The sequence below is a fragment of the Camellia sinensis genome, chromosome 6 (assembly GCF_055761805.1).
Source record: "Camellia sinensis isolate YWXY chromosome 6, ASM5576180v1, whole genome shotgun sequence".
In the NCBI taxonomy this organism is placed as follows: Eukaryota; Viridiplantae; Streptophyta; class Magnoliopsida; order Ericales; family Theaceae; genus Camellia; species Camellia sinensis.
The window spans coordinates 123,098,044-123,170,132 of record NC_138966.1 but is presented as its reverse complement, the minus strand read 5'-3'; the positions used below and the strand labels follow the sequence as shown (position 1 = coordinate 123,170,132).

At 33.3% G+C, this 72,089-nt stretch overlaps 2 protein-coding genes across 4 annotated transcripts; both read right to left on the bottom strand.

Moving 5' to 3' along the window:
* Nucleotides 1-27,345: 27,345 nt before the first annotated feature.
* Nucleotides 27,346-35,208, bottom strand: LOC114288452 (proteasome subunit beta type-3-A). Its single transcript, XM_028231960.2, has 7 exons — nucleotides 35,036-35,208; nucleotides 34,730-34,911; nucleotides 34,537-34,644; nucleotides 32,410-32,499; nucleotides 30,760-30,844; nucleotides 28,257-28,351; nucleotides 27,346-27,745 (listed from the first exon to the last, which is right to left on the bottom strand). The coding sequence occupies exons 1-7, from the start codon at nucleotides 35,039-35,041 to the stop codon at nucleotides 27,697-27,699; spliced, it is 615 nt and encodes a 204-aa protein (XP_028087761.1). The 5' UTR covers nucleotides 35,042-35,208; the 3' UTR covers nucleotides 27,346-27,696.
* A 19,843-nt stretch (nucleotides 35,209-55,051) lies between these two features.
* OGG1 (8-oxoguanine-DNA glycosylase 1) lies at nucleotides 55,052-61,140 on the bottom strand. 3 transcript variants are annotated; one of them, XR_014332970.1, is made up of 5 exons: nucleotides 60,320-61,140; nucleotides 57,806-58,016; nucleotides 56,236-56,461; nucleotides 56,014-56,137; nucleotides 55,052-55,389 (listed from the first exon to the last, which is right to left on the bottom strand). XR_014332970.1 is itself a non-coding variant. In XM_082874648.1 (4 exons), exons 1-4 carry the CDS (start codon nucleotides 61,045-61,047, stop codon nucleotides 56,076-56,078), a joined length of 1,227 nt encoding a protein of 408 aa, XP_082730774.1. In that variant the 5' UTR covers nucleotides 61,048-61,138; the 3' UTR covers nucleotides 56,014-56,075. The 3 variants fall into 3 exon arrangements, 1 of the variants encoding a protein (XP_082730774.1); XR_014332971.1 differs by having other exon boundaries at nucleotides 56,021-56,137; nucleotides 60,320-61,138; XM_082874648.1 differs by lacking the exon at nucleotides 55,052-55,389 and having other exon boundaries at nucleotides 60,320-61,138.
* Nucleotides 61,141-72,089: the final 10,949 nt, after the last annotated feature.

Genomic DNA, 72,089 nt, shown 5'->3' with positions numbered 1-72,089 from the left:
ATATGCATTAATTAATATATCAAGGGAAAATCGGTCTAAGGTCCCTATCCAACTGTTAGTAATGGATTAGGTCCACAATATGTTCTTTTGTAGTCTAAGATCTCTCACCCCTATACCCTAATATTACACCTACACTCTCATAGCCAGAGAGGATAACCAAGTCAGGAATGTTGAGTCTGCGTGCTTGGAAGAAGTCAATCAAAGTAGTGACATTTTCGGAACCACCAAAACCACTGTCCACCACTGCCGTCGCTGCCTATCAATTGAGGTCGAAGCTCGAAAAAGTACTTGCAGATATCCAACTACCATTCTTCAAGAGGATGAGGCTGGCCAGTTGGATTGAATTGAAGATCCTTTTTCGACTCGCAGGACCGGCGGTGATGGTATATTTGATCAACAACGCCATGTCAATGTCGACCCGCATTTTCTCCGGCAACCTTGAGCTCGCCAACCAAGCAACCTTTCTGGTAAGTTACTTTCACTTCGCTGCGGAAGTAACCACAAAAAGAACCCGAGATAAATGGGTCCTATACTTTCTTTTTTGTTCTTAGTAACACTTCCAATCTGTCTCTCCATTTTCTATCCTTCCAAACATGTTAGTACATAGATTCTTTTCTCACTAACTGTGTGTGCATGCGTAATCATCTTCTCCAACGCAGAGTAAGAGATTCAGTGCTATGGAACTCATCAAGCATATACAAATCCACGATGCTGTGACATTTGGGCATAGCTAATGAAGTGTGTTTTTCAAAGTGGGTACTGCATAAGATTTTCTAGCAAAGGAAAAATTTTCTTGTGATGAATGCCAATTCATTTCTTTTTACTTAGGATTGGTCCAGAGAAATTCTATGGTTTGAACTGAAATTTCTCTAGGTTGATCCAGAGAAAATTTCTGGTTTGGATTGACCAAACAAATATGTATGGTCACTGAGATATGTATATAAGAACCAGTTTGAACCTTGTGCATTTGTAGTTCTCAATAAATTTGTTAGTCATGAGAGGAAGAAGGGTGTTTGAGATCAATCCTCAACACCCAATCCAGAGAATTTCTCTGGTTTCAATCCAGAGAATTTCTCTGATTTGTCTGGGTTGGAGAGAATTTCTCTGGTTTTGGACCAAAGAAATTTGTGGGTTTGTTAATAAAGACTGTATTGTTGGCTTACATATTACACAAAGTCAAAGAAATTCTTTGTGAATAGAGCCAGAGAAATTTGTGAAGCCAGAGAAATTTCTTGGATCAATGCACAATAACCAAGGTTTGTTCATAAAAATACAACTCTGCTGCAAATAGAGAGAATTTCTCTAATTTGTCTGGTTTGGAGAGAATTTCTCTGGCTTTGGCCAGAGAAATTCATGGGGTTGTTAGTAAAGATTGTATTGTTGACTTACATATTACACAAAGTCAGAGAAATTGACAATGTGCAAAGGATTGGGACATAAACTTAAGACAATGGGAAAAAAACTGCAAGAGAGAAAGGGTACTAATCAATACCAAACAAAATCATGGGCATTTTGTATGCTAAAAGTAGCAGCAGATCTGAAAATTTTCTTAGTGATATAGTAAAGAGAACAAAGTACTACCTAATGTCCATAAGAGCATGTGATTGCATATGGTCAGGACAGTCAGTTAATGCATCAGAGAAATTCTAGGAAGGATTGGGCCAGAAAAATTCTGAGAAGAATTGGACCAGAGAAATTCAAAATTTCTCTGGATTCAGCCAATGCATTAGAGAAATGCTGAGAAATTCTAGGAAGAATTGGGCTAGAGAAATTCTGAGAATAATTGGACCAGAGAAATTCTGAGAAATTCAGAATTTCTCTAGACTTTCCAGAGAAATTTGGTCCAGAGAAATTTAAATTTCTCTAGGCCAGAATATCTCTGGACCAATTTTCTCTGGACTGAAATTTCTCTAGACTGAAATTTCTCTGGATCAAGGTTGAGTGACCTTAGACATTATGAAAATATTGAATGTCCTTTATCCTATAAAATCTTAATATCAGGGACCTTAAAAAAAAAAACCCCATATATCAATTAGTATACTAACAAATGATGTAACATAATTTTAGTTTTCAAATAATGTTATATGTACCATATTTGTTTCTAGTTTTGTTTCACATTGTGTAAGTCTCACACCTATCTGAGACATTTGGTACAAATATTAGTAAAACATTTGGAGTCCGTAGTGTTTTCCTTCATTCTCGAATAATGCTATGGACACCAAATATTTTACAAATATTTTTACCAAATGTCTCACATGAGTGTGAGACTCACATGAGATTCTCACACCCATGTGAGACATTTGGTAGAAATGTCAGTAAAACATTTGGAATCCCTAGCATTTTATTTCTCGATATAAATAGAAGTAATTAAGGTCATTTATTACATTCTTAACATGTGCCCTCAGGGAAAAAGTTTTGTATAAAAATAGGGTATCACGTGGCATTACCTTCCACTAATCACAAATGTATATGCCCTCTATTGTTTCCCAAACACCCAACATAAATGTAATGAATCTTACTGTTAAGACCAATCATAATAATAGAAGGTACCACATGACATATACCCTATCCGCATACAAAAATTACTTGCCCTTAAGGCACATGTTAACAAGACCCTTTTAAAATTGAGATCATTGTTGAAAAGTCCAACATAAGGAAGGTCTATAGCATTAGGTCTCGTGAATATTTTTTTGTTGGTGAGAAGTTTACAATTTGTGAAATAGTTTAGTGAGAAGTCTTTTTGTAAGTTTTGGAAGACATTTTATTTTTAATTTTACCCCTTATTTTATCTGTTGATTTTTTGTTGATTACCTATTCAAATTTATATCTATCTGTTGAATTTTTTCCCCTATATGTTCAATTTTTTTCCCTATCTATTCAAAATCTATGGATTTCTCTCTCTATCTGTTTAAAATCTGTGAATTTCTTACTTTATCTGTTTAAAATATGTCTGTGAGTTTTTCTCTATCTGTTTAAAAAATACAAAGATCTAATCTATATGTTTAAAATTTCACAAACTTGTTTTCTACCCGTTCGAATTATCCACTGCAACAACAACACATTAGCAAATCACACACACGCGCGCGCGCGCACGCACACATACTTATCTATCTATTTCTTATTTGTGTAAATTAAATATATACTTTCATACATACATTCATACATCAATCTATCTATTGTTGTTTATCTTATCTGTGCAAATTACATACCATATGTATATCCATCACTCTGAGAGAGAGAGAGAGAGAGAGAGAGAGAGAAAGAGAGAGACAATGAGATCTAGAGAGAGAGATATAAAGTAGTGGTGGTGGTGGTGATTCGAGATCGAGAGAGAGAACATCAGATCTAGGCTTCTTTACCTTATCATCATCCTCATTATCTTTGTTGTTATCGACTTCAACAGCCTTCGAAGATGTAGATCTGATAGAGATTTCGAAGATGTAGATATGATGGAGATCTCGAGGATGATGATTGAAGATCTGTTTCACAAAAACAAACTCAGATTTTAAGAAGGGAGAGAGAGAGAGAGAGGATCACAATTTTTGCATTCGGAAGCTTCGGCGAGCAGAGAAGTTAGAAAACCCTAGTTGGAGAAGCTCTAGTGGTGAAGAACATATCTAACACATCTCTCACATCCATTTCTCAAATTGATCCAGTTCCCATATAGAAACGATGCAGATCTGAGAAGTATTGTTGGCACCATAAATAAATAATTTTATTATTAGTTATTATCTATATAATTGCAGGACATGTGGCACTCTCCTACTCATTTGGAAGTTATGAGAAGTTATAAATCATTAAACAAATGTGAAAAGATTATGGAGGACAAAGTGGAGAACATGGAGCATGAATTGAAGATTAAAGGAAGTTATTGAGACATAGAAATGATGTGGAAGATCATGGAGTATCAAGTGTGTGAGATGGAAGGATATGGTAGTTATTAGGTGGTTTTTTCCTACAAATGTTTACCTATAATAGCCATTCATGGCTACATTGTAAAAGGGATCTAGAACTCAAATCAATGACAATGGATTTCTATTTTTCTTGTCATTTATATTTCTTGTACTTAATAGTTTGTACTTTATTTTATGCACTTTATTTTCGAAGTATAGGAGTAAAGGTAAATTTTTTGCACTTTATTTTATACACTTCCATTTCGAAGTATAGGAGTAGAGGTAAATTAATGGCTAGTTTGATTATTCACTCGATCACCCCGATTGTTCACTTAGTCATCTTTCTCCGTCTCTCTCCTTTTTCTTTTAATTTTTCTTTTCTCTACACTTGACAATTTTGAAGTCCTCTTCATTGAGGAAAAAGAATCGTCAACATAATCGTTTCATAATTAGCTTGAATTTAATTTGTAAAGATTTTTCAATCTTTGCTAACACGCTCGCATTTATAGTATTTTCTTTCATAGAAAAAATAAGCCAACAATTTTTTGGCACGCCCAGTGGGGCATCAAGTGTACGAAATGAAAAATGAATTGGATTCGTCCATTCCAAATAGCCTAGCTGAAATCTTTTGGCATAAACAAAAAATTTTGGATTTTCAAGAAGATATTCATTTTTTTGATGAATTAAACTTTCATCTATTACAATATTATTCGGTGGAAGAAAAAAAACAAGATTTAATTGGAGAAATTCATGAACTTGATAAGGAAATTGAATGATAAGTTGTTAACTTTCACTACCAAGTCTTTAACTGAGGCTTTAATGGTTGGAATTGGTGAATTTTTTCAGAATTCTTTCATTGTTGAAAATGGCAAAAGAAAAGAGTTGATTTCATCAATGACTCTGGGTTAAAAAACTCATTTTTAAAGAGCCAACTTACGAAAATAATATGGCTAAAAGGTCTATTGTTAAGCCAAATATGATTAAAAATGATGCTCCATATAAGGCTCAAGGGGTTGAAAAGCACATTCTTAGAAAGTCAAGCCATGAAAATAACATGTCTATGGAGGATTTTCATAAGCCATTAATGGCTAAAATAAAAAAGCAGCCCCATTTGTCAATGAATAATAAAAGTTATTTGGCTAAAGAACATGTTCTTAGACCAAACATGATTAAAGATGATGATCAACCCACTATTGATGGATTTAAAATAATTTGACATTGTTAAAAATGTCAAAGCATCTGAATTTCCAAGGCTATATTATGCCATGACTTTTGGTGTTCAAAACCTATTTTGGATTTGTAGGCTGTATCAAAATTTAATTTTGATGAAATGGCTAATAAACAATCATCTTTAAGCATTGTTCTTTCAAAGCTTATAAAATATGCCATGAGCATCTTCGGAGCAAGGTTTTGGTTCTTTTTTTTAACAAAATTGAATCATGTTAAAAGAACCTTCGAATGCGTGTCTCCTTTCGAATACATTAATTAATTGCCAAATATGGTCTAAATTGATGTACAATTCTTCATGAATTTGAGATTCCTCATTCTGAAAGAGTTGCGGGGGTAATGTTGGCACCATAAATAAATAATTTTATTATTAGTTATTATCTGTATAATTGTAGAACATGTGGCAATCTCTTACTCATTTGGTAGTTATAAGAAGTTATGAATCATTAAACACACGTGAAAAGATGATGGAGGATAAAGTGGAGAACATGGAGCATGAATTGGAGGTTAAAGGAAGTTATGGAGACATAGAGATGAAGTGGAAGATCATGGAGTGTGAAGTGTGGGAGATGGAAGGATATGGTAGTTGTTTGGTAGTTTTTTTTCTACAAATGTTTGTCTATAAATAGCCATTCATGACTACATTATAAAGGGGATCCAGAACTCAAATCAAAGATAATTGACTTCTATTTTTCTGGTCATTTATATTTCTTGCACTTTATTTTATGCACTTCCTTTTCGAAGCGTAGGAGTAGATGTAAATTAATGGTTAGTTTGATTATTCACTCAATCATCCTGATTGTTCACTCAATCGTCTTTCTCTATTTCTTTCCTTCTTCGTTAATTTTTATTTTCTCTACACTTGGCAATTTTAAAGTCCTCTTCATTGAGGTAAAAGAACCGTCAACACAATCACTTGATAATTGCCTTGAATTTAATCTGTAAGAACTTTTCAATCTTTACTAGCACGTTCGCATTTATGGTATTTTCCTTCGTAGAAAAAATAAGCCAATAGGTATATACACATGGAGATGTATATATATATAAAATAACAACTCCGATATGAGATCTAACATCGATGAATAAAGAGAAGTAGTCTACACTAACTCCGTCTGTCACCCTCCATCGCTCCATCTCCAACTCCAACCATTGTCGATTGAAGCACCATGGTGGCAAGATCGTCGTGGTGAAGAAAGAAAAGAGAAGTTGCAGAGAGAGAGAGAGAGAGAGAGAGTGCGAAGTTGTTTGTGGTAGCGGCGGCGGCGGTTATACCAATGACCGGAGTGGAAGCGGAGACAAGATGAAGCTCGTAGTGAATAAGAAAGAGAGAGAGCGAGAGAAAGATAGGGTTTTGTGGACCGTGTATATCATATGTATATATAAAGGGTATTTTGGTCATTTAACATAAGCATATCCTTATGAAAAATTATTTTAGTACCTGAATCTTTTTCTAAATAAAATTTAAATTTGAATTTATAAATCGAATTCTTATGAAAATTACCACAAAATTTTAGGTAATGTTTGGTAGAGTTTTAGAATTATGTTTTGAGAATAGAGTTGTATTTTGAATTTGTGAGTTTTGAAATTATGATTTGAGTATGAAAAATTTATTTGGTTATAAGTTTTAAAAAGAGTTTTAAATTGAGTTTGAATTGACTGATGTGACATATGATATTTGATATAAAAATTTACAATATATAACCAAACACACAACCCAAAATTCTATTCAAAACTCATAAAAAAAATTTAAAAAAATTCATAAATATGTATTTTTTAATATAAAAATAATAGGTGCAAAAAGAAAAAAAAATGAACACTATTCCGATCGCCGAACGATCGATGGAACGTTCAGTGAGACGATTGATTAGCTCAAATTTTTTCATCTTAAAAAGAGTTTTCAAAAGTAAATATAAAATTTATTTTAAAAAATGCTGGACAACCTCTACACTCAAAAGTAAGTGTCAAATTATATTTTAAAAGCTCGAGTCCTAATTTTCTAAAAACAAAAAAAAGCTAATCTGAAACTCACCAATCATATTTCACATGAAATGCGTGTTGATGGACCCACCACGAAAGTTGTGGTTTAATGGACTTGGATCAGTTGTATGCATCTCCAGTTACAACTAATCAATCAGCGAATTGATTTACAAAGAAAAAGTCAAATCTTGGACGGTTCGATTTGATATTTCGACAAACTGCCATTTCATTCGATCTCAAATCATTTTGATTCAAATACACGTGCGTTGATAGCAATTTGGATAGGTGACAATAATGCCGTTATTTTATTATTATTTTTTTCAATGGAATTTATAAAAAGATTATCTATAAGTCCTGTTTAAAATATGTAAATATTATTTAATCTAATAATTTTTTGAATAGACTTAAAAGTCTTACATATTTTCTTCTCTCTCTCTTTCTCTGTTTTTTTTGTCTCATTCTTTACGTTTTCCTCTCTTTTTTTTCTGTGTTTTTCTCTCATTCTCTTTGTCATGTCCGACGACCGATGATCTCACATTCTTTATTCTCTTTCTCTTTCTAATATATACTCATCGGTAACCGACGACCACTATTGATTGGGGTTCACCGACAACCACCAACCACTGACATCAACTCGTGACTTCATTCTCACTGACGGCGAAAAAGATGAGTATATCTACTCAAATCTAATGTAGATATACTCAGATCTACATCAGATCTGAGTAGATTTACATGAGATTCGATTAGATCTAAACCAAAAATAGTTGTCGGAGTACAATATTATTTATATATCTATTATTTCCTTCGATTTCTCAATTTTTCTACTTTTCTCTATTATAAACATCTATTTTTCTGTTTTAATGGGGAAAAATTTCAAATTCTGAATAAGTTATTTTTAAGTTTTAGTTACAGCCCTGAAAACCGTAAAATTTTACAGTTTCATCTTTTTTGTTGCTGAAATGAATCATACTTTAAAACTGTAAAATTTTGTAGTTTTATAACATTCTTTAGAATTATAAAATTTTACAGTTTCATAACATGTTTTTTCCAGTTTAATAGATTAACGCTTCGAAACTGTAATATTTTACAGTTTCAAAGCTTACTTTTTAGTTTGATCAATATTATAGATTATTTGCTTAAATCCTACAAAAAAATTGAAAAATAATATATATTTTTTTCCATTGTTATTTGTTGTCATTATGTTTTTTAACTATGATTTCTCCATTTATTTTAATTTTTTTTGACAATATTCTGAATATTCTGGTGAATCTCCGATGATGTTCTTGACATTTTCCAGTGACGTTTAGAATACTCCGGCAAACTTCCAGTGATGCTCCGACGACTTCCCAGTAATGTTGAATATTCTGGCGAGTCTTCTGTGAGTCAAACGGAAGTCGTTGAATGTAGCAGCATTTTTAAAGTTATGAAGAGAGAGAGAGAGAGAGAGAGAGAGAGAGAGTTTTTGGTAACAATTAAAAATATGTAGAACTAATTGGTATAAGTATTTTATTTTGGGATTAGATGAATTTTGAATTTTGTGTATGGGACTTATTGGTAAGTGTCCCAAAATTTATTATAAAAGAAATATTACATCAAAATAGATAATAATTAAAAAATCAACAAAAGTGTTGATTTTGTTTTATTAGTCTTACTTTTTGGTTTTTTATAAAATTATTTTTTCTTATTTTTTAATTTTTTTCAAAAATATATATTAAAAAAAATAAAGAGAGTGATATTATACTGATTTTTTTTGTAAAGTTTCCAAATAGATTTTTAGTTACTATACAAACCTATCAACAACGCAAACCCAACAACTACTAGCTAGTACAACCCCATAATATAGGAGAAATAAACATTACCACAAAAATATCAAATTTCTCTTTGCAAGAGGCGAACTCGAAAACTCAAATCGCAAAAGATGTTACGTAACCATTGGGTCAAAGACCCTAATTTACTAATATCGTGTTTGGAACACAAAATGGATTAGAGAATGGTTCACAAAAAATTGAACGGAATGTTGGAATTAAATCAAGTTATAGAGGAGTCCCCATTTAGAATAAATCTTAGCCTATTGTTGTAATTTATTTATCCATTATATGTTTTAATTTCGTGTTTTTAGCATTAGTGTCATTAAAATCTAAAACTAGTGTGGTCTACAATTGTTCCATTAATTTGAATGTTAAAATCCTCATAAATTATTTTTAAATTTGAAGTAAAAATATGTTGATGTGCCTCTTTTCCTCTACAATTGAGGTGGTTGTAAAAAAATAATTAGTTTGTAGAGGTTATTTGGATTCTCTCAATTACATAGTTACATAAGATTGTAACACATCATTAAAATTTAAAAGTAACAATTTATAACTATTACGTTAGATTGAATGTCAAATTCTCCTTGGATTGTTTTGAATTTGAAATACATATATGTAGATGTGGCTCTTTTACAACTATTTAGACGAATGTGAAAAATGATCATACTTCCTAGGTGATTTAGTTCTGCTCCATTACATAGCTGGAATGGAAAACTTCATTCAAACGAATAAGGTTGCAACAATCATTAAAATTTTAAAATCTTCATCAAAAAAATTTTGAATTTTTTTTAAAATATATATATTCCTGCTTTTGGTTGCAACAAATCCCAGTATGAAAATTAAGGTGGCTCCTAATTGATTGGAAACAAACCTTTTCAACTATCAGTTAATCCCATGAATTGACATTTTTCAAGGGGTAAAATAAAAAGGGGGAAGGGAAAGACTTCTAAGGCTACAAAAAATTGATGTTCACTTTACTCAACATCTTTGTCTCCAACGCAATCAAATTCACACTGAGTTCTCTGTTGTAATAATTAATTCTTGACATAATAATTGTATTTTTGATTTTCTTTTTAATGTCTAATTAACAAGTGTCCTTGGTATAAGAAAAAACAAATTGTTAAAAAATGAGAAGCATAAGGCATTTTCACCAATTTTAAGACACTTTTAATTCAATTTAAAACTCTTCTAATTTTTTTACTTTTTCAAAGCACTTTACACAATTCTCAATTTAAAGCCTTAAAATCACTTGTTAGCATTTTTTTTTTTTTAAAAAAAAATTCACATGTGATAAAAGGGTAAGAAAGGAAACAGTCAAATGACCCAATTTTCAATCCTCAAATCTCACTTTAACTTCAAAGTTGTTTCATAGGAATGAATGAGATTCATTAAAGAAAATGAAGCTAAGGTCATTATGGTTCTGATTATTGTGAGCAAATTGCTATAAAAAAAATGTTTTAAGAAAAAGTAGAAATCTCAAATTATTTTTATGCATTTTGAAGTAAATCAGTACATAAAACTCCTATTAAAGTGATATTTATAAAAAAAGAAAAAGATAGATGCAGTATTACTTTCATTTTTAAAAAAATTATTTTCCTAACTTAAACTCCCATCACTAAAAATACTAATAAAAAATTTTGCGTTGACATTTTTATACTATATATATATACAACTTTCACATACATTAAAACTAAGAGAAAAGTTAGAAATTATGAAATTTTTTTTATAAAAATAATCATAAAAGATTTATGATTCTTAAATTATCTTAATTAATTTGTGATATTTTATTTTAAGTATAATTTAAGAGTTATAAAATTTTCATGATTATTTTGATGAATTTTTTTTTATAATAGCTAGTATTGTTGTAAAACTAATGACATTCCCCAGTATTTCCATGAAACAATGTAGACATCGTTTTCATGTTCTATATAGAGCACATGGGTTTTTTCTTTTTGCTTTTTTCTTTTTTTTCTTTTTTCTTTTTGTTAACTTTTAAAAGTAGGTGCAGCATTTACTAGTATGATTATTTTCAAAGCATCAGTATACTCACTAGGAAAATTGGGTGGGTTGGCATGACTTTTCTTTTGTATTATTATTTGAAAAAATAGTAAAGAAGATGTCTGGGTTAAATGAACGTGCATTGAAAAAAATAACTTTAATTTTCAGTCCAATACCCCATCCCAATAAACATGAGAATAAAAGTCGTACCTAAGTGGCGGCGCTACGGCGAGTCGGCCACACCCAACCCTCCCCCTTTCACACATTGTGTTTCATGCGCAGAAAAATTTTTACAAAATAAAATACAGATGTAACTTAAAATGCTTATATTTATTTATATTTATAATTACAAACATTCTATCACACATCTATCACACATCTGGTTGAATTATTTTAATATTTTTTATTTATTTATTTATTTATATATTTTGTTCATAAATCTTCTTTTATTTGTTCATAAATCTCATCTTGTTCATGAATGAAAATTTATTATTTTGGTCTCTTTTTGTCTTGTTCATAATTGAAGATTAATTAGAGTTCATGAACTTAATAATGAGTTAATATTTGGAGACTTTCTATTTTTTTTAATTTAATGGTCATTATTATTTTTTGGTGTAAATTGTAAAGTTCTAGTGGATTATAAATAGTTCCTATCATCTACTCTTTTTTACACCAACACCAACTATTTTTCTATACTTGAGAGATTATAAGCTAAAGAAGGGTATTTTTTCTTGATAAGGTTTTGGGTTCACCATCTTGTGCAGAGTTGGCCTGAACCATACGACAAGTGGTTGGCTTGTTATATCCTAGAGGAGACAAGTCATAGTTTCGTAACTGCTGCACCGGTATTGGGGTTCTTCTTACCGCAGTGGGCTTGATCTCCTTAAAGAAAACGAGATATCCGTGTCTCAGCCTGATCTATTTGTATCTCATTTTCTTTGCATTATTTATCAATAAAATATAATTTTTTTGGTATTTTCACCAACAATTTTAAGGAAATCAACCATGGAACAAGTATCAGAAAAAACCAACGATAGAATTAGAGATCTCAATAAGTCTTTCAAGTTCAAGAAAGTTCATTTTAAGAGATGGAAATGAAAAGTTCTTTTTTACCTTAGCCTTTCGAAAGTTGCTCATGTTCTTATCGAGAAGAACCCAAACAAAATCTCAACCAAGGAGATGAATGATGAAGACTATGAGGCACTTGAAACAAAAGTGGCTTCTTACAACACAAATGAGTATAAATGTCATTTTTACCTCTTAAATTTCCTTGCTGATTAATTTTATGATTATTATTATGACACCACTTACACTTTGTCTTCTATTAATTTTTAGCATGTTCACTTGTGTCATATTAATAGTAAATATGTGGGAATCATGAGTAGTTTAGGATTAATTTCTAAAATAACAAAAAAAAAATTGAAAAATGTGAAATTTGCAGCAAAGCAAAAATTACCAAAAATTCTCATAAAAGTGTTGAAAAATATACCGAATTGCTAGAATTATTTCATACTGATTTGTGTGAATTTGAAAGAATTTTAATTCGGGGTGGTAACCGATATTTTATCACTTTTATTGATGATTTTTCAAAATATACAAACGTATATTTATTAAAAAAATAAAAGTGATGCTTTTGAGAAATTTAGAGAATTCCTTCTTGAAGTGAAAAATCAATTCGGTAAAAAGATTAAGAAAATTAGAAGTGATAGAGGCCGAGAGTATGAATCTCTTGGATTCAACTCTTTTGTTCAGTCATTAGTAATTATTCATGAGACTACTCCACCATATTCATCTTCATCTAATGACATAGCTGAAAGAAAAAATAGAACGTTAATTACCTTAACAAATGTTATGCTTATTGATTCAGGTGCTCCCTCAAATCTTAAAGGCGATGCTATTGGGACTGCTTGCCATATAATAAATAGACTGCCACACAAAATGACTAAAATTGTACCTTATGAGTTGTGGTGGGGGCATAACCAAATCTAGGTTATTTGAGGGTTTGGGGTTGTTTAGCTTTTGTGAGGCTTGCAGATCCTAAACGACCTAAATTGGGTGAATGAGCTACCACTTGTGCTTTTCTTGGGTATGCGTTGCATAGTACAATTTATAGATTTTTTGATATGAAAAATAATATTATTTTTGAATCAGGTGATGCTATTTTTCATGAAAATAAATTTCCTTTCAAATCTAGAAATAGTGGGGGTCAAATAATTTCTGAAAATATTTTATCCGTGTCTAGCTCTTCTACTCCTTCTTAAGTTTTTCAAGAATAAGAAAATTCTCAAACCCAACCAAGAAAGAGTAAACGACCTAAATTTGAAAAAGATTTTGACCCAAACTATTATCTTTACAATGGGGAAGAAATTCCTCTTACAGTACAAGAAGCTTTATCATCACCTCATGCTATTTTCTGGAGAGATGTTGTAAATGATGAGATAGATTCACTAATTTCAAATAAAACATAGAAGCTAGTGGATTTACCTCCAGATTGTAAAACCATTGGGTGTAAATGGATCCTTCGTGATTTAAACTTAAACCAGATGGAGCTTTAGGCTTGTTGCTAAAGGTTCTAAGAAACAAGTTGATCTTAATTTCTTTAATACTTGTTCTCCGGTTACTAGAGTTACATCCATTAAACTGTTGATAGCAATGGCTGCAATTCATGATTTAAAAATTCATCAAATGGATGTGAAAACAACATTTTTAAATGGTGATCTAGATAAGGAGATTTACATGGATCAACCTGAAGGCTTTGTGGAGCCTAACCAAGAAAGTAAGGTGTGTAAGTTAACTAAATTCCTTTATGGTTTAAAACAAGCTCTTAAACAGTGGCATGAGAAATTTGATTTCTGCATGCTTGAGAATGACTATAAGACTTATGAATGTGATAAGTGCATATATTATAAAACTTATAAAAGTGCACATGTGATTATTAACCTATATGTAGATGATCTACTTATCTTTAGCTCTAATTTTTATATTATAAATGAGACTAAAAATATGCTTAATAGCCACTTTTATATAAAAGATCTTGGTGAAGCCAATTTTATTTTGGGAATTAAAATTACCAAGACTAACGATGGCATTTTTTTTTATTAGTCGCATTATGTTGAGAAAATTTTAAAGAAATATAACTTTCTAGACTGTAAACATGTGGCTACTCCTTTTGATGCAAGCACATATTTATCTGTTGTAACAAATGAAAAAGAAGTGATTAATCAAAAAGAGTATGCTAGCATGATTGGTAATTTGAGATATGTTACTGACTGTACTAGACCTGACATTGCATATTGTAAGAATTTATGTATTATTGATTGATGTTTATTGATATATTATTGATATCTATTACAATGATTCATGATTCCTATATATAGAAGAGGGTGAGTGTGTAGTAGGTAAGGAGTAGGTGAAGTGGAGGTGGTAGTGGTGTAGTGGGTTAGGTTTAGTGGAGTAGGTGAGGTGGTAGTGGTGTAGTGGGTTAGGTTTAGTGGAGTAGGTTTAAGTGGGTGAAGTAGGGGGAGAGTAGGTGAATTTTAACAGCCCCCCGCAAACTCAAGGGGGATAGAAACTAACCAACTTGAGTTTGGACAGAGTAACAAAACAAGAAAATACATAAAAATAAAAGAGGATAAGAGACACTGTATGGGGGTGTCATAACCATGTAGAGGACACTGTATGGTGGTGTCATAACGGTGTAGAGAACACTGGATGGCGGTGTCAGACCGATGTAGAAGACAGTTTATGGGGTCATGTCGGACCGTTGTAGCAGACAATGTTGTGATAGTTGTTGTGACAGTTTATGGAGTCTTGCTGGACCCTTGTAGAAACTAACCGAAATCAATGTCGGGACAGTTTACAGAGTCTTGTCGGACCCCTAAAAAGTCGCACCCTCAAAAGGTGTGCCCAATCTTTCAAAAAACGTGCCATCAAAAGGCGTGCCATCAAAATGCGTGCCCAATCCATAAAAAGGCGTGCCATAAAAAGTTGCGCCCTCAAAAGGCGCGCCCACTTCATCAAAAGTCGTGCCCGACAGAAAGCGTCGAGCCATCAAAAGGTGAGCCGGAGACGCGGCGAGGCACGTGAGCGACAGAGTGGCGTGTTGGCCGCGTCGTCAGTGTCGATATAAACCAATGCGGAGGCTGTGCTTGAGGCAGAAGCGAAGACAAAAAAACCTGGGAAAAAACTTCTGAAAAACTCTTCATTTTCTGAGAGAGATATTCGTTTTTCTTAGAGATTGCCTCTAAGAGCTGCAAATCTTGAAACACTCCCCTTCCGAACATTATCAGTCTGAAATTGCTATTTCGCTGAAACATTCAGCAACCCAAAAAACATGGCCTCTTCTTCCCGTTCAGCTACCCATAATATGGCCTCTTCATCCCGTGGTCTACTCACTCTCTTTCCCGACCTCAACGAGTCAACAAGAGAGATAACTGGTGCGGAGGTCCGTGAACCTCAACCAAACACCTCTGGTTTTGCTCCGTTGAACTTTCCGATGCGGTCGGTGGAGCAAAGAATGGCAGTGCAGTCGGATGTGGAGGCCAATCAGTATACATTGAAGTCATGTGTGGAAACCATGACTGCGGTTACAAATTTGTCGAACCGGCTGCAGAGTAGAACAAATGAGGTGCAGCAGTTAAATGCCCAACTGGCTCTGCTCCAACGCATGTATAAGGATGCGCGAGCAGAGTTAAGTGTGCTAAAGGCGGAAAATAAGGAGCTGAAGCGGAAGGCCACCGTGATGTTCCGATTTGGAGGTCCACCGTATGCTGTAGTGGAGGAGCAGGGAGGAGGCAACTTGCTTGGTGGTCTAGGAAGCACGGAGGCAACACCGGCAAGGACCACCCAGGACGGAGGCAAGAAGAAAAGACCGGCGGCTGAGTAGAGAAGAAAAATCACACTGTGGGTGTGGTAGTTTTGTTTTTGTTTGTGTGGGTTTTCTTTTCTTTTTTTTTTTTTTTTTTTTGATGTAAAAGTGTGATCGGGGTTGATCCCCTGATATGAATAAAATGACAAGGTTGTGGAATGTTGTTGGTGTTATTTTGTGGTGTTGTTTTGTTTAATAAGAAAAATAAAATAAAAGAAAATAATGGATAAAGAAAATAAAGAAAAATATTTGTGGATGGAATAAATTAAGAGAAAGGAGAGATATGATTAAAGTGGGTTTGAATGTGGGAAAAGATGAGAGAGAGGGAGATAGAGTGGGTGCATGATGATGATGTTGGGTCCATGGAGAGAGAGAGAGAGGGATGTCCAAGAAGCTTGTGCTTTTGATAGTTACACATTACCCAAGCTGTATGTGAAGATGCATGTTACTGTCTTACACTTCTGCATGCTTGGTATTCTTTGTGGGGCACTTGCAACACGTGACATTGAAAATTGTATTCGAAAATGATGACATCTCCAACATGAAACGTCTTGGAAGCAGCCCAGGCCTTGTAATCAATATTCCCAATGATGGTTCAACCAGCGGAGTCCCCAACCTTGTACACTGCTGCCATTGAAACCTTCAAGCCAACAAACATGGCTACCAACAACAGAGCCACAGCTCTACACCCCACACCCAAATCCATGGCTAAGAGAGAGAGAGCAAATCGGGAAAAAAAAAAACAGCAGTGACGAGCAGAAAAGCAGCGCCAGAAACGCCAACGACGACGAGGAGTAAGAGTACAACCACGGATATGTGAGAGGCAAGGTGAACGGCGATAGAGGCTAGACGATGATGCGGGTGCCGCCGCCGACATAGCGGAGGAGGGGTGTAAGAAAATGTTGAAGAAGTCAAGGTATGTGTAGAAAATAAGCGGAATAGGTTGAGGTCCGGCGGGCTGCCAAGGCGAGGTTGCCGCCCGCCGGTGAAGCGAGAAATACTAAGGTCTTAACCTTGCTCTGATACCATGTAAGAATTTATGTATTATTGATTGATGTTTATTGATATATTATTGATATCTATTACAATGATTCATGATTCCTATATATAGAAGAGGGTGAGTGTGTAGTAGGTAAGGAGTAGGTGAAGTGGAGGTGGTAGTGGTGTAGTGGGTTAGGTTTAGTGGAGTAGGTGAGGTGGTAGTGGTGTAGTGGGTTAGGTTTAGTGGAGTAGGTTTAAGTGGGTGAAGTAGGGGGAGAGTAGGTGAATTTTAACACATATGTTGTTGGAGTACTTAGCAGGTTTACTAGCAAGCCAAGTCGAGATCATTGACTAGCCATTAGAAAAATTATGAGATATTTATCTAGTACCAAAAATTATGGTTTGTTTTATAACAAGTATCCTACTGTACTTGAGGGATATAGTGAAGCCGATTGGAACACTTTGTCAGGTGATTCTCTCTCTACCTCGAGTTTTATTTTTACCTTGGGTAGTGGTACTATATGTTAGAAGTCTAAAAAACAGACTATAATTGCTAATTCTACAATGAAAACTGAGCTTATAGTGTTAGCTTTAGCATGTGAGGAAGCGAATTGGTTGAGAGATTTGTTACATGAAATCCCTTTTTGAGAAAAACCAATTCCTCCTGTGTTAATTCGTTGTGATAGCACTGCTACTATTGGTAGAGTGAATAATCATTTTTATAATGGTAAATCTAGACCTATTCGAAGGAAACACAGTAATGTAAGATCTTATTTGAGTAATGACATCATAACTGTGAATTATGTAAGATCTTGTGATGATCTTGCGGATCCGTTAACCAAGGCCTTGCGAGAGATAGGGTTTGGAATACATCGAGGGGGATGGGTTTGGAGCCTATAAAATCATAAACCATGTATGAGGATACCCAACCTAGGGACCAAAGATCCTGTAACTAGGTTCAATGGAAAGAACGAATCATATGGTAGTTGTAAAAAAATGCACTCTTTAATATTTTGTTATCCATCCCTATGATGTAAGTGTATTTGTCCTGTAATGTTGGAGAGTTGAGTTTTTATACTATTAATGAAATTCTGTAACTCTTGTTGAGTGAGGTGTGTAAATTACAGGAACATCCTTGACAAATTTCACCTATGTGAGCATGAAAATGGGACCGCTTTCTATGAAAATAAGGCTTATTCTCAAATATGCTCATGAAAACCAGGATTAGCACAAAGCCATAATGTGCTGACTATTAAAAACTCATGTTAACACCTGGATTATTATGTGTGAGCAGTAATACTTTATTTCTCCTAGGTAGTCATAGTTCAAATTTGAGACCACTACGGACTCTGGAGTAAAGGTTGTTGTTTCACTAATGAAGGTTCAATGCAGAGCGCACCTTCATGATGCATACTAGTCTATCTTTGTTTGGTAATCTCTCTTGTCCTTGTTGATATTAAAATGAGTGGGGGATTTTTTTTTTATTATTATTATTTATATATTTTGTTCATGAATCTTCTTTTGTCTTGTTCATGAATGGAGATTTATTGTTTTAGTGTCCTTTTGTCTTATTCATGAATGAAGATTAATTGAAGTTCATGAACTTGGTAGTGAGTTAATATTTGGAGACTCTCCATTTTTTCTAGTTTAATGATCATTATTATTTTTTTTATGTAAATTGTAAAATCCTAGTGGATTATAAATAGTTCCTCTCATCTACTATTTTCTACACTAACACCAACTATTTTTCTGTACTTGAGAGATTATTAGCTAAAGAAGAATGTTTTTTCTTGGTGGAGTATTAGGTTTACCATCTTGTACAGAGTTGGCCTGAACCATACGACAAGTGAACGGGCTGTTGTATTCTATAGGAGACAAGTCATAGTTTCATGACTGCTGCACCAGTATTTGGGTTCTTCCTATCGCAGTAGGTTTGATCTTCTTAAAGAAAACGAGATATCCGTATCTCAGTCTGATCTATTTATATCTCATTTTCTTTATATTATTTATTAATAAAATATAATTTTTCTAATATTTTTAATAACACATCTAAACTTTTTATATCTGATATTTTTGTGCACGTAAATTTTTTCTCACACTATTCCACTTTAGCAGAGTAATGGTTGTTGCATCCATGGTTTGTCATTAAATTCAAACCAAATAATAGTATATAATTTTTGTTAAGTTAAAATTTGATAATTAAAAAGTAAAAATTAAAAATATTTATTATTTAATTTTTACATAATTAAATTATTTTTGCTTCATATATTATAAGTAGAAGCTGTGCCAAATACTTTTATATAGATTCTTAAGTTATTGTTATTTATATATATTTTTTTTAAAAGTTATAAATTGCACCAAAAATTGAATAAAGAGCAGTATTATATACCCAATTTTTTACTCAAAAATTTATGTAAAAATATCTATGTTTAATTTAGATTCATTTTATTTATGAATCTCACAATATGTTACAATATTTTCTTTCAATTTTGTAAGAAATTCAATATATATATATATATATAAGGGAAGTTGATTGCAGCAAAATGAACTAGACATCTAGCCTTAGGCCTAGTTTTGGAAGACTAAATAAGTGTATTTTTTGACTTTTTATGAAATATGGGTTGGGTTTAGGTTGGATTTAGGTTGGGTTTGAAGTGATGTGTTAGAGAAGTAATGTGACTTAAATAGGATAATATGATTTAAATAGGATAGTGACTTTTTGACTTTTTATCTTTTTTCAATCATGTCAAACTTGACCTACATCGAGTCAAAAAATAAAACAAATTACAAATCAGTAACAACAAATGAAAGTAATTATTAAAAAAAAAATTAAAAAGTTACAAGTGGGGTCTAAGTAGACATTTCTCGGGTAAGGTAAAGAAGCTTTTGCCTTGTGGAGGAAGCCACTAAGCATATTTTATCATTATCAAAAATATTTTTCCACAAAGGTCAGACTAAACCCTAGTACAAATCTACTCAAAAATTCAAACGAAAAACAAATTTAAAAATAAATTAATAAATAAAGAAGAATCAAATATAGCCATACACACTACAAAAATATCATGTATTAGTCATAGGTTGAATTTCTTTCTCTTTCTCTATAACATGACAAAAACTCTATTTTCTGCGCATGCACTAAAACAGTATTCATGTTTGTCAACTTGCATGCTTTTCATTCTCTTTTTTAAATTATTTTGGGATTAAAAAATTTTGATTTTAAAAGATAATATATATATATATATATATTTGGGTGTTTCTTGGTCACTTGAACAAAGTTTTGGACCCCATTCTAAGAGGAAAGAGATGGGGGAATGAATTGAGAGAAGGCGGCGCTCGACAAACTTTTACCAGTAAAATTTAAAGAAGTGCCAATAATATAATACAAATATTTTGTAATAAACAATGTAATATTTTATCGATTGTTCTTTTCTTATCTTGTCTTTTCTTTTTTTCTTTTTTTTGAGTTTTGAGTATAAATTCAGCCTCCGTTTGGGAAGTGAGTTGACTTTTTAGCTTTTTGACTTTTTTGACTATTTTAGCCTGGGCTTAAAAGCTTGGTTTGGGAAGGACTTTTTGGCTTTTTTGAGTTTTTTTGTGAGAGAAGAATGTAATGATTATGGGTTGGATGTGATGTTTTGTTTGTTATGGCTAAAATAGCCTATTTTGTTTTTTGTGGCTAAAATAGCCAAAAAAACCTGCAAACCCACTTGCCAAACACAGGCTCATTTTAAAATTTATAGAGCAGTAGATGTAAACTTCTTTTTTGTTTGGACTAAAAGGACAATGCCATCGTGAAATGTCTCAATACTTCTTTACTTTTTTAGCATAAATGAGCCTCCATTTGGGAAGTGGGTTAGTTTTTTGGCTTTTTGATTTTTTTAGCTATTTTAGCCTGGACTTAAAAGCTTGGTTTAGGAAGGACTTTTTGGCTTTATGGTTTTTTTGAGTTTTTTTTGTGAGAGAAGAATGTAATGATTATGGGTTGAATGTGATGTTTTGCTTGTTATGGCTAAAATAACCTATTTTGTTTTTTGTGACTAAAATAGCCAAAAAAAACCTACAAACCCACTTGCCAAACACAGGCTGAATGTTATTAGCCAGCCGCCTCAAACATTGTTGGTAAAGTGAAATTTTTTTCAACTAATTTTAGTACCGTTAATAATTTGGGAAACTAAAATAATTTAAAGTGTTAATTATTAAAATTGATATTTCTTAAATTTGATCTCTTAAAATTTTGCCACGTGTAAATTAATAATAAAATAAAATAATCTTTTTCCCTACATCTACCTACACATTCTTCACTGCAGTTTAACCGCCACAGCAGTTTTAAATTTTAAAACTCAAATTTACAAGTTTACTTTTAAATTTAAATAATAATATGTGACACACATGTACTATGTACACCCTTCTAGTGTATAATAATTTGAAGAACGTTTAATCTGTAATGCAAACTTCAAACCCAGTTCAATCCGGTCTATGCTCACTGTAGTGGGACAAGGGTATTACTGTGCCTTAAGGCACAACAATTGTTGTGTCCCTTGTGAAAGATTGTTTCAAGTGTTTTTCGATGATCTTAATTGATCATATTGCAGGATTCGTCGGGTAGATCGTCCATACAAAAAATCAAGCTGATTGGATATCTGTAACCCTATAACCAAAGCACATTTATTTTTATAAAAATTAACAGGTAACATAACTTTCATAAATTTTTCAAAACAATGAGGACCTAATCATGGGGTTATGAATATTTGATTAACTTGATTTTTTATATGAATAATACTCTTAACGAACCCTATAATATAACGGTTCAAATCATTGAAAAACACTTTGAAAGACCTCTCAAAAAGGGTAGCAGTACCCCTTCTCGCTATGTAGGGTAGTGGGACAATTGGCCCCTCCCATAGCACAAACAGGACAAGGCCTAACTAATAAAAATTATTCTAGAGAGAGTCTCTCTCAAATTCAGCTACTTTCCATTTTATTCATAAAAAATCTGTAAAAATATTACCAAATCTTTTGTAATAAACCCAACATAATTTTTTGAAAAAAAGTCACAATACTGTTGTTTACAAGTTGCAACACAGAGTTGCCCACTAGAAAAGTAAGTAGTCTGGTGTGGTGTTGGTCCACAACAGAGGATGGAAGTTATCTAACAAAGACAAAGCCCTAATAATGGATAATGCTCTATTACCTAGGGATACTCTCTGTTGAAGTGCTAAGAAAGAAGTTGCTAGCTAGCTAGCTAACTGATTTTATTATTATTATTATTATTAAAAGGAGATAAATGGGAACCACTAAATAATAATTGCAACGAATGATTAGGTGTACAGATTAAAGTTGTAAGAGCCCTTTATCAATATCATGAGACGAGTCATACTATTGAACTATTAACCCATTGGTAGTTAACTGAATTTGAAGCATATATGAAGGGAGAGAATTCTATCCAATTTGCAATAAATCTGAAATTTTCAAAATCTTTAATTTCTTATTCTTAGAGCATAATTAAAACAGGTTAAGAATGAACGAGCCTAAGCAATTTTTTATTTATTTATGAGGAGAGATAAGATGCATATATATATATATATATAAAGCTTATAATGGGTAAGGAGTGCTAAGTGCTCCACTTTGGATTCACCTTAACAATTTAAATTAGTATTTATATAATTAGATCATTTTGTTGAATTATAAAATCACATTTGCCATCCAAATATTTTTATGAGGAATAGATATCATCACATGGCAATCGAAAAAGACTTATTTGATATTTAAAAAATATTTTTTTTTTTTTAAAAAAAAAAACCTGAAATATTAGATATGAAATCTAAAGTGAATTGAACCACGGACTTTTGGGCCAGAGAGAGAAGTACCACCTTTTTGGAGGGTTAGTATTTAAGTTGCAGCTTTAAAAACGATCATGTGATCTTTATAATTGTGTTTGGAACCATCATTTACTATTACATAAGAATAATTATTTCATAAAAAAGATTAAAAGAATAACTATTTCATTTTAATAAATCAAACAATAGACACTTCTTGACTTTTGAATTAATTTAGTGGATTGAATATAAAAAGATCACGAAAATGATTAGGGGAAAATAGATGAATTATGTAAGATTAATTATTTATTTTAATAGGGACACCTATTAATATTATTATCCCTTTATGCAAGTTATCCAAAGAAAGACATATATCCCCAATAATGGAGCTTTCAATGCAATTCTTGAAGCCTTGATATTGCATCCACATTTAGGATGGAACATCATGCAAACATTCATCGTTATCTCGGTTGTCAATCAACAACAATCTCATGTAGATAGTTTGACGGCGCTTTCACGCGTACCATAACTTTCAGTTAAGATGAATGATCCAACACTAAGGGGCTGTTTGTTAAAATTTGTCTTAAATATGTAGCCGGGACATCAATCTTGGATTAGCTTCTTACTCGTTTCCTAGGACCTTCATCGAGAGTCGTACTCCAAACATAGGATTGGGATAAAGAGAAATCGTACAATTTGATCCTGGCATGGGATAAGATAATAATAGTACAATTTTTTTTGGATCGAGATAATAGTACAATTGGATCAGGATAGATCTTATCCCATTCGACTTCAAATCCGGACTTACTATTTTAGTTGTAAAATGACCAGTTACCCCATACAACCCAGGCTATACTCGTGTTCTCATTGGTCGATGAATCAGAATATCTAAGTATGTTTGAAACATATTCAAAATTAGGAGTGAGTATAGTTTGTATTGATTCAAATCAATATCAATTTATTATTTACGATTTTATTAAATTTAGAATCAAACTAATTCATAAAATTTTTGAAACTAATCCGAATCGAACCACTAAATTTTGGTTCAGTTTGGTTTGACATTATAAAATTTAAAAATATTATCATTATTCATAATATGATTACAAAATATTATTCACAATCTAATAACGTTTACAAGATTATTTAAAACTAATTCTATCACTATACAAAAATATACTTATAATTAATAGGTGACCCATGAGATGTACGAGAATTTAATTTTAATATGAAATTTTAATTTTGAGTCTTAATACTTTATGTGTAGAATATTTTAACAATTGAAAATCAAATACAAACATATTTGCTAATGGCTGATGAAAATTTTTGTCGCTGTGTGTGTGATCTTATGTAAAAAAACTCATAAAAACAATTTCTTTCAAAGTTATAAAAAAAAAAAAATGTGTATTCTCGACCTGAAATCAAATTTTCATTTGTGTTAATCAAATTTATCAAAAATCATGAATTCCACTTGTATCAAAATATTTTTTTTAAAAAAAAATAAAAATAACAAAAAATTCTATAATATACAAATTATAACTTGGTTATAACTCATAGTGTATTATATTATGATATATGTTACAAAAGTATAATTTTAATTTTAATTATTTATTTTAATAATCTTATCGTTATCGTTGCATAAAAGTGTTACTTGAATACTTATATATAATAAATTTAGTTACATTATTTTTTTATTTTGATAATTTTGGTTCTATTATGCTATAAAAGTATAATTATCATATAATAATTTTATATGATATATTTTAAATTATAAGATATTAAAATAAACACTCATTTTGATATTAAAAATAATAATTAAATTAGAAAGAGAATTAACAATATAAAACTAAAATCGATTCTAATTATTTATTTTTATTTTTATTATATTTATTTAGAAAATAAAAAATATGAAGAAACAAAACTATACAAAATTTATTTAAAATATTAAATTAAAATATATTGTGATTGGATTAAGAAGAAAATATATAAATTAATTATGTAGAATATTGATTTTTTTTTCTTTAATATTCTTTTTGAATTATTCAAACATATTGTATATTGGTATATAAAATCTAAATAAAATATAAATATTTTGTAATAAATAATTTCATGTTAAATAAAAAAATTAAATATAAATTAATATTAAGACATCAATAAGATAGATCAAAAAATAAAAAATATATATAAAATAAAATTAATTTGATCAGTGCGATGCACATAATTAACTGCATTCTGTCTTATTTATTTATTTATTTGTATATTGAGATAATTCTCTTTTCAAATATCATAATAATTAAATTAAAATATCAACTATATAAAAGAAATCTGACTACGACAAAACTGAATACACGATGAAAAATAATCTATGCAATGCACGGGAAGTTATTTTTAAAATGGAAAATTGATTTTGAATCTTAATAATGTGTAAAAAATTTTAACAATTGAAAGTCAAATACAAATAGATTTGCTCATGGCTGATGAAAATTTTTCTCACTGTGTGTGTGATCTTATGTAAAATGCTCAAAAAAACAATTTTTTTCAAAGTTAAAAAAAAAAATTGTACTCTCAATCTAAAGTGAAATCCTTATTTGTATTAATTAAATTTAACAAAAATCATGAATTTCACTTGTTATCAAAATATTTTTTTCTGAAAAAAAAAATAAAAACGACGAAAATTTTTATAATATACAAATTATGACTTGATTATAACTCCTTATTTTGGTTATCAATCGAAAACATCTTTACTCATTGCTTATGTTTTTTGTTATGTCTAAAATGGTACATCAGGTCTTTAATTATGTTTCAAGTGGTGTTTGATTATGATTTATTATAATACTTTTATATGACAATATTTAAGTATTTTATTATACGAAAGAGTGCTTAAGGTGGATTGACTAAAAGATAAAATTTATGCTTATATCAGTAAGATCGTAAGAGTTATTTACATTGATGCAAAAAAAATTACAAATTCAAATTATAGATAGTGTCCTAAAAGGGAATCAAGCACAAAATCTCTGTAACCTTAATAATTTTAGTTCTCAAAAGGGTTAATTATTTAACACATCATAATAACCACAAATTTTTTATTTTAGCTAAATTATATTTACATATCTTTTATGGCAAAGCTCATAAAGATGCATTATTAGTAATATTATAAATTCAAATTTTTGAATTAAAAATTATTCAAGAAACATCAATAGGTGCCTTAAATATACACAATCATTTTCAATGAATCATTATTTTTTAAAATAATATTTCACACTATTTATCATTTAACATTTGACAATTTATCTTCTAAAAATTTAACCCCAAAAAAGAGTATATTGAGATCCATTAATTTAATCAATAAATATCAAATTGGACTCTACACATGTATATAAATCACTTCTACAAATATGATGTGATATAAAATCACAATGAAGTTAACTTTAATTAATATAATAATATTTCATACTATGATATGTGTTACAAAAGAATAATATTAATTTTAATTTAAAATAAAATTTAAATTATTCATTTTAATAATCTTAACTTTATCGATCTATAAAGGTGTTACTTGAATACTTATATATAATAAATTTAGTTAAATTATTTGTTTATTTTGATAATTTTAGTTCTATTGCACTATGAAAGTGTAATCAAATTACAATAGTAAAATAAACACTCATTTTGATATTAAAAATAATAGTTAAATTAGAAAAAGAATTACTAATATAAAACTAAAAGTGATTCTAATTATTTTATTTAAAAGATTAAATATAAATATATTGTGATTGGATTAAGAAGAAAATATATAAATTAAATATGTAGAGTATTGATTTTTTTTTGTTTAATATTCTTTTTGAATTATTCATATAAATTATATATAGGTATATAAAATTTAAATTAAATACAAATATTTTGTAATAAATAATTTCATGTTAAATAAAAAATTAAATATAAATTAATATTAAGACATCAATAGGATAAGACAAAAAGTATAAAAAAAAATTAATTTGATCTATGCGATGTACATAACTTAAGCACATTTTGTCTTATTTATTTATTTATTTGTATATTGAGAATTTTTTTTTCAAACATCATAATATTAAACTAAAATATCAACTATATAAAAAAATCCGACACGACAAAACTAAATGCACAATGAAAAAATATATGAAAAATAAATATTTCTCAAAAAAATTCCTATAAAAATTTTTATTATAATTAAAATTGAATTTGTATAGAACTTTATATGTAAATAGAAAATGCATGCTGATGTGAATTTTTTAGAGAAAAAATAAATAAATAAACCTTTAGAATGTAACCACCTAAACAAGAGAAAAAACGCTACCTTTAATTATATATATATATATATATATGATACTATATATATGATATGATAGTAGAGAGTTATATTATATATATATATATTTGATACCAATAAATATTTTAATATTTACATTAAATAACAAATTATATATATAATTTAAACAGCCCAGTTCAATTCCAACTAGATTCATCCCTATAAAATCACGGATTGAACTGTGAAGTACAGTTTACCTATTTCAAAAATCAGAACTGGATTGTATATTGAAAAAGCCAAACCAAACCGTGCGATTTGATTTAGACTAAACCGGTTTACAATTTTTTCCCATTTTTATACGCAGCTCTATTCAAAACCACCACTTCAACGACATGCCCAGAGACATGATAGATAACTAAAAAAAAATGTCCACTGGGAATAACAGAGAATTCTTTCCGGGAAAGCTGCAACCACATATGCACAGAGACATGATAGATAACTGAAAAAAATGTCCACTGGGAATAACAGAGAATTCTTTCATAGGGGGGTGTGTTTGGAGATCAATCCTACAACAGAAAGTGACTTTCTATGGAGACTTCAACAAGGTGTATCACTGTAGAAACTCAGAAGCAAATCTAAAATCTCAAGGAATGCAGCAATCCGACAATCTAATTTGAACCTAGGTGAAACCCAAATTTAAATTATCCGGGTACAACATTTTCAAGGAGTACAGAATACCAGGGCTTTGCCTAGTCAAGAAAAAAGCTGAACCGTTATGGACGGAAGAACAGAAGTATTCAAATAAGATAGTAAAAAGATGGGCTTCAGTGCTATTGGAACGGGATTGTCAATCCATCCTCCCCTTGAGAATCCTTTCTGTTACTTCAGTTGGTGTGCTGCAACAAAGCAAACAAACCCATTTGCATCTGTATTAATTAGAAATGTACTTAAGAAAATGAGAAAGTGAATGCACCAATGAACTTGACAATACTTCTCCAAGAAGTAGACAGATGAAAAGTCTGTAATTTAAACAATTGTTAATTTTGAATCCAGCAGAGCAAACTATGATCCCCAGAGAAAAGAAAACTCCGCAGCAAATGTTCATTTTGACTATTCACAAGATGGAAAATTTTGTCCTACAACCACTGGATTATCTTTTCTTTTCATCCATCTTGTCAACAGCCCATAAAATATTAGACAAACATTTATCTAGATGCAAGAAAATATAAACAAATCAACAAGATTCTGGCAATAACATACCATGAAGTCTATGGCTCATGTCTATGATGCTTAATTTACTCTCCATGATCTTACATTTGCATTCTCGTTATCACAACCAATTAGATAAAAAATGTAATGCTCCCAAGAGATAAAATATGTTATGAGAAGATGGAGAGCAAGACTTACACAACATAAACGTGCCCTCCCCAACCACTCAGACAGTCACGATCTACTGATGATAGCAGTGCTTGGGAGATAGTCTCAAACAATTCTTCAGGTTCCTGGATGATAGTTGAACCAAATGTTACAAATAACTAATTTGAGTTGATTAGCAATAAGAAAGAACTTTGAACCATGAGATTGTTATTCTTCCTCAGCTGGAGAAAATCATCAATATGTGGAAGTTTACAAGCATGATGACGGAATTAAAATCAAAAACATGAATTCAATCAAAAGTAGTTGGCTAGTAAACTAAGAGAAGTTCCAGTAAGTTGAGCTTTCTTCACCTTTCTCCTCCTTACTATTCAAATAATTCTAGATTTGCTGTTAAAGTATCAATTTTTCTGAGTCACTGGTACAATGCGTCCTTCTAAGCCTAACTGACCACCCCAGGAAGCATTATACCTACTTTTTCACTGGCATAATTTAGTTTGTAAGGTTTTGTAGTATCACTAATTTGACCCATTAAGAAGGGTATTTTGCTGGGAAACTGTTTAGCAATTAAGAAATATAGTGATATAAATACACAGATCTTTGTATATGACCAAGTGAAGAAGACGAATGTTGGTTGAGCACCAAAAACTTGATCATTCACACAAGTATCACATGAATTGAAGTGTTCTAGGAAAATGATAAACAAAGGTGTCAGATGTAAACAGTACTCCTGCTCAAATATCTATTTGAGCAGTTTCTGAATCCTATTCTTTAGAAATTCTACTTTACTAGAAAATAGAAAGTCAAAACTAATACTACGATTCCAATTATTAGGAATCATGTTCTCTTTAAGGTTACGAGTCACCTATTTACTAAGGCTTTTGCTTGTTCAGCCAATGCGCCTATACACATGCACAGAGCAGAAGTAGAAAGTCCTCGATGACATCTTTTCGCAAGTTCTCTAACAAAGGACAAAGAGTGGGAGAAAAAATGTTTACTCATAATTACAGCAAACACACTCACCTTTCTACGAATTCACCATGTTAATGTCTCAATAATGCATGACCTATGTGTCCAGTTCCGATGCCTATTCAACATGTATCCAAACTTATTCATGCCAAAAAATTAGGAGTGTTGGCAAAAGCCAACTAAATACCTAACTGAGAAACCAAATGCCACCAAACAAAGGATGCAGAAGGACAATTGAACAAGAAACAATTCAACGACGCAGTATTTGCACCACACCTCAAAAAATAAGTTACAAACTAGAAAACAAAAGCTACTAAATGTGTAACTCCATAGCTTGAGCCACAGTTTCTGTTACTTCATCTTATTTTTCCTAATTACCTTCTAAAAAATTCAACCAACATTAAACTCGTTTTGGAGAGTCCTTCCTGAAGTGTCAAATCAGAGCATGTAAGCATTCAACATTGCTACAAGATTCAATTCCATTCCAGATAAAAAAATAATAATAAATAAAAAATAACTCTGCGTCTTTACCTCATTCATCACTCTATTTAAATTAATATCTTCAGGGAGTACTTAATAAAACTGAAAATTTTTAGTTCTGAAATATTCATAAATTTCAGGCTATATTTTTAATGAAGAATTTTATCGAAATTACCTCCCATTAAGAGGATTTTACATTCAATGATTAGTCAAGTCTAACTGAGTTTACCACCACCAACAACAAAAAAAGTCTAACTTAGTTAAATTAAGATCCTTTTAAATTAATTTTTCAGAATAAAGTGACAAGCAATTGTGGGTTTCAATCACAATGAATTGGAAAACCACTGAATTATGTTTTCAGCACTTTACATCATTATCAAAACTTTAATGAATTTATGACTCTTTTTACAGCTCACGGCAAGATAATTGTCTTGAGGTGTGTCCAGAGGCAAGACGTGTGTCCATGATGTGTTCTTCAAAGTGTCCGGATGGAGAAAAAAAATTATAAAAAAAAGCACCCGCCAAACGTGGTGTGTCCAATACATATCCTAGGGTATCAGAGTGTGCCAGTGTCCGACACATGTCAGATATCGGGGCTTGCCAGTGTCTGACATGTGGAACACAGCTAACTGTCTATGCTTTATAGATGGTGATTGACCATTTTGGTCTGCCAGTGTCCGACACATGTGAGACACGGCACTCGTCTCACTTATACCTAAACACATTATGAATGACAAAACAAAAAGGAAACCCTATTTGCATAATTATAGGAATTTCTCCTGTACAAAATTACATGTACACTGACATTTCTTCACCATTAGAGAATGTGGGGGTCACTACCCACTCCACGTGATTTAATATCCTGCAAATATGTGCATATGGATGTCTTTTCTAGCCCATTAACTCAAGCTCAAACAGGAAGGTTTCGAGACAAGGCTTGAAAAGGTTTTGCTTCCTGAAACTGAATGTCTCACATTTTGATGACACAATGCATTAAGATTCTGCATGACAAATGCACACACTTTCCATTTGCAAATCAATTGAAATTTCATTTTGCAAAACTAATTCAAGTTAAACTGTGAAATACCATGTCAGGCTTGAACATTGCCTCACAGGCACCATAGAGAGACTCAGAGGCTGACCCAGAAACAACAAAATCTTTTGCAAGCTCCCTGTATTCAACAGAAGAAAAGTAACAAGGAATAGAGTGTCAGTAGCATAAAAACTCTTTACCAACCAAGATCGATGACATTTAACAATATTGATCAAGACATGAAAAAGCTTCACTTTGGTTCTTGTGAAGGCCCTGAAAACTGCCTATGCAAGAGCACAACCATGAAATCTAATAAATTGTGAACACTAACAGATACATGTCAAAAAAACAAGTTCAGGTCAACAATAAAGCAGAAAATAAAAGCCTATTCACAATTTTTTTTTTCTCCATTATTATCACTTGCTGAAAACATTAATGGACCATATGATGAGACTTTTTGCAGTGACTAAAAGGAGAAAAAGATCTAAATTTTACTCTCTTTTTGTGTGTGTTTGTCATTTGCTTGCTTTTTCTTCAACACATAAATAGGAACTCATAGAAACATGATAATAATGGTGTAGCTACTCATAGAAGAAAGGACAAGTTATTTGAAGACAACAAACATATGATAGTTTAACAAAGTATACAAGGGTAACAAAGAAAACCAATATCAAGTTCGATGTAAACTTAATGCATAGCACAAAACATAAAAGGCCAGATACAACTTGTACATTTCACCCATTACATTACTTCATTGGATGGATCACGACAAAGGCATAAGAAAAAAAAATGACGTCCAAATAATACACATTAACGTGTGTTTGAGAGGGGAAAGATTGGGTACACACCTAACCTTTAGCATAGTGCACAAACTGGTTGTCCCGAGACTTAAACCTATAACCTCAAGATTATTAGGCCAAGGTATAAAAAAAGAGTTAGAAAAATATTTTCCCTTTCCTATCATTTAAAACCAACACAGTTGGCACATAATCCTTCAGGACCACAAATTACAAGTCAACTTTCACGAAACTTATCTAACTAAATAATTAAGAAACAATCAACAATTTACTAGTTGGAAAATTAAAACTCTTAGGAGACATGCAACAAATATAATAGGGTAAATTACAGATATATCCCCTGATATTTGATTAAAATATAAATCGCTCCCTGTGATTTTGAAAATTACATTCCACCCCTTGAAGTTTCTAATTTCATAACAAATTGCCCTTTTTATTAACAAATTATCAGGTCAATGAACAGTTTTTAATGATGTTAAAAATATGTTTCAATTAATAATTTAGGTCATTTTATTATTGTATAGGAGAGTAATTATGAATTTCATTTTTTTAGTTAATTTTGTTAAATAAAATATTCTAATAAGGGGGTATTTGTAATTTTTCAAATCACAGGGAGGGGGGCAATCTGTATTTTAAGCAAATATCAGGGGGTGTATTTATAATTTACCCAATATAATAATAATAAATAAATAACTTATCACAATAAGTAAGAACGTAAACAAAAAACATAGTGTAGAAGACAAGACAAATTACTCATAAATGAAAACTCTCATTTGTATTTTATCTAAATCACACATAAATAAATGGTATTCCCCTTTCTAAAAAAATAAAAAATAAGCCACTAGTTACTTGATTGCATTGATATTTCTAAAACAATGGAGAAAATTTTAGAAGAAAATTTACATACTTGGCTCCAATTGAATCCATTGTGCAAATGAAGGGCTTGTTTTCATCTCCCAATCCACCAATCACAGGTTGGCAAAAATATGGGCCAAACCTATGCAAAAAGAACAATTGAATGATCTTATGGCCTAAATGTTTCTCATTAAATAAAAACGAAGCAGAAGAGGAAAAGAAAAGAGAGTAAGGTAGAACATTAATGCTCAATAAAGAATCAAATTACTTTTGTCCAATGTCCTCTGCTCAGAAATTTTTATCTGGAAGTATATTAGAATGCAAGAGAAACTAAAAGCTTAAAAACAAACAAACAAACATAGATAAAAATCCATGGAGACTCCTCGACTTGCCTAGATAGACATGGGCGCCTGGTGACTTTTCAAACAGCTGTACTAATATGAGATTTATTCCTAAGTAGGCCCAGTGTGTACAAAAAAAAGCATGTGAAATTTGTTGACTTGGTAAACATACTATACTACAATTAGACCTTATTAAGTTCCACTAAACTTTTTGATTCAATTAATTATTGTTCTTTTCAATATTTTTTAAAGTTATGTATGTCAAAGAGAACTTCGAAAATCAAAAGATATGCAACATTTTGAGCCTACACATTTTAAGGCCTCGTTTGGGAACAGGCTAATTTAGTAACTTTTTGGCTATTTGGCTAAAAAGGTAGGTAAAAAAAACTTGTATGTTTGGGATGACTTTTTGGCTAATTACGAAAAGATGTGCAAAAAGTAGAGAGAAAAGAGAATCTTTGACTTTTTGGTATGGGTTGTTGGCTTTTTGGCTAATTTAGTAACTTTTTGGCTAATTGGCTAAAATAGCCTCTTGCCAAACGAGGCCTAAATATATAAATAAGTCACAGATCATGGATCAATAAAGTCAAGGAAGCACCCGGGAAACAAGTTAACGTTGCTGACGAAATTGAGGATGATGAACATCTAATGTCAACTATGGTAAAGGCAGAAACAAGTAAGAATATAAATTGTGATGCAATAAGTTAACAGTGCCAAAACTAATGATGCAATTCATGATCCTAAAGGTAGAACAGTTTGTTTATAGACAAAATAATAATGATGGTTTTGTCTTCCAAACTAATGGTGGCTTTGTCTTCCTATCAATTCTTAATACTTGAGTATTATGTAATGACACAATAGTTAACACGTGTTTCATAACACAATTATTCCATCAAGTGTCTTAAGATTTTTCCAGTATTCTCCACAATTACAAATTACCATCCTCTAATTGCTGTATTCTGAAATTTATGCCTATCCTGAACGCCAGGGAACTGACAGTACCAAGTTTGATACCAATATTAACAATCAAAATCAAATATCCATCTCTAACTCTTCAACTAAACCAAAATTCATTTTCTTACGTATCTTGTTTTCACCAATCAATCCAAAGCCAAGCCTTAAGTCCCATCAAATAGGATTGGCTACATAAATCCTTCTTCTCCACTTGACTCTATCAAAGGCCATTTGATTAGTCAAATTAAAGAGATTCATATCTCTATTTACTACACTAGAAAAGTTCAGCCCAATATATAGAAAAGTTCAAACCAAAATTTCATAACCCAGGTTTGAAAATACAGTTAAACATTACAGCCAACTCCATTGCAAACTCTGTGTCCTATACAACATCTTATTTAGTTGAGTACACTTGTATGAGTATCCCTGAGCATGCAAGATGTTACATTACATACCACAAGACAGGAAAGGTACATTCCAATGTTACAAGGAACCCTTGTTCATAGTTTTAATTTGACTAAAGCAGACCATAATCATTTATGTACTTTTTAGTATAGACAGAATGAAGGTATTTTATTCCTCTCGAAATTCAAATCAAAGCATCAAAAAGGGAATGCAAATTAACATGGCATAAACCATTCAAAAACAAATCCCAGAAATTGTTACTTCATATAATGCTAACCACTACGGCTTCCAAGACCAAATTCAAATGGGTTAAGACTAGAACCCCATGACCAAGCCATTATTTGTAAATCAACAAGCTTACCAAACAAATAACTTAAACAATACTAGAGTAGAGGAACCTATCTAGAACTCAACAATTCAATTACAAACACAACAAAGCACTACACACGTATATAGATATATATGCACTATTTAACAACCTTTTCTCATAAAGAAGGGCAGAAACAAGGCTGGCAAAAGTTTCGGGCTTCATATTCCTCTCTTCTCGAAGCTGGTACAACTTGTGCCGAAACACAAGCTTCTGGTACCTACAAAACAAATAAACAAAACCACAGTGACCCCCAAAAAACATGAAATTTGCACACAAAAAAAAAAAATCCAGAGATTAGTTACATAGTCTGAGCATCGGTGGCGAGTCCAGAGAGGCCGATGAAGAGCTTATCGTGAATCTTGTAAATTTTCTGAAAATCAGTGGCGATTGTCTGAAGCTGAACGCCGAGCCTGCGATCGCTCGCAATGGCGAAGCAATTCTTGCCAACCATGGCTACTACGGCACTTCCATTGTACTCGAAGATCTGTAAATCGAATCAAGCAATAAGAACATGATCTACAGTGATCTGAGCAAACTAGGGTTTCCGAAAATGAATAATATATATATATATAGAGAGAGAGAGAGAGAGAGTTGAAGAAGTGACATACCGACATTGAAGGAGATTATTGAAGCTTGGAACTGAGTTTTTTGGGGAAGCTGTGAATGGTAGACGATGAGAGCTTTTTTGCTCTTTTTTGTGAGTCGTGGCTTGGAGGGTACTCCAGTTGGGGAAATGTTACGCAGAGACGGTCCACAACCAAATTAACCGGGCCGGTTTAACATTTTGAAAACCCGCATTCCGGTTTGTTTTCAGACTGGTTGGGTTTGTTCTTCAGGGTTGGTTTGGGATGTACTAAAAAAGTGTACTTTTTATCTTTTTACGAAAAGATGTGCAGAAAAGTAGAGAGGTGATGTGATGGAAAAAAGATAAAAAGATAAAAAGATGGATTATATAGTAGATGACAAACAAGGCTTCAATATTCAACAACCCCCCTTCCTCTAATTTATTTTTGGGAGAATTTCAAAAAAAAAATGGTGAGCGAAATTTTTTTTTTTCCCAACTAATGAAGGTAGAATATTTATTTGCACAAATAAGGTATAATTTGAGAAGTGTTTTTTTTTTTTTGGTTTATTGGTTTGTTATGAAAAAATGTGTAAAAAATAGAGAGATTATATGACCCAAATAAGCTATTAAGCCAATAAGTTAGCTTTTTTTTGCCTCCCCAAATGAGACCTAATACTGTGTTTGGTTGAGAAATTTAGGAAATGATTAAAAAAGAAAACAAAAAAAGTATGTAAAATTAAGTGAAATATAAGTATATTTTATTCACATTTCACCTATTTTTTCATTTTTCCTTTCCAAATCGTTTCTCAAATCTCCCAACCAAACATAGGGTAAATATATAAATCATTTATACATTCATCATTTTATAATTATTTTTCCACTCTCCACTTTTTTTATATTCTCCCTTTATTTTTATATATTCCCCTATTCTAATTTGTTCTTAATTTCTTTGATTTCTCCTCCTAATATTATTAAATAATTATGTAAAAATAGTTTAAGACTTGTAAATTTTAAAATATAATTTAATAATTAAAAGTGTATTGACACATTGGGTATAGATGATCGTGTGTCCTCTTTGAACCTGTTGGATACCTATTTGAATCTGTTGGATCGTATGCCCTATGATGAATCTTCAATGTTAAAAGTAAAATTTTAGAAAAATTATTCCATACTTCATGTGCACTGTCACGTCAATACCTTTGGCCTAATGAATAATTGCTCAAAATTTTAGCAATAACTATTTTAGATTCATTTTAAATTGAGTGTTATCTTTCTTGTTAAATAATAATAATACAAAATTTTATGTCACATTTAGCACAAAATTTGACAAATTGCTAAAATTTGATTAATTGAGTGTTATCTTTCTTGTCAAATAATAACAATACAAAATTTTATGTCACATTTAGCACAAAATTTGACAAATTGCTAAAATTTGACCACAATCATTCTATCTAACACAGTCCACAAATGGCGTGGAAGAAATGACATTTTAAACCATTAAAATTGCATTCTTGAAAATAGAAGAGGGGCTTTAATTTTAAAAATGAATAAACTTAGACTTGTTTTGGAAAGATATAAATAAGTAATTTTTTGGCTTATTTCTTTGCTTTTTAGCTTATTCACAAATCATTTAAGAAGTGCTAAATAAGTAGCTTTTTTGCTTTTTTAAAAATTATTATTATACGATATCACATCACCCATAAAATTATAAATTTGTCATACAAAAATGCTTCAGACCTTTAATTGAAGACTACTAATAGGCCTCTAATGACGTGGCGCCGACATGGCAAAGACTGTTGTTAACTCGCCATTTTCTCTCTCTTTCTCATTGATTTCAAAATTTAAAATCATTTTCAGAGTTTTACATTTTCAGAGTTTTCACTCTCTCTCTCTATTCGCTCATTCATTCTCTCTTCTCTCTCTCTCTCTCTATTTGTTGTTGTCTCTCTCTCTCTCTCTCTCTCTCTCTCTCTTCGACCTAGAGCTTCCTGACAAGCACAACTCTCCAACCCCGATGACGATCGAGTCTGGATCCGACCGAGCTATTTGTTGTTATGTCTCTCTCTCTTCGACCTAGAGCTTCCCGACAAGCGCAGCTCTCCAACCCCGATGACGATCGAGTCTGGATCCGACCGAGCCTTCCCCCATCCTCACTCACGACGATCGCCGGACTCGCTTCTCAATCCCAAAGGACTCACTTCTCTTGACTCTCTGTCTTTTCTCGACAAATCTGTCTTCTCTCAACTCTTTATCTCTCCGACCAACCTGATCGACTCTTTGTCTCCGACCCGAACTAGCGACTCTAACCTAAAGGTATATAACTACAGATTGATTTAGGGTCAGGGCTTGTATGTATAGTATCTATGTATATGTATATGTAATTTACAAATTGATTTAGGGTTTGAATGTATGTTTCAGTTCAATTTCTAAATCATCATATGAACTAGTTGATTGAATTAGGTTTTTTTTTTTTTTAAATGAAAAAAAATAATGGTCCGTTGTTGTTGATATATACAAGAATTCAATTGATTGACATTTAGATTGGAGCATTTGAGCTGAACATTGATTTATATTGTTTTTTTTTTTTTTTTTGAATTATACATTGTTTTTTCAATTGCTGATGATATGCTATTGTTGTTGTTGATATATACAACAATTCAATTGATTGATATTGAGGTTGGGGCATTTGAGCTGAACATTAATTTACACTGTTTTTTTTTAGAATTATACACTGTTTTTTCAATTGTTGATCATATGTTCTTGTTATTGTTGTTGATATAAGCAACAATTCAATTGATTGATATTGAGGTTGGAGCATTTAAGCTAAACATTAATTTATACTATTTTTTTATATAGAATTATACACTGTTTTTTCAATTGTTAATGATCTGTTGTTGTTGTTGTTGTTTTTGTTGTTGTTGTTGTTGATATATACAACACTTCAATTGATTACTATTGAGGTTTGAGCATTTGAGCTGAACATTAATGCACGATAAGGATACTTTCGCAGCTATACTGAGAAGAATTTCCAAGATACAAAAAACCAATAGACCTAAAAACTATGTTGTCTTGAGAGAGAAATGAATTATGTCTGCTTTGCTCCTTTGTTGTACATTTGGAAACTCACTTATCCAACTTTTCGTTTTCTCAACAATTACATAAACAGAACCTCCCTCCAAGGGAAATAGAGAAAGAAGATTAAAAAATAAATAGAAAGAGGAAATAAAGAAAATATTTTGAGGCCTACACATTAACTGTTTGAACTATGTGATTATGTTGTCTTGTTTATATAGTGAATGAGGATATTGTTATATAACTTTTGTTTTTCACTAGTTGTAGATGTCCTCGAACGCCCCGGGAGGATGAGTCCCGTTCTGTTCATATTGGGTTCACTACAGTTCAGGACTCTCAAATTGTCATGGTTCTAAATCTGAACCAAAGAGTCCAAATCCGGCAAATCGTTTTGAGAAAAAAGATTTTTTTGAAAGAAGTGCCAAACATGGACTGCTTTGCCAGATACAGAGTCGCCACCTAAATATTTTTTATGGGGGAATTTAGGAAACCCTGACTTGGTGCCAAAGGCCACGTGTCCGTCATCACCAAAGTTACCTCGGCTCGAGAACTTGGGTACGATTGGGGAAGGTCAGCTATGAGCACCCCCTCTCGCCCAATCAAAGATCGGCCTCTACTAACCGTGATATCCAGTTTTGAAAACGTTATGTATTCTTATTCCATTTATTAGCCTAGAATTACTATGTTATGCGCATAGCAAACAAGTATAGACCAAATCGCCTAAATTGGAACAAAACATTACATGTTTGTTTTGAAAATGGTTTGCTACTCGCAAGTAGGCTAAAATGCAGGTTTTGCCACCCTCAAGTGGGCTTTAGAAAAGATGATTTTTGCCACTATCTAGTGGGCTTAAAACTCACAGTTTTAATGCACTATTCCAATTTAGGTAATTCAACCTTCATCCACAGGAATTTAAGCAATTATATCACATAAGCAGCTAGCCTCATGGTAATCATGCTGTCATGGCAACACTCACACGCATGCAAGGATGCTAAAGCATATAACTTACAGAGTACTCCAAGCCAAAACAGAAACTAGTTAGTAATCACATGCATGATCCTAGTTCATGTTAAAAATGGCTAGTGCAACACATGCAAAGATGCAATCTAGACGGGCTCGACTATTCTAAGATGGCATATGATGATGATACAACTAACACGAATTCAACTTGGAATTGAAGTACAATGCAGTTAGTATGATGCGCCGAGCCCGATACATGCAAGACAAATGTATGGATCCACTCATGCATAGCATAAGGTATGCTAAATTAAATATGCCCTAATACTAACCATCAAAAGCAGGTAAGTAAAAGGGAGAAAGAAATGGGGATTGGAAGACATGCACACACGCACCCACACTTATTACAAATTCGCCCTCGCTCGGAGGGACCAAAAGAATAATACAATTAATTAATTACAAGCTAACTAATTATTACAGTCCGTTAACTAGTTAAGCAAATTAACTAATCTAGGAAAACAGTAAATAGCCTTGGGAAGAGGGCCCCATGCACTGTATGCATGGTTCCGCTCGGAAAGTCACAGCCATGCACAAGTTGCCTCCACTTTGACTGTTATCCTCCTCTGAAGACTGCATAAGTCCCAGGGTTGCTTCTCTAAATGCTTCGGAACATCACCGGCTAAGGAGATTTCCCATCGGCCATGGAGAATGACCACCGGCCTCTGATTGAGATATCGGCCACGGATGGATGGCCGGTCGGCACTGCATATGGCCAGTCGGCCAAATCTTCCTGCAGAATCTGTTTTGACAGCAGCAGAGGGCAAAACATGGCATGGCAATGCATTTCAAGCAATGTTTGCACTAACCACACTCCTTATCATGTTTATGGCTCAAAGGAGCATGGTACTTGATTCTCAGACCACCAATCGCGCATTTCAATGCGTGATGGCCCAAAGAACCAAAGTGTGCAATTTCAATGTGGAATGAAATGCACATAAACAAACAATGAACTCAACCTCTATCATACTCAATTCAAGAGGCAAAGTATGCATGCCAATGTAATGCAACTTAGGCATGTGAGCTAAGTGTGCAACATGATCATGCAAACAACAAAACCATGTGCAATGGGCCATGAACTAAACAAGTAAGCATGCAAGGCATATAACATCAATGTTAATGACACACATGCAACAGCATGAAAGGCATAACACATGTAAATATGCAAAGCAACTCAACACAAGAAGCATGCCAAATGCAATGGCACTTAAACATACAACATGTTAATAGACTAAGTACCTAAACATACAAACATGTATAGCATGCAACAACATGCCAAAGGGATGGTCTTAAACTAATTTGGATAGCTCTCTACTAGGTCCAAAACAGTGGCCACAATGATGCAAGTGAGGCAACAAAATATATGGAATGCATGCACAATGCATTAACCAAGCTTAAGGCACAAAAATGCAACTCTACCAAAGCATGGCAAGGAGGAAATATGGCATACAATGGTGCATGTTTCAGATCTAAAATGGCATACCAAATGACTCCAAAATGACCCCAAAACATGAAAACACTACCATTTAAACATGCAAGAAGCTTCAAAACTCAAAGCTAGGTATGGGCATTGCACTACAAGCATGCATAACAAGCGTTATTCGACCATGAGGCATGAAAACAGTGCTAAGGCAGTCCAAAACATGCATGAAATCAGTTCAAGGCATGGCCAAAAAGTGCTAACATGAAGGGCCAAAACAACATGCAACATAGGCTAGTAAACATGGTTTACACTACATGTATATGAAGCACAAGAGAGGTCACCAAACCAGCCCAAAACAGTAACATGATATGTCAAATAAGCCCCAAAAACCCATGGAAACAAGGTCCACATATGCTAGAATGGGGTGTTCCTTTGAAAGGCCAACAAGAGGGTTACTCTACACATGCAATAAGGACATTCAACAAGACCAAACCAACTCTGGAAATGGCTTATGGGTGTCCTAAAACCCACTGAAAAATGCTTGAAACAAGGCTTGGAAGCATGCAAATAGGAGCCCCTTTGGAAGGCCAAAAAGGGCAACAAACAAGGCAACAAGAGAGAGGGTCACCCCTCTCCTTCTTAGGACCTTAAACCACCATCCTCACCATTGAAATCCCTCAAGATTTCAGTGGTGAGGAGGCCCAAACAAGGTGGTCCCGGAGCTCACCAAAATCACACAAAAATGGGGCCAAACAAAGCCTAAGAGGGGGTAAACGACCCCAAACACAAAAGTGGTCTTAAACAAACTTCAAAATAAGCTCAAAATAAGACTTTTTTCAGTCTATGACAAAGCCCAAAACAGCTTGCAAGATAGGCTAAAAGTGTGTGCAAAAATGGGGAATAAAGAGGGTAAGAAGTTACCTTTGAAGACCAGCAAGAACTAGCAGCCTTTAGGTCTCAAAAACCAGTCCCTTAGCCTCTGAAAATGAGCTCCAAGAACCTCCAAGTGATGATGGAAGTGTGTGGCTATGAAGTGGTGTGCAATTGGCCAAGAACAAGACCCTTTTGGACCCTCTAACCCACCCAAATGTAGAGAGAGAGGGAGATATAGAGAGGGAGTGATATATATATATATATATATCATATATATCTGATTTTTCTAACCCTCTAAAGGGGAGGAGAGGCCCTCTTTTTATAGAGAAACCAAGGGGGCAAAGCTTCTCTTGGAAGCTTTGAGCAAAAAGGCCAAGCTTCTCTTAGAAGCTTGGATCAAAAGGGCCCAGCTTCTTGGAGAAACTAGGCAAAGGGGTCAAGAGGTTCAAGCTTCTTCAAGAAGCTAAAAAAAAAAAAAAAGATCAAGCTTCTTGGAGAAGTTAAAAAGGGTCAAGTTTCTTGGAGAAGCTAAAAAGGGTCAAAAGGTTCAAGCTTCTTGGAGAAGCTAAAAAAAGGGTCAAGCTTCTTGAAGAAGCTAAAAAAGGGGGCAAGCTTCTTAGAGAAGCTAAAAAGGGTCAAGCTTCTTCAAGAAGCTAAAAAAAAAAGGTTCAAAAGGGTCAAGCTCCCTCAAGAAAAGGTCTCGGCTAGGAAAAGTGGCCGATTGATAAAAAACAGTGGCCGGCCGACCAAACACAATGCCGACCGACCATCAATAGTGCCGACCGGCCATCACCAATGGCCGGTGGCAAGGAAACAAGGCCGGTGGCCTCAAGCCATGGCTGGTGAGGTGTGGGGATGGCCTACAAGCTACTTCCCACCCTCAGAAGCAAAACAACAAGTGTTTGGTGCAAAACCAGACACAAAACAGTCGAGTCGAGAGATCTTGAGGTAAGGCGCGTAGCCGAAACCTCCGAGAACTCAAGAAGAACACAAACAAGGGTAATCATCGAGTGTTCAAACAATGACGTCCAAGTCTTAAGGACGGTCAAAAATGGGGTGTCTACACTAGTTTGGTTATATCAGCCATGTTGATCTTTTGATTAGTCCTTGTGTTGTGCAGCACCATGTTCATTTCTTCGAGTTTAGATTTCTATTGAAATCTTACAAGCTATGCTTTGGATCTTAGGATAGTTATAGGTTTTTAAAAACTGAAGATATTTACAAAGCTTGCAAATAAATTTAGATTGCATTTGAAATTTTAGTTGGAAAACTATGAGATCGACATCCTAAACATTGCTGGTATTGTTTTCTATGTGCCATGATTTATTTAACCTATGCCTATAAAGGAATCAAGTTTTGTTCTGAAGAAGAGTAAGTTGTCTAAATTAGTAAAATTTGGCTTCATTTTTTTTTAGATGTCAACTTCAAGTGTTAACAGTAATACCTCAGATCAATTGACATATTGCAACAAAAATTGTCCTAAATGTCAAAAAAAAGTAACTATTCAAATTTCCGAGACGGAGTGAAACAAAAACAAGTTATTTTATTGTTGTCATGATTACGGTGGTTTTATTAGATCGTGCTTACCTACAAATTTACAATGTAGAGATGAAGGACAAGTGCAAATGGATAATATACCAAATGTCACCAAACAACTTCAAAATATGGGCGAACAACTTCATTTCAGAGCGCACAGATGCAAAAATTGCTGACAGACATAAATCGAAGTTGGTGTTGTATTTATGGGATCTTCATCTTCCTTGTAATTGGTATTGTATTAGTTATGAAGATGTAATAATTTATATGCAAGTTAGAAGTTGAAATAGATGATATGTATGAAGATTTATGATATATTACAATTATTTTTGAGAAGTATGAAGATATAATCATGTGGATTGTTTTTTTTGTTTTCGGAGTTAATTGGCATAATTTACAAGTAGGTGTGTACGCGGTGCGGTTCAGGCGGTTTGAGAGTAAAATTACAAATCGAATGGCCGGTTGGCGGATTGACAAAATGCAGTTTGGGCGATTTTTGGAGGATTGGCGGATTGAAGAATATTCTAACTAATTATCATGCATTTGCATAATATATAACACTAATTTATATAATATTTTTTAGATATATAACACAAAGTAATTTTACATAATATATTTCATATATATAACTACTAATTTGTAATAAATTTCATATCTTAAATATCTTGCGCACTCATTTTTACATTGATATTTCATTAGAGGTTAAAAAATATATATGTATTAACTATAGCGGAGCGGTTCTGTCACGACCCAAACCCGGCCCTATGGGTTTAGCACCGTAACCGGCCAGTAATCCGAGATTACCGAAGGCCTGCTTAACAGTAATACAGTAAAACAGAGTACAGGGCCTGGCGGAAGCCAATACAGTAAGTAAATAGTGTCCATTGAGCTGTGACAGTCTGTATGCCAAAAAGATTTTTCATGCATTCATACATACACAAACAGTACAATCTATACAAAATTTACAGTCACACAGTACAGGGACCTAATCCCTTGATAACAGTACAGTTAGCAACAGACAGTCTATACAGTAATCCAAACAGTATGGAGACAGACGGGGGAAACAAACAAAACACCCCAAAGCCATAGCATGGCAACTCGGAACCTCGCAGTGAGGCACAAAGGCTGGCTTGACAAAACTGGAGTCTAACCCACGCTCCTAGCTCCGATCTGGTGGCTGAGCACCTACATTTATATATAAACAGTGAGCTAAAGCCCAGTGAATAACATAATACATAAAGAGGTTTAGGATGAATGTCTTTTCAATATTTAAACAGTTCATTGATTCAATATGTCGGCCAGTCAGTTTGTGGCTCACATTGATGCCGTAACAGTCATTTAGAAATCATAGTAATCGTACGTGGCACATCCGTTAGCAGTACTAGTAACAGTGTCAGTACAGTAGCAGTAACGGTAACAATATAGTAACAGTACAGTAGCAGTACAGTAGCAGTAACAGTAACAGTACAGTAGCAGTACAGTAGCAGTAACAGTAACAGTAGCAGTACAGTAGCAGTAACAGTAACAGTAACAGTAACAGTAACAGTACAGTAGCAGTAACAGTAGCAGTAGCAGTAACAGTAACAGTAACAGTAACAGTAACAGTAACAGTACAGTAGCAGTAACAGTACAGTTCTTATGGATTCAAGAGGTGTCTCGCACAGATTCTAGAAGTGGCTCACTTTGTAGCACTTAGTTCCGTGCAGCACTTTGCTCCAAGTTTCACAGATTATAACAGTCATATGTGGTACATCCAGTAGCTAAACAGTACAGTAGGTCTTAATAGACCGGGTCTTAATAGACCAAACAGTGAATGATGGCCATCATATCAGTAAACAGTAGTGGTTCCAACATGGGAACCGACAGAGATCTCTGTAACAGTAGTTGTCAATAACAGTAGTTGCTAAGGATGCCACAATACAGTTCAGAATATAGGTCATACATTCATTCATTTAGTTAACAATACCGTTCAGAAACAGTTCAGTTTAATTGTTCAGAAGATAATCAGTTTGAACATATCTTTACACAAATGTTACTCACAGAGTTCTGGGCTATAGTAAGCTAGAGCGTGTCTCCCCAGTCGCCAACCCTACATAGTTAACAGATTGAACACACACTAAGCTACACAGTTGGGAAAGATTAACAACTTAATCCCTAATGCCTCGGCGTGTTCTACATCTATATCCTCAACAAGATGTCTTAAACTAGGCCTAAGAACGCCTAGAATGGGATGAGGATGCAAAGATGCACATTTAAAACATTTTCAGAAAAACAGAGTCCCGCTCGAGCTCAAGTTTCCCCGCTCGAGCGGTCATGCAACAAAGGTCTCCGCTCGAGCGTACATTACTCCGCTCGAGCGGACTGTAAAACAGTGCAAGATGCTGGGAGCTCGAATTCCCCGCTCGAGCGCCACTTTCCCCGCTCGAGCGAGATCTGGAAAATCCAAATTTGAACTCCAATGCTCAAATCAAGTTCCAATGCATCAAATTCGATCCTTTTGGGCTAATTTTCTGGAAAACACTTCAAAACTCATAGTATAGCATGTTTCAAGGATCAATTTGAGAAATCAAAGCCCAAAGGTAGTTCAATTAAACATGATTTCAAACCAAGTTTCAAGAACAACAACTCAAATGTGACATGCATGATCTTAAATCATCTTCACAGCTTTAGTGCTGTTTCAAAAGAGCTCAAACCTTCAAAAACAAGATGAACTCATGGAGTATGACCAAAAGATGGACATGCATGTGAGGTATTATGAACTACAACCTCAAAACTTCAATATATGTACATGCATGCAACACTTAAGCTTCAATTCAACAATAATGAACCAATTCATGACTTAGTTCTACAATGAAGCATGAATCATGCAAGAACAACTCAAAACATGAACAAGAAGACAATGGAGCTACCTTTAGTCTTGTATTTAGGATAGGGAAGCTCAAATGTACAAAAACTCCTTCAATTCTTCAAGATTCTCAAGCTAAATCAACAAGAACAATTCTCTCTCTCTCTAACTCTCTTCTTGGTCGGTTAGAGGCAACACAAGGACTGATGAAAATGTGTTATGTGAGTGTAATGAGAATCAAAGATGACTCAAGTAGTGGGCCACTCATGTGGCAAAATGGTAAATAAGTCCAACTCTTTAATTAGCTTATTTTAATCTAATTTAATCATACCTAATCAGTTTTCGGGTAAATATTCCATAAACTCACATTAATTATGAGGATTATAAAACATTAATCGATTCCCGGTTCGGCCGCCGATAAGGCCTTCAATTAGCAGTTTAAACATAAAACATGAACAGATAATCAAACAATCAAACAGATAGGTTATGCATTTAAACAGATACAGTCAGTCAATTAATTCCAGACTCCAGTCAGTCAGTTCAGTACTTTTAATCAGCTCAATTATCAGTCATAATCAATTCAGTTTAACGGTAATCAGTGTCTATCGGTAATCAATCAGTCATTAATCGATAAGCAGTATGAGGGTTGTTACAGGTTCGGTTGGTGAATTATAAATTTTAAAGTTTAAACCACGGTTAGCGATTAGTGCGGTGCGGATTGATGTGGATCGGCGCGGTTTTAGCGGATTGAGCGGTATTTTGCACAGTCCTATTTACAAGTATAAAGAATGAGATGAAAAATCCACTGATCAATTAAACAAATATTCTTTCAAAGCTATTCTAAGAAAATTTTGAACACAAATTCTGATTGAAACTTTCAAAGTTATATGTTTGTCTATTTGAACATAGATTCTGATTGGAACTTCCAAATTTTGAACAGATTTTTTAACATAGCTTGTTAACACAGATTTTGAACATAGATTTTTAACAGCACTAACACATATTTTTTGCACAGATTTGAAATCAGATTTGTAACAGATTTTTATCAAATATTGAACACAAAATTTCAACATAGATTTTTAACAGATTTTGAACACAAATTTTTAACAACACTAACACAGATTTGAAATCAGATTTTTATCTGATTTTGAACATAGATTTTTAACAGCAACTTCACAAATCCAAATCAAAAGCACAACAAAAATAAACCAACACACACCACTCTAGTTCCAAGTTCGATCTTGTAACATAAAACATTCCCAAAGAAGACCAATCCATCCACATCTGTATAGAGCTAGACAACGAATATTACAACAAAGCAGAGTCAAATTTCTATAAATCTCATAAATTAAGCTCCACCAAGTAACAAAGAAAGATGCATTAAATTGCTCACACCACAAAATAAACTCTAAGTTCAGCCACATAAAATACATTAAAATTACAAGTTTCCAACTAACGAAAACGAGACTCATTTCGGTTCATTTGTACATTAAAGTCAACAAAAGAAGACGATATGGCTCCATAAATTTGATTGGAAACACTCATAGATTGTTGAGTTCTCATCATGTTAATAACTCCTGGTGTGCCTCCAATACATTCTGATGGAGTAAGAGATGTGTCGACTCTATAAATTTGAATTGGAGCAGTCATCAAACTTTGTCTTCTCATAATATTCATACTTCCCAGTGTGCCTCCAATCGCATTTACCATTTGTCCATATTCAATTACAATGACATGAAAAAAATAATTCAATAGAGAGATTTGAAAAATAAAATAAACTGATCGATGTAAATTCATATTATATACACGTACTGGCACATACATACTATTTTGCGTGCCAACCATACAAGGATAAAGCTCTCTGCATGCACTAGGTTGAGATTGAGCTTGAGCTCCATGCACCTTAGTACCTTATATTAATCAAGATGAATGAATAGAGACAAATGATAAGTTCAATAGAGAGAAATGATATAGTATTGAAAAATAAATAGAGAATACCATGAAATTTACCTTTGACTTGTTATGTTTTGTTTTGCTTGCTTTCAATCGATTAACTATTTGATCTACTTTAGCGACCTTTCATTTGGTAACTGGACAACATTTTCGGCGAGCAACCAAAGGATTAAGCAACTTCGTATTACTGATTGTTTTTCTATTAATGTTTCCAATAGGGAAAGATGGTACATTACTCGTAATAGGTGGTACATTACTAGTAGAAGGTGGTACATTACTCCCGCCACCCTCATCATCTTTCATCACTTTTGCCTTGATTTCATCCAACCCAAGGTCAATAATTCTATTTTTCCTTCAGAGTTCCCAACTACTTGTACAATGCCAATCAATTTTTTGTTCATCTTATCATAAACCTTTGTATTGAAATTATCTCCAAAGCCAGTGTATATGGTTTTGATGCATGTGTACCCTCTATCCAAATCTTTTCTCTATCGTGATAGAATGAATTTATTTGGAAACTCGTTTATTCACCTTGCAATAAGCATAACAAGTGAGTGAGCACACATGATGCCCCTAAATTGAAACAATCGACACATACATTGAACATCAAATTCAGTCGAATTATAATACACAATAAAGTTCACATGCTTCATCTTTCCAAAAACTACCATGGCTTCCTTCACAAAATATGTGCAAATTGAACCTTCCTCTTTCATAAGACACAACTAACAATAAACTAGTCTCTTCATCTCTGCTTGAGCTTCTTTGAATTTTGCATTGGTGTAGGCATCCTGAAATTGTTTCTCAAAACCATACACAGATATGCAATCAAACACTTTGTGTCGAGACTTGAAATTAACTTTCTTCTCTTTCTCTACCTTATTTCTCAAGGCATTTTTATATTGTTCAACAAATTGTTTTAATGTAGTCTTTGGGTTGCCATATCCATCAAAAAAGGCATTCATGCTCTCACTTCGTTGTGTAGTTAACATGCCAGCCTAAAAAATATCTTTCACATAGATAGGTATAACATGCTCGGAGGGGACCCGTATGCGTTAAACAGTTTGGACTCCCGAGATCTCTTTGATCGAGTCTCACTAGTGCAATGTGAAACATAGATAAGAGTCCAGATTTGGAAACTTTTAGAAAATCTATTTTATTACAAAACCTTTTGCCAGAAATGGACTGTGTCATCAGATCTCAGAGTCGCCACCTAATATTTTGGGAAATTAGGAAACCCATGAGTCATACTAAGGCTACTGTTCGTCATAACCAAAGTTGGCTCGGTTCAGAACCTTAGGTATGAGAGAGGAAGGTCATTAATTGAGCACCCCCACTCACCCGATCAAAAGATCGGCCTTTACCAAACCATGATATGAATTTTATTTATTTTGTATGTTCATATTTCGATTATTTAATAAATCCTAAAAATTACTATGTGAAGCATAGAAGTATAGACTATGTCATTTATTTTAGAATAATTTGATTTCATGTAGTTTTGAAAGAGTTTTGGATATGTACAATCCAAATAAATTGAGTTTACAAACATGAAAACCAATACTATTTCAAATTAAGCGACGCAACCTCCATCCATTGGCATTCATACAGTTATATCAAGTAAGCAAGTAGCCACATGGTAGGATGCTTAAACATAATAAGAAAAACGTACACAAACAGGATGTTAAAGTATAAAAACTTACATATTTACCGACGTTCCTCGAACAGCTACAAAACAAAGTTAATAAAACATGCATGATCTTATATACAAAATTCTAATGCAATTCACTCATAAGATGTAACTAAAGATTCGGCTTTTAAGATATGACATGTGAATCATCTCAAGAACATGAGGTAGCGCACATAATCACATAGAAATTGATTAAATTCACAAATGCAAACTTAGCCGAATCAAGATACATGAAACATAGATACAAAGCATGAATATAACGACAAAAAATAATATAAAATAAACATGGTGCATATTTACAAATAAGGAAAGCAAGTAAAAGAACGGGATAGAAAGAAGTGGGGCGGAAAATTATTACAGCACTTTGAATAAATTATTACAAACCAAATTAGAGGGAGGTGAGGAGAATATTACAACAAAATAAAAATCTCACAATACATTCAATATAAAATAAACAAAAGAAAAAAAAAAAGTTTCATGTGCCTTGGAAACCACCGGAAGTTAGTTAACATCGGAAGACAACGCCGTCTTGTCCAAAAGAAGCTAACCGACAGGCCAACTAGGCCTAGCAAAACCTGTCTTATTGCAAAACTAAGAAAATGAACAAATAAGAAATATGTAGGTGACTCAACTAACCACTACCAATTAGATTAAAACACAAGAAAACAAATATAAAATAAAAAAAAAGTGCAAACTTATAACAAAACTAATATGAACTTAAAACAAGAAAACAAATATAAGATAAAACATGCAAGATTACAACAAAACTAATATGAGACTAATACAAGAAAAATATAAACTAGAAAATGCAAGATTACAACATAATTACTATGAAACTAAAATAGGAAAACAAATATAAGATAGAACATGCAAGATTATAACAAAACTAACATGAACCTAAAACAAAACAAAAAAAAAAGAAGCAAATATGAGGCAGAACATGCAAAATTATAACAAATATGAGACTAATACAAGAAAAATATAAGTTAGGACATGCAAGATTACAACAAAATTATTATGAAACTAAAACAAGAAAGCAAATATAAGATAGAACATGCAAGATTACAACAAAACTAATATGAACCTAAAACAAGAAAGCAAATATGAGGTAGAACATGCAAGATTACAACAAAACTAATATGAAATTAAATCAAGCGAATAAAAATAAATAAATAATTATGAGTTAAACAAACCACTTAGATTACAACAACACACTATGAAATATAAAGTAAGAAAATAAATATGAGATAAACAAACCACTTGGATTATGGCAAAACGCTATGAAATAAACAGTAAGAAAATAAATATGAGATATAAAATATAAGAAAATGAAAGATAAAAAATTCACATTCCAAAAAAAGATTGAACTTCTTGATTTCCAAACTTTCTCTTGATCACCCTCAAGTTTGGGAAGTGTGTTTGCAATCCTCAATTTGAAACTATAATGGAACTTTGGGTATGTATGGTGGAAAATGGCTAACTCTCTTATTTTTTTTCACTTTCAACAACATTCACTCTTTCCTTTAATCAATCACTACTGAAATTTAGTTATTTTAGAATTTTTTGAGGACCTTTGGGTGTAAGAAAGATGAAATTTTAGTTTGTATGAAAGGTATGGAATGTATATGGAAGATGGGAATGATTTTGGCTCAAAAACTCAATTTTTCTATCTTTTTTCAACATTTTCTCACTCTTTTCTCTTCAATTTCATGGTTCTCTCTCTCTCTCTTACAATATGATCATTCTATATAGGCAATGAGGGACAGTAAAGGTCAAAAAGAAGGTGGGAGACAAGAATGTGATAGGAGAGCAAATTTTCAAGGTGGTTGCATGGGATACTCCTCTATGGATGCAAACAAAACCTCTTTTTGACAATGGGGGATGATTATGTATAATGGAGGATGAGTGAGTGCACTTGAATGGATCAGAAAATAGGTAAATAGGGTGTCTCAACAAAACCAAAACCAAGAAAAACGAAACTGCTGCTGTTTTGGGCAGAGTCAACAAAATCTGTTATTAAGCCTAACTTCAAACGGACATATCTCCCTTATACGGACTTTGTTTTAGGTGATTCTTGGGTCTAAATTGAAGCCCCAAAAGTCTATTTTCCAATGGTGGTGGCTTCATATTTAAATTTCAAGTTTACAAAGAGATATGCTTAATTTAGTGAATGTTGTTCATTTCCCTCAGGCCAAGTCAACAAAATCTGCTCTTAAGCCCAACTTCAAATGAGCATATCTACCCTTATCCAGACTTGGTTTTAGGTGGTTTTTGAGTCCAAATTGAAGCCTCAAAAGTCTAATTTCTAATGGTGGTGGCCTTACATATAAAATCCAAGTGTACAAAGAGATATGTCTTATTTAGTAAAGGTTGTTCATTTCCTTCTTAACAATTTGATGCTTATCCTTTCCCTAAACCAGTTTTCTTCTATCCCCTCCTGTTTCCTTCAAATCCAAACCTATCCAAACCTATAAAGAAACTGTTTTTAAATATATATATTTTTAAAGAGTTCACCTCCCTTCCATTTATTTCTACTTTGTCCATACTCGGTTTATTGAAAAGTGCAATATTTTAATTGAAATGGGAGCCTCGGAACATCATAGAAACATTTGGAAAAATATTTTGAAAAGAGAGTTTTAAGGTCTAAAATAGTTTGGCCAAAAATGTGTGAAGGTTGGGATTAAAGCTCACAGTCCATTTTTCTTGTTGATGACTGCTAGGAAACACATTCTGATTGTCATCATCGGGTAATCAATAGAAAGCGCCCAAGTTTTAGGGCTGGTCAAAACGGGGTGTCTATAACAGGAACCCATCGATGTCGCTCATCATATAATACCCCCAGCCACTGATTCTCTTAAAGATTAAATTCTGCAATCATCGTTTTCCATCTCATCTCAAATTCATTTTTTGTGAAAGTGTCATACATTGCATTTTGCAAAGCCAACTTCATGGATTCATATTGGAAATAGCCTTTCAATTTCTCCGAAATTTTCTTCATTATATGCCATAAACATCATCAATGTCAAGTATTTGGGAAGACAATTTCTATAGCATTTTGCATAGCTTTGCATTAATCAATTATTATCGTTTTTGGAGGATGATCTGACATGCAATTTAGCCATGCTTTGAATAACCAAACAAAATGTATCAGTATCTTTACTAGATAACAACTCACAACCAAGCAAAATCAACTGTCCATGGTGGTTAACTCCTATAAACAGAGCAAATGGCATATCATATTTGTTAGTGGATAAGTTGTGTCAAATGAAACAACATCTCCAAATTCTTCATAAGCCACCCGACTCATTGCATCTGCCCAAAACAAGTTTCTAATGTAAAAGTTAGTATCAACATCAATCATATAATAGAAACTCGCATGTTGTGTGTGCATCCTCAATTTTTTTTTTTTTTTGAAGTGCATCGGAATCTCCTCTTCAAGCCTCAATCTTCTAACTCTGTTAATATAATTCATTGCATCTTGCTCATCAAAGATTAATGACTCATAACCCCTAGCTTCAACAACCATTGAGTTATAATTCCTAGACATCCCAATCCCTACTTAATCATTAATTTCTAATCTTCTCTTCACAGGAGTAAGAATTTTCTTATTCATTGCAAAATGACGTGAGTCAGTGGGAACCAAGTCATGATTATGGTCAAGGTTAACTGTGGTTAACATAAATCTCCCATCCTTTTGTAAGGTCTCTCGTACCTTTACTTTGCAACCAATTTTTGTGGACAGAGATGGCTTTGGAAGGTTTACTTCTGATTTTTTGGTTCTCTTTCCCGATCGAGAACATTCAATCCCAAAATATCTTAATTCCCCATCATCGCCACAAACTTGTGTTTTATAAGCTATGGAAAATCCAACATGTTTAACATATTTGGCATAAAATGTGTACACTTCTTGTTTTGAGCTAAAACACATACCCCTCTTAGGTTCCTTAATTTATTCACTCTCATTTAATAAAGGATTCTCACCACCATTTGAATCAATCTCCATTTCTGCTCATTCAAAAATTACAATCCAATATTCATCAATCATTTACAGTCTATATGATATCCCTGTTTCTTCATCAACAATGCAAGTTTAAAAAACAAAATGAGCTTTGCTTTTGAAAAACAATTTTTTTTGGTATTAAAAAACAGCTTTAGAGTACCCTTTCAATATTTTTTTTTTCTTCTAAAAATCAATTCACGATGCAAGATCTAGTATTGAAATTTGATTACAATTTCCAAACAAAAAACAGATTGAAAAACAGAATCAGTTTCCAAACAGATTGAACAACAGAATAACAGATTGACTTTCCAAACAAAAATCATTCTCAAAATAATGAGTTTTGGTATTAAAAAACAGAATGAGCTCTAGAGCACTCAAAATCCTATTGCGGGTGTATATATATATATAAGAACATTGAAACAGAGAAGGACATAAAATAGAGAGACAAACTGATTTGGAGGAGCGTGGAAGTCCAAGTCGGAGGAAGACGCCAGACAATGGAGAAGGGAGAAGATGTCGGACGATGGAGGACAGACCTGTAGATTCAGAGCGAAAGAGGGAAGATGGAGTGGAGAGGAAGAAGAAGACGGAGACGGAGAGTAAAAGAGCGAACACCGGACGATGGAGGAGGGAGAAGACGATAGAGGAGAGGGACGGCGAAGGAGAGATCCATAGTTGGTAGAGCTGGAATAGATCTTGAAAATGGAACATCAATACCTCTGTTTTACATTTGAGCGGGATTTCTAATTTTTTTTTTTTTTTTTTTTTACAGTGCGTAAAACACACACACTGTATATGCAAACGTTCTTCATCTTTTCTTGTTGGATGCCAGCTCGTTAGTGCTGCTTTTAGTGTTTTTGATTTAGTACTCTGAATTGGAACTGTGTCATATTACCCTCATACATTATTAATGTCTTTTTGTCAAAATCTATACAAATGAGGGTATTTTGATAATTTCACTTGTTGTCTTATTTCTCACTTTCCAAATGAATTTTTGGTAAAATAAAGTAGCTCTTGGCTTTTTAAAAATAAGCCAAAAACTTGTTTTTTTCTTTGTTCCCAAATGAAGCCTTAAAGCAACTATGTTTTAAATTTTATGTTAAATTTTTTATTTATTTATAAATAAAAAGGACACAAATACAAACAAAATGGAGATGTGGGGGATCGAACCCCTTAATTTCCTATTTGTATAACACTACTCATTGCCAAATTATGACAATTTATCAGTATAGTATGTCAAAATTTAACTTAGCAACGTCAACATGAAATCGCAACTTCAATTTACAATTTCAAAATTGTTATATTTTGATAAATTGTTTCAAAACAACCTTATTTAAAAATAAATAAATAATTATTACAATCAAATTTGCTTTTGGGCCGAAAGACTCCATGAATCGGTTGTGTTTGTGCAACTAAAACACAAAACCAACCTTCGAAGGTATGGAATAACTTACAAGATTTAGCTTTGCAATGAATCTCAATGACTCAAGTTCTCAACTGACATGAGGATGAGTTAATAAATATGAATGTGGACACAAACTTTGCAACGAATTGTGATACAAAGTAAAAAAGAATGAGTTAAAGTTCTCAAAAAAGAGAACTCAAGTTAACAACCGACACGAGGATGAGTTGACAAATATGAATGTGGACACAGAATTTGCAACGAATTGTGATACGAAGTCCAAATCAATGAGTTCAATGGATGAAAGTGTAACAATGGAGTGTTATACATTCAATACAAGATTACACCTTTCAAATTGCACATCTCTCGCTTAAAAGAACACAATACAACCGGATTTAGCTACCCCATCAAAGGAAAATTGGCCTAACTTACAAGATCTAGCTGAGTTATACATTGAAACAATCCAGTAAAAATTGCTGCAATAAGAGGTGACTGAGATTGGCATTGCATCTACTCGCGAAGAACCACCTGTGCCCATGTTTTTTTTTTTTTTTTGAACTTCACCTGGTTCCATGTTTGCATTCCATTTTATCTGCAACGAAACAAAAGAATCACTATTGCTCCTACATTTTCAAGAATATGAATTGGACTAACAATTCCTATCCATCAGTAGATTCAGAAAATAATAAGGTGGCTATAGAAGAAACAACATTTTAAAGTAACCTAGAATTTTGCCTTCTAGTCTAACATCCCCCCTCCATATGCGTATCCCAATTTCAGGTATTCCATCATCAGACCAAGTAGAGTTCACACACAATTAACTTAATGCATACAAACTTAAAACAGGAGAGATGATTTAAGTTACTGCAAATTACACCTGTAGTATATGTAATTTGTCTTCTGTGTCAATCTGTTTCTTATAATTCTAATTGCATCGATTTTACCCTTAAAATTTTCATATTATATTAATTCAGTCCAATTGATAAATTAAAGGACAAAATTGATACAAATGACAGTAAAGGGATTATCACACCCAAGACAAATTACAAGGACCACATTGTATAATTTTCCCTTCAAGCCAGAAGACAAAACATCAAGCGAAATGAATGCTAAAATCTAGTTAAGATAATTTGGAATTATAAAGAAAGGACAGAAATTGAGAAGAGACTGAAGGAATTGGAAAAGCAACGCAAAAGCCAATAGTTTGGAGATCAACCTCCTACCGGTATCCCAGGTTCCACCAAGAATAATCATTCCAGACACCTCATCTGCAAAGAATTATAACTTTTCATCAGCCTCTTCCTTTTCGATCTTCTGGGCTCTATCTCCATTTATAGTTCCTGCCATTCAGCAAAAGGTGCAATAATTACAATTAATGAAGAAAAAATTTCATAACGTGAGCATCGAAAGTCCAATATTTCTGTTCTTCTTTGATTACCACTTGGTTGTCCACCTTTCGTCTTAACAGGTTTTTGGTCATCGGTAATCCAAAAATTTGATGGTAGAAGCGCCTTTTGTGAGGGTAACTCAGCAATGAAAAGTAGAGTTTGGGCCCAACCAGCATACTTCCCATATGTACTCACAAATGCATCTGCGACACGACTGCAAAGTTTAGGCGTCAAGCGGGCACCTGCAAGCTCGGGGATAAGGTACCTAGTTGCTATCTTGTTCAACCCCAAAGACAAGAAAATTGGCATATTAGTGCTTTGTGAAACTTGGGCAGACAGAAATGCATGTGTTTTGGTCAGAAACTTCAGACATGTATCCTCTGTACCTTTTTTTTTTTCCCCTTTCCTTTTCTTGCAATTACCAATGATACCAATAATACAGAGCAGTAACTAACATTTCAGCTTTATTTTTATTTTCAGATTTTTGTACAAGCCATCACATATAGAAACTTTGTCAAAATTTTTATTTAGTATGACATTTTCCAATGTGATATTGTTCTTTTTTTATTGGCCCAATGTGATATTGTTCTTGTTGTAATATTAGGCCAAAAACAAACTTAATTTATGGCTATCTAGCTATGAACTCGACAATTAAGTACAATCAGATGGGGCTACAGTCAAGACATTACCAACCTGAGCCACCTGACCCAAATGATGAGATTTTACAGACACTGAACATATTCATACTTACAGTTGTGTGGGTAGATCAAACCCACATGAAAAAGAATGACCAGGCCAACAGCAAAAGTTTGTTAAATCAAGTTCTATATCCTGATCAAGATTATAAGTTCAATTGCTAGTAATTGAATGGCTAACAGGACATGCACCTGATTCAACTACTTGGGTAAGGGATTTAGCAGTAATGATGTGAGTCAATAAAATTTTTCATGCATATTAGTGGAGCACAGAAATAAAAAATAGTTCATAGCAAATTTGCACATTTCTTTTCATTGTGAAATGTTTTTTCAATTCCTTATTTTCAAATCATGCAAGACTCAGATGAGTAACCATCCTATCCCAAGGATAGAACCCTAATCAAATACATACATAGCATAAGATCTGAATTTTGACCTACTAATAACTCTTTATCTGTCTAGAGTGAAATATATTGATATATAAATCAACTAAAAAAAGTGGAAATTGTCGTGGGCAACTTGAGGTGGGTCCAGGTCTAAGAAATGTGCACAAAGATACAGACAGCTTGACTGTGGTCACTGGTCGGGTATTCAAGTTTACGGAGGATTTTAAAAGGGCAACCAAGTTCCATAAAAATAAAATTCCTGCCAATTTCAACACTAGTGAAGAGATCCTCTGAACCCATGTTCATTCTCCATGCTTACGGAACACCATTTCAGCAGATTAAATGAAAATAATGCTTAAGTGGCTAGATTTTTTCTTTCCCAAACATCAAACGCAGTCTGATAAACCAATTCACAAGATGCAGCGAAATTTAGAATTTTGAACGTCAAATAACATCTAAATAGCACTGTCGGTGACACATTATATTAGCCACATAAGAATGTTCCTATGACTACTAAAAATAACAACCCAAAAACTTACTTGCCACACATGAGTATCAACAGGAATGGCGTGATGTTGATCTAGAGAGAAGAGAGCAATGCATGCGGCCACCTTGGGACCAACACCAGGTAGAGTAGAGAGAGCATCAATAGCCTCTTGGAGATCTAACTCACGAAGAGAAGCAAGCCACTCTGAACCTCCACCAGGTTTTGATTGCAAAGAATCTACAGTGCCGACTATGTATTTGGCCCTGCTCACTTTGTCAAGTCAAATTAAAAACCTAATTGAATGTAATTCTTAGAAGTCTAAACTATAGAGCAAACATAGAAATCCATACTTAAGCCATGAAGCATATAGAGAAAAAAAATAAAATAATAATAATAATAACAATATCGCAACTATAGATGCGTATAAAATGGTTTTTTGGTTCCTCCAAGCAAAAATATTAAAATATGCAAGTCTTTTGCAGAATCAGCTAGCTATAAAAACTCTCAGCTTACTATGCACTCGGATGAAGCACTGTAGAGTGATTGAAATAAACAGAGTGAAGAGATGTAAAAAAGCAATAATATATTTTAAAATCCTCAAATTTGAAATTTTAAATCTTGGACAAAATTCTAAAACACAAGTATGTATCATTCAAACTCACATTATCCAATCCAGGCTCATCTAAAAAAACAAATTACGTGCAATTGTATTTCTGTGCTTTTATAAACAAAAACTATTAAAGAATCAACAACAAAATCAATGAAAGAGAAGCTCTCAAAGACATGAAGTTGTCAACTGGGATATTTCTGGAGCACAACTTGGTAAGGTGTCAAATACACATTCAAATGAGGTTAATTTACAAGGTAAACTCCTAATCTACATCAATCACCTTATATCACATATTGAACTGCTGGTAATACAGTTACTAAAGTGGGAAGATGGCAAATTTGAATCTTTTCTTGGCAAGGGGTGTATCGAATCGAACTGCTGGTAAATTGGTAATACAGTTACGGAAGTGGGAAGATAGCAAATTTGAATGCTTTCTTGTCTGGGAGTTTCATCCCTTCACTGACATTAACACACATTTTGCTAATATAAAACACTAGAGAAAAAAGCACCCTAGCCAGGCTGCCTAAACAAAAGTGTCACAAATACACAATCGTGGTCATTTGAATGGAATGGGTTACAACAACTACACCTGATAAATAATACTCCAGCACACCGAATTCTAATCTAAGGAAAACGTGCCAACAAGATTAATTGCCTTTCCATTTGACCCAGACCAATCTTTAAACAGCAAGCTTCCTTATCACTGTTAAACTTAAACAGCAAACTGCAATGTGAACTGAGTTTCTCTCATTGTGATAAAGTTTCGTGGGATTTATCAGTAAGTCTACACCTTGAGTTGGTACACACCAATAACCCACCAAAAGAAACCCCCAACTTTGATTGTGTGGTTCAATTTTATTAACGCTTTCATACATATCAAATAAAAAAATATGAACAATTTCATGCAGTTTTTGGTCAAAGAAAGTGAACTACCCTATGGTTAATTTGTTTTAAGTTAGTAGGAAAATGATTTATCCATTGTATTATGCACACTGTAGGGATGCTTTTTATTACTTAGACAGTGACAAGTTGCCAACCTAGTCATATTTGCTAGGCAATGCCTCGAGTCTTCTCTAGATGTTTTGAAGCAGGGGTATACAAGATCATTTACAAAAGGGAACTCCCGACCTTTAATAGTATAATCTACAGACCTTGAGGCCGAACTATACACTTGAACCTCACAGCCCAGCTTTTCTTTGGACATTTACCATTTTAAGAAATATTTATTTAATAGAGCTTATATGATGCATTTTCTGACTCAAAGAAACCTGAGACAGGTCTGGAATATCAATATGTTACCCTATGAGAAAAAATAAAGAGTTTTTTCTTTTTCTTTTTCTTTTTCCTTTTTTTTTTTTTGTTTGTTTGTGTGCAATGCCTAAACAAACCATCTTAAGCAAGCGTATGTTAATCAGTTTTTGTAGTGATCAATGCAAGCTGCAGCAGTTAAAAACTAACAATCTTTTGAAAAGACAGACTTAACGCTTATCTTTGCCCAAACTAAAGCAATTACTAATTCACTTTTACATTTAAGTCATATCAAAACCAACATACTAGAAATCCAACAGCCTCTCAAAGAATAACCAGAAGAAACTAATATTTGTAGCACGAGATGTTTGGTACGAGAAGGATGAATGCTCACACCATTCGTGCAGGTAGAGTAGAGTACTCAATAGGCAGAACATAACGAGTTGCTACTTCAGCAAATAGTTTATTGAAATAATATCTTCTAGCAAGAACAAAAAGACAATCATGAAAATTGAATTTTGATGTGAAAATTCATATCTGAATGTCTCGGGTGAGATTTGAATCAAGTGCTATTTTTTTGTAATCCATTTTTTGAATGCATTTTAAAGTATGCTACAAAAACATGTCCTAACAAATTCAAAAGACGAAAAACTGAAAAGTAAAAAAACATAAGAAACTAAAGCAAATAAGAACACAATAAAGACCAACCTGTAACCGAAACCAGCCTCTCTAAGCTCTTTCTCTGAAACCCGCGACAACCGGTCCAGCGACGGGAATTCATAAAATTCAAAACTTTCAACTGTCCCTAATCGATTTCCCAACGACGAAACGAAATCAACCATTCGGGTAATTCTCCCGATATTATTATTAGACGAACAAAGAAACTGAATGAGGCACTCAAGTGGGTCTTGCCTGAGCACTCGAGCACCACCCAAATACCTAGCCAATTCAGCAAACCTCGAATCACAACCCGAAAACCCCTCCCACATATCAGTCAAACAAATACCCACATTGAGAAAATCCAATAAAGCCAACCTAGCACTAGCCTCACAGCTCGTGTAATGAAAGCAATAAGCAACATCGCCATTTTCGAGCTGCTTGAGGGAAACCAAATGGGACCCAACAACGCCTGTGTACTGAAGATGGGCTGTTTGTTTCCACCTGAAGGTCTGGCCAGTGGGGAATGTGAGGGGCAAGAAGAGCTCTGATTTGCCAAGATTGAGGGGTACCCATTTGGGGGGGTTGAGATTGGGGAGGATGGTTCTGAGTTTTTTGGATGAGAGTTTGATGGGTTTGGAAGAGGTGATGGGATTGAGGGTTTTGAGGAGGGTTTGTGGAGTTGGAGGGGTTGAAGGTGTGGGTGCTATGCTGGTGGTGATTGGTGGTGGATTGGGTCTTCGTCTCTTCATGATTGGTAGTGTTCTCAGTGATTGCATAAACTGGGCGTTGATGATTTGGAATTTCAGCTCCTGCAAATCGGGGAGAGAGAGAGAGAGAGAGAGAAAGAGAAAGAATAGGGCGGAGGGAGTGGACTGGATCCTAGTTTTTGATCCGTTCGGGTATATGGGTCGGGTTAATTTGTCTCAATTTAACCCGGCAATCATTTTGTTCAAATAATAAAATGATAAGTAAGTGTTTGGCATCTAATAAAAAAATGTATTTTTTTATATATATACATTTATTTAGATCACATCAATAATATTTATCAATAATTTGACAAATACTTCACTATTCTGAACATTTTGTTTTATAAAAAATTAAAAAATATATTTATTTAAAATATTCCAAATCACTTTTAATGTTGTATTTGATTGAGAGATTTTAGAAAATATTTAGAAAAGAAAAAAGAAAAGATGTGTAAAATTAGATAAAATATAAGTATATTTTATTCACATTTTACCTTTTTATTCTATTTTTTTTCTAAATTTTTGGCTATAAGATTTCTAAGGCCTTGTTTGGGAACTTTTCATTTTAGCCAAAAAATCAAAAAGTTACTAAATTAGCCAAAAAACCAACAACTCATGCCAAAAAGTTAAAGATTCTCTTTTCTCTCTACTTTTTGCACATCTTTTCATAAAAAACTAAAAAGTCATCCCAAATATATTAATTTTTTTAGCTCATATTTTAATCAAATAATCAAAAAATTATTAAATTCACATGTTCCCAAATGAGACCTAAATATAAAATAAATTTTTTTCTAAATTTTTTTTCAAACCCCACAACCACACACAGCGTAAGGGGTTGTTTGGAGTGTCCTAAATTAGTGCACTTTTTGTCTTTTTGAACTAAAAAATTGAGGAAGAAAATATAGATGTTTGGGTTAACTTTTTAACTTTTTATTGAAAAATGTGTAATAAAAAATTGTAAAAATTAGTTTGTAAGAGAAAATTAGAATTGGGAGTTGTGCAGCCGTAATTGTTGACTTTTGATGAATAATATTAACTTTTTAACTTTTTAAATAACTTTTTGACTTTTTAACTTATTCTGGACTTGCCAAACTTAGCCTAAATGTTTGGCTATAAGATTTTTCTCATTATAATTGTTGTGTGGGTTACCAAGCAATGATGGATAAGTCTCGTACATTTTTTGTGAATATAATAGTGAGATTATTAATGCAAATGTTTATGTGCTAAATTGTTTTGAGCAAAATAATAGAAAACAAAAAACAGAGGGCAAAAGTTTGCCAAAAAAAAGGAATGGAATATGTGTGTTTTTTTAAATAATTATATTTGATATGAGAAATTGAAAAAAAAAATACAAAATCATGATTTAGGTTTGGGATACTTTTTCATAAATCTTTTTTTATCTATTTATGTTCTATTTAGTCTATATTATTTTCTTATATTCCAATAAGTCCTATGAGTAACATAATTACCAAAATACTCCTAATAATATTCATATTTACAGTATGAATGTTTCGCGATGTGAATGTTCATACCGTCAATATGAATGTTCACACTGTTAATGTGAACGTTCATACGTCAATGTGAATATTCACATTATAAACTATGAATATTCACATCACTAAATTGTTAACCATTCAAAAAATATTTATAAGGATAAAAATATTCATAAAATACTTTAAATATGAAAATTAAGATTTAGTAGATCAAATGTTCAAATAATAAAATTTATTAGAATACAGAAATATCTTATGGACTAATCAGAATACAAACACTTAAAAAATAATTTTCTAATAAATCTCTCTTTAAATTTTTGTTTACATTTTGTCATTTTTTTCTCTTGTTTTTATTCTCTCTCCAGTCTTTCCTTCCTCTATAAATCCCCATTGTTAACATTTTTCAATAGCTATTAGTATTTACCAATGTTAACTCGTCCCTGCCAACCCAATTCCTACTATAAGAAAATACACGTTCCGCTATTAAAAATACCGTCTTAAAAAAAATTAGTAACCAAAAGTATACTCTTTAGCTACTAAAAAAAATTTAGTCGGCAAAGATGCACACTTTAACGAATAAAAAAAATTTGATTGGCAAAGATACAGTCTTTAACTGTTAAAAATAAGTTAGACGGTATTTATTTTTAGTGACTTATTGGGTTTTAGTCATTGCACATAGGCGACTAACAAAAAATTTGATCCGTAAATGTACAATTTTTAACTACTCAAATATTTGCAATCGGTATTTGTTTTATTTTTGCCGACTAATTGAGTTTTAGTTGTTCAAAATAGGATTTTGGGTGACTAGCAAAAATGTGGTTCCTAAATGTATAATCTTTAGCTACTAAAAGTAGTTTAGTCGGTGTTTGTTTTATTTTTAGCAACTAGATTTTAGTTGGCAATTGTAATTAAAAGTTTTGGAGTCAAGTCTTTGAATTTGGAGGGATTCCTAAATTAATTGACAACTAAAATATTTAGTCGGAAAAAAAATACCTTTACTTTTTATTGGTGACTAAAAAATTAGTCAGAAAAAAATAAACTAGGGTTTAACAAACGTCATTCTTGTAGGCATATTTAGCTGCTAATATTTTTAGTCTTCCAAAAAAAAAAAAAAACATGCACTCTCTAGCTCTCTCACGCCTCTATCTCTCTTTGTGAGTCTCTCTTTTTCTCTCTCTCATCCTCTATCTTTGAGTTCACTTTCGCAGGCATCAGTTTGTTGATTCACTTTCACTTGACTTTTTTCGGTCCTTCTCAGTCACCAAGCCGACATTGTCGCGTGCTCACTCTCTCTCAATCTTGCCATTGTTTTATTGGTTTCCCATCTCTCTCTGTCCCTAGATCTAGGGTTTTTCATCTCTCTCACACTAGGGGAAGGAATGGAGGTTGGGACTAGGGAAGAGATAGGTATCTTATGGGATGTGATTAACGTAGGAGAGAGATTGAGTATTCTAGTTGCAGTGAAAAATGAGGTTAGAGATAGACAAAAGGGTTGAAGACGGTAAAAAAATAATTAGATAGGCTAGAGTGAGAGTGAGCAATAAAAGGGAGAGTAAAGATGGGACTGGTGGTAGCGAGATAAGTATTTAAAAGATAGTCGATGACTATGGAAATTAAGAAAGGGTGTTTGATAGAGAAGAATGGTTGGGTGAGGAAAATAAATGGAGAGAAAGAGAGAGAGAAATAGGAAAACAACATTTGTAATATTACATTTTGAAAAATGTTTGGTGGCCACAATTTATATGGCTCAAATGGCCCGAAACTGTTAAAACGACGTCATTTTGGCTTGTTTTGCATCCAAAACGACGTCGTTTTGGCAGTTTCGGGCCATTCAAGCCACAGAATTTGTGGCCACCTAGCATTGTTGTTACATTTTTATTCTTGTATTTTTGAAGTTATGTATTTTAAAATTCTATTTTTTCTTTAATTTTTTTTTAAAAATAATACTACAATGATTATGTTTACCTATTACATTGGATGTCCTACATCATTTGTCATAATTGTATTGATTAAATAAATTTCACCACTCATATTTATTAAAAATACAATATCACATAATCAACCAAAAATAAATGCTAACAAATGTTAATATTGGTTGGTTTGGCAATCAACTAAAAAACTAAAAGTTAAAAAGTCAACACAAAATTTAAAAGTTAAAAAATATACAAAAAATTAAAGATTTCTTTTTCTTTCTATTTTTTTTACATATTTTTTTCTTAAAAATTAAAAAATTATCAAAATATCCTATTTATATAAATATATTTTAAAAAATATAATACTATAAAGTGTTAAAATTGATTCAAAAAATATATTGAATTTAGTGTAAATGTGTTTGAATTCACATATTTTTATATATTTTTCTTATAATTTAACGATATCTCTAAAGTGGTCTTTGATAAAGCTGAATATTGAAAATTAAGTACAAAAAATTGAATGTTGAATTCATAAGTTAAAAAATTATTTGATAAAAATTAAGTTATGAACTAAACAAATTATTTGATATATATAATATCAAATTTTAATTTTTTTTTTTATTTTCAAATTTTATATTGTGAAAGTGAGGTGGTGATGCTAGAGTAGGATGAAGCAACAATGTTAGCTATGACCGATTGGCAATGGTGATAAAGATTAAGAGATAGTTTGTTGTGGTGATGGTAGAAGAGTAATGTTGGGGAGATAAAAAAATGAGTATTACTGGTGGTGTAATGGTGATGGTGACTGTGACAATGGTGGTAATAGTTGCAGACGTGGATGATTGTAATAGTTGTTATAGTGGTAGTAGTACTAGCAGTGTCAATTGTAATAATGGTATGGTGGCGATAGTGAAATGATAGTAGTACTTATGGTAATAATAATAATGATGATGCTGAAGGTGGTTATAATAGTAGTTGCAACGGCAGTGGCTTGGTGGTGGTAACAATGATGGTGGCAGTGGCGGCGACGTCGGTGACAGTAATATTAGTGAATTTATAATAATATATGTCAAGTATTTATAAAGGTGAATTACACTAATGATCTCTATAATTTGGGTTTTATGTCACTTTGATCATTGACTTTTCAATTATGACATATTTGACCATGAATTTTGAATTTTGTTCCAAATAAGAACAATTGAAAATACTATTGCTCAATTTTAAGGGTAAAGTCGTCAATTTAATAAATATATAATCTAATTTGACAAAAATAAATGTCAAAAAATATTTTTAAATTTTTAAAAATTATTTCTACACACTAAAGATAATTTTTTGTAAAATTGATATATCTATTAGATATTTATTTAATTTACCAAATTAATTTTTATTATGTGTTTGAATGATGATCATATGATAGGTTGTTTTTTTTTTATTAAATTAGTTTATATTTTTCCAAAAGTTAAATATGGCGACAATTTTGGTATCATTATTAAACCAATCCATTAAATCAAAAAATTTAAAACTAAAAACATTTCATATATTAAATATATAGATTACACATTAAAAGCCTAACAACCACCCATTACATAATCATCAACCAAACACATAATAAAAATTAATTTGATAAATAAATAAATGTCTACAAAATTTATCAATTTTACATAATTTTATCTTGGGCAAATTATAACAATGGTCCCTATAGTTTACCCGTGGTTTCATTTTGGTCCTGTAGACACCCTATTTTTGACAGCCCTTAAGACTTGGGCGCCACTGATTGATTACTCAATGATGAATGTGTACGCTTGCCAAATGCTTGACTTCCTCAACAGAAAACTTCACTTTTGAACCTTCAAATCTTGTGCCTTGTTTTGGACCAAAACAGTGATTTTTTCAGGCCTGTGCCTCCAGTGACCTGTCATCCACTAGTGTGGCATGCCGCCCACTAATGTGGCCTACCGGCCACTAGTGCAAAAAAACAGATATTTTATGCCAGTTGTTCCTACAGATGCATGCACCATTCCAACTATGTTTGTAAGGATATTTTTGAGGGTCTCTCATATATTTCTATATATAGATGACCCTTTCTTATGTTGCCAAGGTTAGAAAAAATTTGGAATTTTAGAAAATTTTGGAGAGCAAAATTTTCAAAATTTTCTCTCTCTATAATTCTCTCTCTCTCTCTCTCTCTCTTGTAACTTGCATAGCCTTTGCCTGAACACTCTAAACCAAACCTAGAGAGTTTCTTGCTAAGGTGATTTGAGCTTACATTTAAGCTCTTGAGGCACTTGAGAGTGTAAAATAGTGGTTTAGAAATCCAAGGGACCATTCCTCTTCAAGAGGTATATCTCCTAGTTCTTTTACACTGCTTGTTTTCTATATTTTCTTGCTATTTTTGAGTTGTTTATAACCTGTATTTTTGGACTAAAACTTGTGGTTTAAGGCTATTAGGTCCCTGAGTCTTGTCTATCCCACGAACAAACTTGAGTTATTGAGTTGTAAATTTCCTTTCTGTTTTGTATTGCTCGCTCGAGCGAAGGAGTCCTCGCTCGAGCGAAGGCTACGTCTGTAAAAAACCTACGAAGGATGAATGTACTGTAACAACCCTCATACTGTTTACTGATTAGGGACTGATTGATTACCGATAATCACCGATTACTGTTAAACGGAACTGATAATGACTGATAACTGACTGATAATTGAACTGATCAAAAGTACTGAACTGACTGACTGAAAATTGGAAACCGAATTGATTGAGTATATGTTAGTTAAATTGCATTCTATCTGTTTGATTGTCTGATTATCTGTTCATGTTTATATGTTTAAACTGCTAATTGAAGGCCTTATCGGCGGCCGAATTAGAAACCGATTGATGTTCCGTGACCCTCATAATTAATGTGATTTTATGGTATAATTATCTGAAAATTGATTAGGTATGATTAAATTAGATTAAATTAAGCTAATTAAGGAGTTGAACTTATTTACCAAACTAGCCTTGTAGTGGGCCACTACCTCAAACCTTTTGAGGCTTATTACACTTAATGCATCTGATTAAAAACCAACATTTCATCAGCCTTTGTGTTGCCTCTAACCGACCAAGAAGAGAGTTAGAGAGAGAGGGAATTGTTCTTGTTGTTTTAGCTTGAGAATCTTGAAGATTTGAAGGAGTTTTGTACATTTGAGCTTCCCTATCCTAAATACAAGACTTAAGGTAGCTCCATTGTCTTCTTGTTCATGTTTTGAGTTGATTCATGCATGGTTCATGTCCAATTGTAGAGCTAAGTCATGAATTGGTCCATTAATGGTGAATTGAAGCTCAATCTTTGCATGCATGTTAGTATTGTTGGATTTTGAGTTGAGTTCATGGCAAAATGTTACATGCATGTTCACAACTATGTCTAAGTCCATGAGTTCATCTTGTTTTTGAAGGTTTGAGCTCTTTTGAAACAGCATTGAAGCTTTGAAAATGATTTAAGATCATGCATGTCATGTTTGAAGATTGTTCTTGAAAATGATTTGAAATTGGTTTGAAATTGGGTTTGAATTAAACACCCTTGGGCTTTGATTTCTCAAATTGAGCTTTGAAACATGATATTCTATGTGTTTATAAATGTTTTCCAGAAAATGGGCCCAAGAGGATTGGTTTTGATGCTTTTGAGCTTGGTTTTGAACCTGGAGCTCGAATCTGGGTTTTCCAGATTTCGCACTTCCGCTCGAGCGGAGTAAGTGCCGCTCGAGCGTAGAATTCGAGCAACCAGCATCTCTCTGCACTGTTTGGCAGTCCGCTCGAGCGGAGGATTGGGCGCTCGAGCGGAGTCTTGTCTCAAGCTCGAGCGGGCGTCGAGCGGGGATTCCACCCATCCAGTACTTTTACAGTACGCTCGAGCGGGAAAGTTTACGCTCGAGCGTGTACCTTTGTTTGCCTGTACGCTCGAGCGGGGAAACCTGCGCTCGAGCGGGACTCTGTTTTTTCTGAAAATCCTGAAAATGCTTTTAAATGTACATTTTTCCATCCTCATCCCATCCTAGGCATTCTTAGGCCTAGTTTAAGACATTTAGATGAGGATATCGTTGTAGAACACACCAAGGCAAATTAGGGATTAAGTTATGATATTTCCCAACTGTGTAGCTTAGTGTGTTCAATTGGTTAACTGTTTAGGGTTGGCGACTGGGGAGACACGCTCTAGCATACCGTAGCCCAGAACTCTGTGTGTAACAATTGTGTAAAGATATGTTCAACTGATATCTTTTGAATCCTGAACTGAACTGTTTACTGAACTGGTATTACTGAATGAATGTATGTCCTTTATTTCTGAACTGTACTGTGGCATCCTTAGTACCTACTGTTTACTGTTACTGCGACAGAAATCTCTGTCGGTTCCCTTGTGGAACCACTACTGTTTACTGACTGATGGCCATCATTACTGTTCGGTCTTTTAAGACCTACTGTTACTGTTATGCTAATGGATGTACCACATATGACTGTTTACTGTACTGAACAACTGAAATACTGATTGAATTGAACTGTTTTCATTACTGTAAGGACATTCATTCTAAACCCCTTTACGCTTTATGTTATTCACTGGGCTTTAGCTCACTGCTCATATATATATGTAGGTGTACAGGCACCAGACCGCAGCTAGAGGCGTCAGGGTTACTCCAGTTTTGTCAAGCCAGCCTTTGTGCCTCACTGCGAGGTTCCGAGTTGCCATGCTATGGCTTGGGGGTGTTTTGTCTGTTTTTCCCCCTTCTGTACTGTTTTACTGTTTTGTATAGACCGTGCTGTTTTGTACAGACGGAATGTTTTCTGTACTATTCTGTAGGGTTGAGTCCCTAGTTGAATGATTGTAAATATTGTGTATACTGTTCTGCACTGTTTATGTATAAATGTGTGAAAAGTCCTTTTGCATACAGAATGTCACAGCTCAATGGACACTATTTATTTACTGTATTGGCTTCCGCCAGGCCCTGTACTCTGTCTTACTGTATTACTGTTCTGCAGGCCTTCGGTAATCTCGGATTACTGGCCGGTTACGGTGCTAAACCCATAGGGCCGGGTTTGGGTCGTGACATGTACGCTCGAGCGCAGGTAACGTGGCTCGAGCGAAGCCACTTATGGAAAACATGCGAGATAAGTTCCTCGCTCAAGCGAGCTTCGCTGTCCCAGATTTCTATAAGTACTAGTTTTAGTCCAAAACTAGGATTACGTTTTTGAGATCTACTTTAAGGTTTTCTAAGGTTTTCTTTTGGAGTTTTTTGTGAGTTTTCCTTGATAATTTGAGTGAGTATTAAACTCATGTATTGATAAACACATATCAAGGAGGTTGATTGATTATATTCAAGAGTGCTCTTCTTCGGTGGATTCCAGATATTCAAGCGTGGAGTCTCAAAGGAGTTTGATACTGTGTGTAGTCGTTGATTCGACAATAGAAGTTGTGGATTCAACTTTAGTCTAATCAATTCCGTTACGAAGGTTGCGGTGAAAGATATACAGAAGATTTGAAGACAAATTGGAAGCGTTTGGGTAATTTGTTTGTTATCTTTGTAATCTTTCTTTCGTCAGTAGTGGATTAATTAGTGGCGTTTCGCCTGTGGTTTTTTTATCACAATTGAAGGGGCTTTAATTGTGGTTTTTCCACGTAAAAATCATTGGTGTTGATTTATTATTTTTCGAAAACAATAATCTAAACCACTTTCGTAAGTACTTAATGATTTAGATTGTGTGTTTTGAATAATTGAGAATTAGAGTAATTAAATCTTGATCTAATCATGAATCACTTAGGATTTTCAATTGGTATCAGAGCGAGTCACTCTTTGTTTTTATCAAAACTATAGGAGTGTGATTTTGTGTGCTTGGTGATATGGATTCAATTCGTAAAGGTAACTCGACCCATAGACCTCCGTTACTTGATGGTACAAACTGTTCTTATTGGAAGCTCGTATGAGAGCGTTTTTAAAATCATCGATGAGAAAGTTTGGCACTGTGTGATCTATGGGTGGAGTGAACCTATTGTCACCATTGATGGTATTGATATTCCCAAACCTCTTGATGAATGGGACACAATCGATTATCAAAACTCGAGTTGGAACAGTAAGGCTCTCAATTCTTTTTTTTACTCCGTCACACCTAAAGAGTTTCGTTGTATCTGCACGTGTGAGGTAGCAAAAGAGACTTGGGACATTCTTGAAACGATTTACGAGGGTACTACTTCTGTTAAAAGGTCAAAACTTCAACGTCTCACCTCTGCCTTTGAAACCCTTTTATGCATAATGATGAAACGTTTGGTGATTTCTACGCTAAACTTAGTGACATCGTGAATTCCTGTTTCACACTCGATGAAAAAATCCCTGAAGCTAAAGTTGTTGAAAAATTTTTAAGGTCATTACCCGAGAGGTTCCAATCAAAAGTGACAGCCATTGAGGAGGCTTAGGATATTGATACCGTCAAGCTTGATCAGTTGGTTGGAAACTTGCAGACTTATGAAGCCCACCAGATTTTTAAGAAAAAATAAAAAGATAGTGTGGCTTTCACTAGTGCTCATGAGATTGCAAAAACTCTTGAGACTGAATTTGATTTAGAGTCTGAGATGACGGCTATGTTTACTAAACAGTTCAAAAAAAATTTAAAGAAAAAGAAGCCTAATTTCAGAGACCCTATTTCAAAAGACCAGAGTAATGATAAACCCAAAACTTTTCCACCAAAACGTGCTCAAAAAATTGAAAAGAAGATTGTAAAGGGGCAAGGGGTCAAGTGTTATGAATGTCAAGGTTGTGGACATATTGCCCTTGAATGTCCTTCGAAAAAGAATTGGAATAAAGTCTACACAATGACTTGGGATGATGAAAGCGGGTCGGAGCAAGAACCCAAAGAAACTGAATCTAGTGAAGATGGGGATAGTGCTTTCATGGCATTTTGGTCCACTTTCACACAACCTCTTCCGAAGCTAGTGGAATTTGCTCATGGTCAGAATCAGCATCATGCTCCCACCTTTGATGAGAGTAATTACTTGTATTGGAAGATCAAAATGAGGGCGTTTATAAGAGCTTTTGACCCAGAAGGCTGGCAAGCCATTGAAGAGGATGTTGAAAGTGCTGATAATTCGAACAATCAGAGAGTCCTGATTACTATTCGTGGAGCAATTTCTGATGAAGAACAACAACGGGTTTCTCACTGCACAAAGGCTAAAGATGTATGGGACATTTTGAGCCAATTTCATGAAAGAGGAGATTCATCTTCACCACCATCTATCACCTTTCCTGCCTTAGTTGCTCGACTGAATGAGGTCAAGGAGAATGAAGAGCAAACAGAAGATAATGAAACATCAGAAGACAATGAGGAGATTAATGGTGATGATCTACAACAAGTTTACGAAAAGCTTTATGATGAATCTCTGAATTTGTCCAAGATCAATGACAAACTCACTCTACAAAACTGAAGCTAAAAATCAACTTGGAAAAACCATTAAAATGGATAGAAATGATAGGGGTGGTGAATATGATGCACCATTAAATGAATTTTGTGCACAACATGGCATTATTCACCAAACTACAACATTCTATTCTCCACAACAAAATGGAATTGCTAAAAGGAATAATAGAACCCTTAAGGAAATAATGAATGCCATGTTACTAAGTTCGGACTTACCGCAGAACTTGTGGAGGGAAGCAA

Coding starts and splice junctions, on each gene's coding strand:
- LOC114288452 (XM_028231960.2), bottom strand. Junction 34,645..34,729: donor GCCACCGATGCTCAGACTAT/GTAACTAATCTC, acceptor TTTGTTTTGTAG/GTACCAGAAGCTTGTGTTTC. Junction 28,352..30,759: donor CAATGTTCAAGCCTGACATG/GTATTTCACAGT, acceptor ACTATCATCCAG/GAACCTGAAGAATTGTTTGA.
- OGG1 (XM_082874648.1), bottom strand. CDS start 61,047: ATGCAATCACTGAGAACACTACCAATCATGAAGAGACGAAGACCCAAT. Junction 58,017..60,319: donor GAGGCTGGTTTCGGTTACAG/GTTGGTCTTTAT, acceptor CAAAGTGAGCAG/GGCCAAATACATAGTCGGCA. Junction 56,138..56,235: donor GAAAGGTGGACAACCAAGTG/GTAATCAAAGAA, acceptor GCTGAATGGCAG/GAACTATAAATGGAGATAGA.